The 71,688-nt window shown below is 39.8% G+C and overlaps 1 protein-coding gene across 3 annotated transcripts; it reads right to left on the bottom strand.

Annotated features, from left to right (window-relative positions):
- Positions 1–18,201: 18,201 nt before the first annotated feature.
- On the bottom strand, positions 18,202–64,043 carry SUSD1 (sushi domain containing 1). 3 transcript variants are annotated; one of them, XM_086770893.1, is made up of 16 exons: positions 63,771–64,043; positions 61,876–62,007; positions 60,519–60,674; positions 59,729–59,881; positions 58,424–58,600; positions 55,779–55,958; positions 53,595–53,804; positions 45,808–45,902; positions 44,082–44,271; positions 42,980–43,074; positions 41,679–41,865; positions 31,698–31,791; positions 29,578–29,833; positions 24,620–24,659; positions 21,676–21,769; positions 18,202–18,899 (listed from the first exon to the last, which is right to left on the bottom strand). In XM_086770893.1, exons 1-16 carry the CDS (start codon positions 63,847–63,849, stop codon positions 18,761–18,763), a joined length of 2,277 nt encoding a protein of 758 aa, XP_086627019.1. In that variant the 5' UTR covers positions 63,850–64,043; the 3' UTR covers positions 18,202–18,760. The 3 variants fall into 3 exon arrangements, with proteins under 3 accessions (XP_086627019.1, XP_086627021.1, XP_086627020.1); XM_086770895.1 differs by having other exon boundaries at positions 29,578–29,752; XM_086770894.1 differs by having other exon boundaries at positions 53,595–53,774.
- Between the last annotated feature and the right edge of the window lie 7,645 nt (positions 64,044–71,688).

Below are 71,688 nucleotides of genomic sequence, written 5' to 3'. Positions count from 1 at the left end.
CATCAAGGCTTATTAAAGCAGTTTAGAATAATAATACATCTAAAAAACACGTGCCCCCCCCTCCTTTGTGAGGAAGCAGGGAAACACTTCCTGTTTACATTCTCCTTGCTCTAAAAATTGATATTCACTCAGGAAGCTTCAAAATTTGTTGTTTCTCAGCACAGAGAAGTGGAAATGGGATTTGAGTCCTCAGCAGGGAAGGAGCCAACCATCTGGGCAGTCGCTGCAGTTCTCCTATTGCCTGCTTGCCTTCGTGTCCTGCCCACCTCGTTGCGGAGCCGCACACTGTGGCTTTTCCCTCCTGCAATTTAGTCCAAGGTATGCCCCTTGCCCCAGGGTCACTGTGCTAGGAGCTCCAGGTCCTGCGGCTCTTGCTGTATGAAAACAGCAGTGCCAGTGAATGCCTCTCTGCCAGCGTGAAAGCTGCAACCAGCAGACTCTCCCACAACCTGCCACTGCACGGAATTAAATTGATTTCCGTACTGTTCACTTTTGGTGGCTGCTTCACAGAAGAGAAAAAAAAAAAAAAGTCCTGTATTTTCTCATGCCTCTTAGTTGAAAAAGCACCTTGCTGAGTTTTCGCTGTCCAAATTTTCCTCCTCTCCATGGCCAGATACTGTGTCAATGCCTTTATCTTGGTGTATTGGAACAACTGCTAGTCCCCAGTGCCACACCTCCCCTCTAGCCAGCTCCATGCAAAGGGTGCTGGGCTCTGCCGATTTCAGGGTGGCAGGCAATGCTGCAGTGTGGTGAGCACAGGCAGGAGAGCAGGGGACGTAGGAAACAGCTGCCGTTGCAAGTCTGGGTGCTCACCCTGCAAACCAGCACAGTGCAGCAGCCCTCTGCCTACCCAGGCGAGGTCTTAACATTGGTTTAGGAAGCGGGGCAGGAGCAGCGGTGGCTGTTTGCAGGGTCCCACCACAGACCTCTTTAGCTGAGGTTGGGATGCTGTCACACCAAGTCCATGCTCGTGGAAACACCAGGCATGCCCCTAACCTAAACACCCCGAGCAAACCCAGCTTCCATTCTGCTGACAGACCCTGAACACCTCTCACTGGGCCTGCAGAACAGCAGGGATGAAAACTCAAGTGTTTCATAGGTTGCATTTTATATGTTAGACTTTTGTTCCTAGAAGTTACAAGGGAAAGGTGCCACAGGATGAACCAGAGGCAGCAGATGGCAAGCCACCGAAATGTTCAGGTAGAGATGAGCCAGGAGATATGGAACAAACTGGCTCAGATAAACACATGGCAGCAAACTTAGAGTAAAAATTCAGGTGCAGAGTGAACAGAAACATGACAGCAGACCAGCCATGTGCCTTCTTTCCAGTCCTGTCCTGGGGCTGCTGTGCCACATGCCTCTCTGCCACAGGCCTGGGGGTTCTGCCTGCTAGGCAGGGCACCCTGCATTTTACTTTTTTTTTTTTTTTTCCTGTTTTGCAGCTGAATATCAGAAACGTCAGCAAGACTTATCCCTGCCTGGCCACCTGTTAGTGTTTCTTATCACCCCGGGGCAGCTGGTGGTTGGCGCGGCCTGGCTCTGATGGCACTCCGCTTCTCCTAGGCTGGCTGCAAGCCCCCTGCTCCCCGGGTCAGCCTGCAGCCTCTGCTCTGCCTCAGGGACCACGCATGACCGTAATGCCATCTAGAAATTGCCTGTACAAGAAAAAACAAGATGTAGGCAGACTTAGTTTTAAGGGAGGAGTCTCTGGCAGCCTAAGCAATTTAGATTTAAGAATTTAAACAGCAGGCCACAGAGAGAGCTGTTTAAAATTCATGACATGTCAGCAGCAGTCCTGTGGCAGCTAAGCACTCTCAGACTCATCCTCCTTCATGTGTGAGGCACAAGCTTTCAAGGCTTGCTGTGAGACAGGCCCTTGGCCTCGGTGCAGGACTTGGTCTGATGAGGCACCCACACACTCAGCTGTGGTCCTGTCGCCAGCCCCGCACCCCATCTGGCTGCCCCCAGACATACCCACCATTCCCGGCTTTCCGGCAGCTCCCTGATCAGGGAGTTGCTGGGAATAAAATCCATGTGTGTGGCCACGGGGGCTTTTCCCCTTGAGGGAGGCTCATGTTTTCCACTTCCCTCATGGTCAGTCGTGGGTGACCTCCTTGGGACGGGCTGTGGTCCGGGACCTTGCTGCTGCGGAGACGCAGCCGTGACTGCCTGGCGTCAGCTCCCCTGGGGAAAGCCTGGGGTGGCTCAGCGGGTCACACCATTTTTAGAGAAACTGCTGAGAAAGTTCAAATGCCTTTATATCCTTATTGTGACAGGAACAATTCAGCAGTTTGTTTATCTTCTCTTTCTTGTAATTTTGTCTCATAAGCTCATATATTCTCACTGTTCAATACTGTCAATGCTTCCTTTCACAGGAAAACTCATGAGCTTGCTGCCTGCTAGCAGACACCAAGTATGTAGCTAAGTACACAAAGATTTGGATTTTAAAGGTCTCCCAGAAAATAAAACCTTGCTCCTGAGAGATGCTGACTGGCTTGGTCTCTGAGCCATTTTAGGCTGTTCCTAACCTCCTGGGACACCAGGTCCACTAGCCCATGACCTTCTGTGTTCATAAACCCCAAGTGATACGCACTGATCACAGTATGCCAAGGCAGGCAGGGTCACCCTCTGTGTGCAGAGCACCACGTACCCTGTGCAATCCCTTTCCCTGAAACAAGGCAGCCCAACAGGGTGGCTATGGCGGATGCTCCCCTGGTCACTCCTCTGCCAAGCCGCAAGGCTCCCCTGGCTCTGCCTGCCTCAGGTGGACAGCAGGTATTTCGGTACCCTGAATGCATGAACACAGATGGGAACCTGTAAGCCCAGCTTCAGTTTTGCAGGCATAAATCAAAAGTTCTCATGTTATAGGCACAGGGTTTAGCTTCCAGTTCCTTGAATTGGAAACAAGACCCAAGTGTAGCTGCTTTTACCGTAATTTAGACTGTTTTTTCCTTGGATGGTTAAAAAAAATGCTCTTTTCAGTTGTGCCACTGCCTGCAGGTGCTCCCATTTAATTTGGCCTGGTGAGTTAAGAGTTAAACAAGGCTGAAGAAGAACGCGACTAAATAGGGCACTGACACTGCCCCGGGGTTTCACTGGGACACAGAGTTTACTTCTAGCCATGGCCCCAAAGGGGCTCCATTCTGCTTTGCCTTATGAGAGCCATGTGTGAAAAGTTTGTCTTTGCACAGCTCAGGAAAACAGCACCTTTGGCAGTCACCACACTGTGATTACTGTGACAGGATTTCTGAGGAAAGTCCTTGCAGTGCTGATTCATGGTGCTAGAGGGCTGAAGGGTGCTCAGATGGAAAGCAGCTGCGTGAAACTGAGGCACCTGCAGGATGTTTTTGCTGTGGCTTGTTTTTCTGCTTCAAAAGGTTCCTCAGTCCTTACAATCTGAGCAAGGGAGGCATTGCAGCCCTAAAATGAACCTCCTGTTTGCCTCACCCATGATATTACACAGGAATCCCTAACCCTTGTAGCCTCACTGCTGTCCCTAGGGCTTTGCACAGAAAGGAGCCCACAAAGCTGTCAGAGCTCTTCCCTATCCAGCATCTTTCTTACTTCTCCTTGATGTCCAGATGTGGTCTGCAGCTTGAATCAGTACCATTGCAGACTCTTGCTCTGACATAGAAAACATGTGATGATGCACAAGCTGACTTCACATCTGTTGCATGGCTGTGATTTATGCTAACTTGTGGGCACAGGGATGGGTCACTTGACAGTATGCTGAAGACTGAGAGGTCCTAGTTAAGATCCCCTAAACCACATCTCCCTGCTTTCATCTTTTCTTCCTTTCCTAGGACCATTTTACTTCAAAGACATCCTGGCCTGGGGAGTATTTTCCCTAAGAGAAAGGACTTTTTGTAAGGCAGAGTTCAGTTTCACACAGCACAGGAGCCAAACCCACAGGAGGCAAAGCACACCACTGCAAGCAGAGCTGTGCCTGGCCGGTGGCACGGCACTCGGCACTAGTTCCCTTTCCATTTTTACTGTTGAATTCATACCTTTCCAGTGATGAACGGGATGGTGTGACATTCAGCCACAGATCAGGAGAACAAAGGCTGTAGTCAGCAGAGAGAATCACATGAGTGGGATTTCCAGAGATGACCAGTTTTGTTGCCAGATACAACTGAATGCGGGCTGAGCTCTAAAAAAAAATTAAACAAAAAGGCCCAAACAAACCAAACTCATACTGGATTTTGTTTTCAGATTACTGAAAAAGAGTTAGCAACTTCTATGTGATGCTAGGTGAACTCATGAAGATACAAAAAGTCTGCTTTTGGCCTCAATGCTGTAGAAAGACTGGCTGCAGTTTGAAGAGGACCAAGTCTCCTCCTCCTTCACTGATGGCTTTAGCTACAACCCTTTCTCACCCGTACTCAGGATTAAGTACTCTGGCTGTCTGCAGATCTGTTGGATGTACTCAGCTGGTGGTATTTCCTGAACCAAATTAAATCAGATTTATCATAACTTTTTTTTTTTTTAAAGGCAGATTAGAAATCTTAAAGATAGAGGTTTTTAAGTTTATGGAAAATTTGGTGATGCTGGGATAAAACTAGGGGCACTTTAAGGGAGAATAGGAATTCAGCTTTGTACAGCTTCAAAACAGCTTAGAACATTTGTGCACGTTTGTTGAAAAACTGTTTCTGCCAGACCAAATGATAAAAATGTGCCTAGTCCCTGACAGTTCAGGGGGAGCAGCTGGAGGGGACAGAGAGACCAGATATGAGATGTGAGAGTTGTGTGGAAGAACTAACCCTCTTCCAGGAGACCTCCCTTGCAGCAAGGCTGATGGGGGTCCTCAGGCTCTACTGGTCTTCCCAAGTATTTCCAGGCATTTTCACCCTGTGAAGAAAATGTAAGACTCTCCCGTGGGCCTGCTGGGATGCATTTTTTGGACCTCAGCTTTCACTGGGGCAGTGCCTCTCAAGGGAAAAATACAATTTCTGGCCATGGGGCTTGGGCAATGGTCTGTCTTAGAAGAAATGTTTCAGGAGTCTTAGTATCTGCAGAACATAGCTTATGGCTACTAATAGGGTTTTCCTAAAAAATGCCGTCTTTGCTGGATGCAGAAAATTAAGTGATTTCTCCGTGTTTCTAAATGGCAAAACACACGTCTATGTGACAAGCTTGCAGATCCAAAGGGTCCGCAGTGCTGCTTTTGACAGAGATTTGCACCATGTACCCTGCCTCAAGCCTGCTTCCTATTTTAGACTTTGTCCATTGCAGCCAGTGGGCTCATCAGCCTGCTTGTATTGTTGCCAGACCTGCAGCACTGAAACAATAAAGATGATGTTAATGTTCCTAAGTTAGTATTTAAATGCCTTAACCCTGCCAAGGTCTCAGCAGAAAAACAGCCATCATCATCCATATTGCACAGAGGGGGAACAGAGGCAGTGAGGGTGTAACACTTATCCTAAGGAGGTGAAAGCTGAAGACTCAGGGAACAGCTCTATATTGATGGCTCCGCTGGCACAGGACTCACAAGTACCTCTTTCTACTGTGTGCTTTAACCATACCTGTCCTCCTTAGTTTACCTTTTTTAGAGGTTACTTGTAAGACAATGGGTAAAAGTATCTCAGCAACTAAGCTCCCTGTATTCACTCTACCATCCTCTACCATCACTCTGCCATAAGAGAGCATTATTAAGTGCAGCTCCACATTATATAGAGGTGTTGCCATGAAAAATAAACTACAGGTGCTCTGCAATCAAACACACAGTGAAGGAAGCCCTATAAATACATTACATCCAGAGCTAGCGCAGGACACTGGTCTGCGACTGCATCCACCATTCATCCCTTCTCCATGTAGATGTATGTATATAAAAGGGACACTGGAAGGCTAATAACCAAGAAATGAATTTTTAACAAAATAGTCTCTAAGCAAACATTTCTGTGGTTTGGGCATCATCCCACGGGAGCTAAAGGGAATGGCTCTTTTTATGGATGTGCTTTGGCTCACACATTTCGGGCCGTTCTTTGTTTGCTTGACCCTTTCCTGCTGGAGAGTGAGTAATAAGTCATTCTTCACTTGTAACACCAGAACCTTCCAGGCCTGTAATTTTCTGGCTTGGGTGCAGCAGCGGTATCAGTTACTGCTGTTTTCAGTTCCTGTAAAACTTTCTCTCATTTCTAGGTGCCATTGCAACTTTCACAACTTCACTGAGAAAAGCAAAGACAGCAAAGTGCTCCAGGGTGATCTAAGAAAAGCTGTGCCATGGCAAGCTGGAGCAGAAAGATCTTGTGCTTCTCAGCAAGTGCCACATCAAAAAAGAGGCAGGGTTTCATTTGCAGCTGGCACCGTCAGGGATTTTCTGACAAGACACGAAGTTTTCCCTTGACAACTCTGAGGACCAGAACAAAACATGAAGTATCTCCCACCTCCCTGAAAAATCTGCACCAAAGGACATCAGGTCAGTTCATTTGGCAATGACCTGGAAGCATACTGGAACCTGGAGCTCTCCCAGTCACCATTGCACCTCGGTGGCAGCACAGGTATGCATCCAGCCCTCTTGATGGGCTTTCAGCAGCGCAGCTATGTTCTCAGGGGTGCAGTGATGTGATGTGTTGGTAAAAACACCGATGGAGCAGTTACAAAGCCCAACTGCCCCTTCTTTTGCTGGAATTTAGATGACTTTAGGAGTTGAAAGTCATTTTAAGCAGTTAAAAGCCTGTTAATGTAATGGAAAAACATTTTATCAGAGGTAAGGAAATACAGCATCAATAGGTATACAAATCTGTGCTTGTATATGCTACTCACAGAGACTGGCAAACACTCCTTCTCTCAATGCCTGTGGCTGTAAAGGATAACTCATCTGCCAGCACAAACACACATTAAACAAATGTTCCTCAAGCACTTCCCTGCATCTCACAGTTCAAGGTTGGTGAAACCTTGCCCTCTTAGTTGGCTTGATTCCACCTTTCACGAGCTCTGCCTCCTAGGAAGAGCATTACTGGAGTGTCACTCCAGTCCAGAAGTGCCTCTCCAATTACTGTCCTGTTCACCTTTACTGGAGGTGGGCTAGGGAACGTCTCCACAGCCCTGTGGGGTTCCAGCATCAGAGGCTGCAGCCGGTCTTCCTGTGCTGTGTAGCGCAGACTTGACCACGCAGTTGGTGTGCAGCTCCTGCCCAAGTTCAGGTCATGGCAGTGTTTATACTTGCAGATTGCTAGAGCAGGAGCACTGGCTGTGTGCGTGGGTATAAAAATGGTACAAACACAGTACTTGCTAAAAAAAGAAAAACAAAAGCAGCAGAAAGCCTTGTTTACTTAAAAGGATTGCACGCAGCTTAGCATGGAAAGCATTGAACATAATTTACTGGGTGGGTGGGGATGCACTTTCTACAGTTACTAAGAAAGTGTCTATATTTGAGATATACAGGGCCTTCTGCAAGGGGAGAGGTTCACGATGAAGCTCCTGCTCTTAATGGGTCAAAGAGAAGATCTGACTTTTGATGGATGTCTGAACAACCAAGCTACAAAGTTGTGCACTGGTGCCTGCTTCCCCTGAGCTTTCCAAATTTTAAGTCAGGGGCAAGCTTTCCGTATTTCTGGAAGAGAAACGAAAATCCCAATGTTTTCAGGGGAAACTGTGACCTGACCTCTAAGCCAAAGGCTACTTCAGCTGTCCCCACTCCTCCCACTGCCCCATTTTTTTCTCTGTAAGTAAACATTTTCCTGGGGAAATACAATTTCTTCTGCTCTCTGCACCAGCACACCCATAGTGACCGTGAGGTTACAACCACTGCACACATGTTGTTGACTTGCAAATGACCTCTCTGGCTACGTCCTCAAATCGACAGCTAAACATGGCTGGCTATGATGGACCGCCACAAAGATGGATATTGCAAAAAACAGCACAAAAAGCAGAAGCAGTGCATTCATCTCTTCCCAAATTGTGTCTGCTAGCTTTTCCTTTACCTCTTGTGCAAGTTGTTCCCCTCTTTATTCATGTTCTTGTGATAGAGTTTCTTTCCCTGGCCTCTCTCCAAAGTTTCCTTCAGTGATAATTGTCCTTTCCCCTAGAAAATGTCTGTATTTTCCACCAGTGACTTTGCTGTGGACCAAAAAGATTACTGTCAGCGACAGCTTAGCAGAGTTTTGCAGTTGTCAATGAGGTGTTTCTCATCAAGCAGGAGAAAGGAAAAGTTCACTGAATTTGGCTGCATTTATTGTCCTTACTCCTCCTTGGGTCCAAAGGAGTTTCAGACATTTGTCGTGCAGCAGCCACAGTATGCAGATCACAACCGTATGCTCGAAGCCTAAGGCCCTGCTAGTAGATGCTTCTGGTATTTCTAGTCTCTGCATCTGCCAGCTTGTACCACCCACTAGCAGACAAAGAGTATCAGGGAGAGCAGATAATGCCACTGAAGTCCCTCAGCAAGTACTTTCCTGTTCTGCCTCCCACTACCCTTTCGGAGATGTGGAAACCCAGGTACTCTGGGCTTAGCTGGTATCCAATTTAAAGCAACAGAAACTGCAAAGACCGCATCATGGCTGAGGGGAACCGCACAGGTCACGTTGACACCATATTGATAGAATGCAGAGAGGTTACTCTGCTCATAGTTTCTTTAAGTGAGTAAGCTAACAGATCTAGTAGAGGCCTATGACCTTGCCCAGAACCAATATCAGGCATACATCTACAGAACACACAATGATTTTTTTTTTTTCACAGATATAATATCCTTCAGTGTAACATTTATCAGATAATGACAAGTGGCGTTCCTCAGGGATCAGTATTTGTACCAGGTGAAGTGTTTAACTCCTTTGTTGCCAACATGGACAGTGGGATAGACTGCACCCTCAGCAAGTTTGCTGACAACGCCAAGCTGTGTGGTGCAGTCGATACGCTGGAAGGGAGGGATGCCATCCAGAGGGACCTTGACAGGCTGGAGAGGTGGGCCCGTGCAAACCTCATGAAGTTCAACCAGGCCAAGTGCAAGGTCCCACACACGGGTCGGGGCAATCCCAGGCACAAATACGGGCTGGGTGGAGAATGGATTGAGACCAGCTCTGAGGAGAAGGACTTGGGGATGATGGTGGATGAGAAGGTCAACATGAGCTGTCAATGCATACTTGCAGCTCAGAAAGCCAACTGCATCCTGGGCTGCATCAAAAGAAGTATGGCCAGAAGGTCAAGGGAGGTGATTCTGCCCCTCTACTCTGCTCTCATGGGACCACACCTGGAGTACTGCATCCAACTCCAGAGCCCCCAACATAAGAAGAACATGGACCAGTTGGAGCAAGTCCAGAGGAGGGCCACACAGATGATCAGAGGGCCACACATATTATCAGAGGGCTGGAGCAACTCTCCTGTGAGGACAGGCTGAGAGAGTTTGGGGCTCTTCAGAAGAAGAGAAGGATCTGTAATTCTAACTGTGGTAATGCTCCTCCACTGACATGTATGAAAGTTGCCGTCTGCAAGGCAGCCTGGAATTGGAGTAACAGAGTGGTTCCATCATTTGCTTCACATTTCATTTGCTGATCTGTTGATTAAAAATCTACCGGTGAAGATTATCCCAAAAGCAAGTATTTGATAACTCTTCCTGCCAAACGCGCTAGAAAGTTTAATGGCCATGAATACTGGTCCGAGTCACAGACAGTCTGCTCAGAGTGCCACAGAGAAATCCAAAGGCTAGATAAACAGCAGATCCTGTGATTCTGAAAAACACATTCTTAAATGTGATGGCAAGCATCCCAAGAGTCTGCAGGGAACCATGATAAAGGCAGATCCAATGACTGACAGCAGAAGCAGCAATTCCTTTGCAAAATTCCAGCAGCAAAAGAGGTAATTTCTTTTGGGATGGTGTTCCCAAGCAGTTTGCCACAGTTTGCTTCTTCACTGCACTTTTAAAATACGAATTCCCTAGGATTTTTTTCTTAGATCAGTTATTTACTGTGAAGAATCAGCAAAGTTTTGTTGGTGTCAGAGAGCAAGATAAGGAATGAAATGATAATAAGTTAACAGGCACTTTTTTTTCTCTCTCTCTCTGTTTTTCCTGCTGCTGGACAGGAAGTTCCAAATTTAAAGTGTATCCATGCACCTTTTCTGCTTTGATTTGAAATCTGAAAGGAACAGTGCAACAGAGCAAATGCCACAGCAAGCACATTTGAAATCTTCACCTCTGCCTCAGGCTGGAAGACCTTTTGCATACAATGTACTTCCTAGGCGTTTAACCGATTATTTTTTTTCCCCCAACAGAAAAGAACCATCACTCCTCTCTCTCTACAAAGAGGAAAAAAATACAATCATATGCTCCCAGAGGATGTTGACTCCTCTGGAGAGTCTTTGTTCTGAGAGAAAGACAAATGTAACTTATAATGTAGGAGAACATGAATACAAGATAAAGAGGTAACAAAGTGAAAGTCAAAGAACGGTATGTTTGCTTAAGGATGTCAAAGGCAGGAAGAGAAAGATTTACATGAAGTTTGAAAGCTGCTTGTTTACTTGGAAAAAAAAATGGACTGATTATAGTGATTTGCACTCAGGGATGGCTGGAAAGAAACCTGCTGCTTCTGCAGTTTCGAGTCTTGTATCTGCAGCCTGTGATTTCCCAGCAGGCAGTAGCCAGATTTCTACAGCTGTGAGAAAGGCTAAGACTGAAGGGGAAACTTCTCCCAGAATATTCATTTCTTGTTAAAAAGCAGCAAATTTTTGCTATAGACAGGCAACAGTGGAATTAGCATATAAACCATAAGGTGCAAAAACAATAATAAATTGCATCTAACGTACACCTGTAATTAGCAGTCTCTAATACAGAGCCTTGGAGATGTAGGTACTGGCTCAGCACAGTTCCTGGAAAGAACATAAATGTGTAAGAGGGTGAATGTGTTAGAGGCCACTTTCAAAAGCCCACTGTAAAAGTCTGAGACTCAAAGGCTTTTGTTAACTGAATTAATCTAATCATTATCTTGCTTCACATTTTAATTCTTCTACACGGCTCAATTCACTACAGCATATCTGCATAAACCTATCTGCTTCCTCTATTCATATGAACACCAAGTTTCGTCTTGTAAACCTTCTTCTATGCACTGCGTGTTCCCTGGACATTGTTTGTGCTGCATCCACCATTCTCTGAACACCAGAGCACTGGGGAAACACGTTCCTTGAGAAAGCTTGAGTCTGCCTGTAATCTTCTTCTGCTTACATGTCATCATTCTGCACCAGCAGCTATCAGATAAGACCTACTTAAGGAAAGCTTGCACTTGCATTGATATTTTTTTCTCTTCAGTTCAGAGATATGAGTTCAGAGAATGTCACTGGTCTTTTTGCTAGCAAAAAACACTTCCATGACTCTTTATGACAGCCGCCTTCAGCTCCACTGATTGTATGATGCTCATACCAGGTTTTAAGAACTAACAGATTACAAATGAATATTGAAAAAAAAAACCATTGCTTTATAATTGTTTAAATCTACTTGCAGAGAACAGCCTTGCAGGCATACTGAAAGAGTTTAGATAACAAGGGCTAAGATCTGTGAACTCTGGGTTCAACCAAGCCTGGTTTTTCTTGGATTTGTATCTTGTGATTGACCTAACGGAACTTGAGCATTGCTGTTAAACGAGCTCAGCTCTTAGCAGGCACAGGAGAGTAAAGATTTTAATTGCTGTTTGCATGCAAGAGACAGAGAGAATTGACTGTGCAATGGATTCTTCTATATTGCATGTTTCCTAAAGCACCAGCAAAGCATTTGCAACATCATTTACTTGTGCAGTGGGTTCTCTGGTGTCTAACAAGAATAGAGGCTGGATTCTAGTCCTCAACTGCTTGCTTTCACCAAACTCACGTGACAACTTTGTGATTCCTCTTGCTCTTGAATGTGCCTACAGGCAAAGACATTATCATGGGGAAATTGAGAGAATTTGTCACAGGCTCGTTTCTTTAGAAAACATACAGTAAGTAATGTAGAAAGAAAACAAATGAACTTGAGACAAACTGATCCCAAGCATACAAATAAGGGCAGTGAGGGGCAGCGGTGGGGGAGGTGCTGGTCTCCTCTCTCTGGTGACCATCACACTGAGGAAATGGAATGAAGCTGTGTCAGGGGAAGTGCAGACTGGACATCAGGAAAAGGTTCTTCACTGAGAGGGTGGTCGGTCACTGGAACAGGCTCCCCAGGGAAGTAGTCTCAGCACTAAGCCTGTTAGAGTTCAGGTGGCATCTGGATGATGCTGCTGATGCTCCTAGTCATATGGTTTAGTTTTAGGTAGTCCTGTGAGGAGCAGGGAGTTGGACTTGATACTTATGGGTCCCTTCTGACTTGAAATGTTGCATGATTCTATGATTCTAAATCTTGACTCGCATACCACTCACAGTAAATAACATCTTAACAATGGAAAGGGATAAACAAGTGAAGTTCAGGGTAAGAGACTGTACCCACACAGAAAGAGCATTCTAGGTAATGACTAAACACAGGAAGCAATTACTCAATACCCAAGGCAGACTTACAAGGGAAATACCTGGGAAGGGAAATCCCAGGTACCAGATAAAACACCTGGAGGCAAACGTATTTTGCTATCATACTGTTTTACTATCATCTGCTGGGACATGTTTATGGATAAATGCAAAACAGTGACATCTAAATGGGATTAAATTGGATCAGTTCTCATATTAAGGTAGTATTCTTACTTGCTGATACTTTACCACATATTCAGGGTTCCTCACTCCTACGATTACAAAATCATTGTAATTTAAGCCTTACTTTGTCACTTTAAATGCAATCTCTTTTCAGTGCATGAACTCTGCCTTTTGTTTGGGACGGTGAACATGGGCAAAGTCAGAACTGGTGCTTGCATTAAGTCATATTGTCAGATAAGAAATACTTGTTATACCTTGTCAAAGACAGCATGGCTTTTTATTGCAAAAGGCCCAAAGCCGATACATGAGAATCTGTTCAAACAGTCTGGTCTGTTTGAAAAATACGAATCAGTTCTGCTGTGGTAATGATCAGTATGTGGGATGAAAAAAACAAACTCCCAGGACTCCCAGCAGAAAGTACAACATATCAACAGGATCTTAAACTAACTCGAACAATTCCATTTAATCTCAAATGCTGTTGGACTAACCAACAGAAAAATCTTTTAAGAAGGAAAAAAAAAATAGGATGAAATTGTATCTTCAAACAAGAAAGGGAATCACCACAAAGGCAATGTGCAGCTGGAAATTCCCATCTATCTTGCTTCACACTGACCTCCTGTGTAGAAAAACAGCGGATAAATAACAGTACTGCTGAAGAGTCTTTGGATACTGCTGTGGCCATACTAGGAAACATTCTTACAGGCACTGCTTTCAATCTCCTTATGAAAATCCACAATGTATTTGTTTATCTGGTTCTTTCTGTCTTGAGTTAAAATGTAAAAGCAGATTCTAAACTACTGTAAATATATATCATTGCATTAAACTTAGAAAGAACAGTGTTAAGTGGCATGCAGTGAGAACCTGGATAGTTCCATAATTTCAAGGGAATTTCATGAAAATCTGGGGCAGAAAGATGAATTCCTCAGAATATCTGGGTGCACGCCCAATTTTGAGCCTGTTTTATTGTAATAAAAATAAACATCTGGCAGATTAAAGCCATGAAGAATAAAAGGAGTGAGGTAATATTTAACAGAACTGGAAGGAGCCAGAGTTCATTTAGCCACAAAACACTCAAATCACAATTCCAAAACATGCTGCATAAACACATGATAATAATTTTATTTATTTGCCAGTAAAACACCTGTACACTATAAAAATGCAGAACTGCTGTTGAAGCACTATTTCCCGGCCTTTCAGGAGATATTTACAATTGCTTCTCATTTGGCATTCCACCTTCGCCTGGCTTTGTTTTTGTGTGCCTGAATGAATATTCCAGGTTATAGGAAAGGACTGGCCAATTGTACCCCTGGAAATAAAATACCTAGAATGGGTCAGAATTTACAGGGATGCAAAACAAAATGGAACTTCCTAACATCTTCATTAGCCAAGAGCCAAACCGAGTAGGTCATTTTACACAGCTAAAAAAGACGAGAACTGGCTTGTACCACCCCTGCATTCTTGTTATGTTAGGCTCTATCCAACATATTGGCACAGATCATTTGTGCCCATTAGCTTGAAACATCTTCACCAGACTATTCCAATCCATTTTGTTCTTTTCACTTCTCCCAGGATGGCTGCAGGACAGGCTTTCATACAAACTGCCATTAAAGTCAAGCTAAAACATTCCGGGCTAAAAGTTGCTCAGGAAAATCTGGGCCTTTGGAAACTACCGCCTATTAAAAATTGACTTTATTTCTATAATCCTTTCTCTGTTGCTCCCCAGTCTATTAACATTTTTTATACTCCTAGGGGCAGAAACAGAACTTCCCCACCCTTGCTGTGAAATTCTGACTATAACTTCAGTTGTTACTTAAGTGAAATGGAAGAAACAGAATGAACTAGACATCTATACACACATACATATTATACATTCATAATGTATACATTTTTTTCCACAATGTGGTGATCCAACAAGGACAAAAGGGAACATAAAACATGAACTGCAACTGAAATATATCAATTATGCTGCCTCAAGGTGGGAAAACACCAATAAAAGGTCACTCTTCCTTATTCAGCTGTGAGACTGCGGGAACAAAAGCAGAATTTCTGGAAAAAATACAGATAAACATCTGGGGAAGTGGGTGAGGTGGAAAAAAACAGAACTTCAGAGCAAGTCCACCTTTTTTTGTGACCATAAGTGTGCCATTTTTGTTAACCTCAAAATAGAAACAGCTCCATAACAGCCATACCACAAATACTGCCATTGCCCTCTGCTACCCCAGGCATCGTCTTTGTCAGAGCCAAAAGGAACAAGTGTCTGTGCTGTCCACAGAGTCGTTTCTCCTGCTGCCAGGAATTGTGGTTGTGAAGGTGGTTTTGCAATGCTGGCACTTGTTCCTTTCCACTAGAGCTCAGTTCTGAGATCACCAACTATATAATTTCACAGAGTCTTCTCGGAACGTCATCTGAAAGCACCAGCTCTGTCCTTGAAAGCAGCGCAACAGTTAGATTTTTCAGAGGCTGTCATAACTTCCTAGCAATGCTAGGAACAGAAATACTTCCATCTGAGCTAGAGATCATGGCTCTGCCAGCTCATGCTGGACTCTGGCTAAATTCTGCTGAACATGAAATGGCACTGCAAAATAGTGCAAGAGCTGGGAAACAGGAATGGTGACAGAGAACAGTTAAATCTAAGGCCACATGTAGAAACAAGGAGCATACTGGCCCACAGATCTGGCCCTGTACATAGAATTAATTGAGACTACAAATACTGAAACAAACAAACAAGCCTGGATGCCTTCTGGCTGTCTCCATGATGACCAGAAGAAAGAAATCTCAAAGATTTAAAGGACCCATCAGTGACATGAGGTAGAAAGTGTACTTTACAACAAAAGGTTTTTCATTTGACACATCATCACAATTACATAGATAAATGCTGGATTTTTACAGTAACCTGCATGTTATCTCACTAACAGCGAATAAAAGATAAAAAATAGTTTAACTTAAGCTTATACAGAATTGACTATCCAGGGCTAACAATTTCCCATTTCCTCTACTGATGAAAACACTTTGGAGATAATGCAGACATTGGTATGTATGTAAACCAAACAGTTACTCAATATAGCACATCTCAATATCGCACCATGAATGGGTACAGATCAGCAGGAAAAGCAGAGCAGCTTCAGTTGACTTTACCTTACTGGGCCTGGGTGTGGAACACATATTGGAAGAAAAAGGAGAATTTCAGTGTTAAGTGAAGGAACAGCAGTGAAGGATCATTAGAAATGTCTTTAGAATTTCTCAAACCGTAAGGGTGTGATTGTATCAATATTGCAATTAGTTCAGCAGGATGCTATGTATAAAATACAGAGGTGCTAGATCATTCCATAAACTTGAGCATAAGGACTATAAATCTGAGTAACAAAAGTACCCCTACAGACACACATTTCTAACCCCAAAGCCCCATTCAAAGTGGCACTTGCTAGGACTCTCTTCTCCTAAGTAGTACTTTTGTAAATCAGCTATCTGATCAGAAGATTAAAAGTCTGTATTTGCAGTGAAACTGATGCCCCATCCCTGGAAACATTCAAGCCCAGGTTGGATGGGGCTCTGAGCAACATGACCTGGTTGAAGATGTCCCTGCTCCTTGCAGGAGGGTTGGACTAGATGATCTTTAAAGGCCCCTTCCAACCCTAACCATTCTATGATTCTGTAACAACACATTTCCTTCCAATGAAATGTCACAGGACTTGCCTTCATTAGCTGTACTCTTAAACCAGGTTAATTTCACTGTAAAGCTTGTTTCTGTAGCAGACAAAAGTACAGCCATTATAATTTCATGTCATTCCTTTTGTCCTGTAACAGTTGTTCTGAGTAGAACTTTTAAGAACCTTCTTCTATTCTATTTACTTAATTTCCTGTTTAAACTTTTTTACTTTCCCTAAAAAATAATTTTAAAAGTATAATTGGAAAGCTTGGAAGCAGTAGAGCAATGTTTCTCAAAGACAGAGGGTCTAACAAATGAACTGTTAACATTTGCACAATTATCTGAGGAGGCCAAGGCTAAATTATTTCTCACTGCTTCCCACATTAATCTGAAACAGATGTAGATGGAAGAAAGATAAGTACATGACAGACGAAGCCAGGCTCACTGCCAGAGGTAGGTCTGCCAAGAGTGACAAAGACGGCAGAGGGAAAGAGGGAAATTTACTGGACTGCAGCAGTTTTGGAGAACTGAAGATGGCAGGATGTCCTGTCTCATCACTTCTCCCTTATCGGTCCCTTCCTGGGTATGAATATGTTGCACCACTCTGCTGTGCAGAGATGTCCAAGCGAGTCATTAAATGCATTATTTAAGTCCAAGCAGAAGTGTGGATGTTTGGTAAGAAGACACTTTGCTCTGAAAAATTTATATTATGCAAATACAAGCTACATTAACAAGAGGCACACAGAAAATAAATTACTTGTTGGAGGTTACATGAAGACCTCCAACTTCCCAACTATACCCACTGACAAGATGGGACTTTATGTTCCTGATGCTGTGTAATGTACTGGAACACTAATGGTCTCAGTAAAAGGTGAAAGAAGTTTTCGTTCACAGAGGATCGCATATCTATCTCTTTAAATAATTTCCTGCCTCTCCAGCTCTTCCTTATTTAGGAACAGCTGCTCATGGACTTTCTCATAGGATCAGAACTAAGTGATGCAGTTTGTACCGCTACGTCAAACCTTGGCAACCTGCTCCATTGAGAAAGGGACTTATGAGCAGAATGTGTGAGAATGAATTACGCAGGAAAAACTGAAAAATTAACTAACAGTAGGCTAGTATGAACAACTAAGTTGTTCTTTCTAAATCAGCAAAGGAAAATGTTACCAACTCATTCTAATGTAGACAAAGGTGTTCTTACTCAGCTACTAACTACTGAAAACTTACTAACTCAAAAGGGCAGATTTAGCAAGCAATGGATAATGCTGGATAACATAAACGATATCTGCCCAGATTTGAAAAAAAAGCACCCTCAATTAGATGCCGCAGTTCAAAGCTCTCCCATGTAACTTTAATTGTAATTCGTCTCTGCCACCAACTATGAAGTATGCTGTTACACTTTAAAATAACCTTCTGAAACATGAAAAAAGGAATTACACAACCTAGAGAGACAGAACATAAAGCCAGCAGGAATCAGAAAAATTCCAAAAAGGGGTATCACATGTTCAACGTGGTAAAACATAAAATATAACTTGGAAAAAACGACAAAACTGAGTAAAAACCAAAACTCTTGTTTATTTATTTCACCAGTTAGCAGAATGATTTTGCTAATACATCTCAAAGCAACTTCTGAACAGGAGTGGAAGTAATCAAAGGCACTTGATTCTTTCTTACAGAAGGTAAAAATATTAACAGGGAGTATGCCATAGGAAATTGGTTAATTGTACTTTATTAAAGTGACTCTAACCAGATGTTACACACCAGCTCATTAACCAGACAACAATTCAACAGCTTTACTCAGCTGTAATTATAGAACAAAGATTAACAAAACTGCACTTAACACAGGTAGCTCCTTATTTAAATTAGTTTCACATGCCATTAAAGCTACTGAGCTTTTTGGCAAACTGGAGTTTCATGGATTGGTATATTATTTGCAATTATTGCTAATTGCTATGAGCAATGATTGTAATATCTCTGGAATACATCTGTTGCTGACACTATTTAAATGTGACAATTTCATGGCTAACAACTCTGTACTTGTTTTTGAAGTATCATTACCCATAAGTGACTGATGAAAGTCTTCCACTTTTACACTCGGAAATACAATAAGCACTTTATCTGATATAACAGTTGACCTGTATTTTCTCTCATAATGGGCCAGTTTATGTGTCCTAAGGTATCTAAAGCAGCAGTTGATCCTCAGACAGTTTCAACTGGATCAGGGGACTATTAATGTAATAAAGTACAATACAGACACTCATTATCAGGCATCCATGTGGCTGGAACAGCTGAAAGCCTGTGGCCAACAACATGGGACACACGCTTATGTCTCTGACACAAACGTGTTTATGAGGGAAGGTTCTCCTTTACATACCACACCATCTGGAAACAAGGAGAGACAATAAACTTCTCACTTCCAGTAACAAACACATTTCAGCTGCCCTGCTATAGTACCTATGTGCCATATAGATAAGTCCATACTGGCTTTGGTAGGAAGAGTGCATTTTCTCCGTGCTGACTTCCGGCAACAACACATTAGAGAAGAGAGACATTTTCAGTCTCTAGGAATGATGATGTAATCCCTGTTTGTGCCACATCCATTGTAGCAGATAAATGTATCGCCTCACAGGCTAAAGCAGTAGGCGGGGAGTGCATTGTGCTGTGGAGATAAGAGCTGGAGAAAGAGAAAAAAATTGCAATTAAAAAAAACCTACTTAAAAATCATTCAAGACTCAAGTATGGACCTGGCAGAACTTGCATCACTCATACTGATGGGATAAGTGACAGAGTTTCTGAAGTTTTTTGAAGACCTGAGAAGCTGGTATAAATTCTGAACATTATAGCCAGCATGAGATACCCACAGGGCCTGATGACTGCTTGACCTACGTTAACCTTGGCACTGACAACACTCATGCCCAATGCAGGTCTTTAGAAAGCTGAAGTTTTGGCACTGTCGTTATGCATCAGAATGGGCATCACATATAAAACATAGCAAAGGATCAGGAGGAGTGAAGCAAGGTGAATGTGTGACAAGGCACCTTAATAACAACAACTACAGGTGAATGCATTTTTTAAACGAAAAAACTTAATAATATCTAAGGACATCAGCGGTTAGGCTGTGCACTTTGTGAATCCAGTGTCAGACTTTTACTCACTGAGGAACAGTTAAAACTGCTGTCAGCAACCATGCTAGTGGGAATTCACAATCTGTGCCACTGCAGTAATATAATACCTGAGGCAGTAGACATGTCGCAAGCTGGTGAGCACTTGAATACAGTGGTTCTTTGTGACAGAAGATGCAGAACAGGAAAGCTTACAGAGACCCCAAGAAATAATCCAAGACCATTCACCTGACACCATGGCAAGATCAGCTGTAGCTGTGTCATGCCTGACAAATGTTTGTTTAACTAGCTCTTGCAGATCCCCCAGAAGCCACGGTTTCACAGCATTCACGGCAATCTGTTCCCATGTCTCCCTCTCCTACTGTTCAGAAGCACAGGGATATACTGCCCATGGATGGTACATGTACCATGGGCACTATGGACAGGAGTAAGTTTGTCTTTATGCAATCACTTTTTGTATATTTATATATCATGCTTCATGGCAGAGTCTTCTCTGCCAGGCCAAGCAACCTACTAGTAGATAACCCTGCTCACAGTTGGATAGACATATCTCATGTCTCGCTTGTCGAGTTCCTCTGCCTCTTTCTCCTGATGGGCCACATCCTTCTTGGATTACAGTGCCTAAAACAGGACCATGACTTTACAACTGGACAGGGCAGAATGCTGACTTCACATGGTTTTTCAAATTACATTCTTACTCAGAAATGCTTATTTAAATCTAAAAGAGTATTTGTTATTTACTAACATTACAGCTACTTCTTGTGAGCACTGTGAAGGGCTTTATCACAAATGACATCTGAGTTTTCTCTTCTCTGCCTTCTACTGGGATGGGGCAGTTTTAATTTCTGCCAAGATTCTGTGTGATGTTCTCAAAAACAGAAGAATGGATTCAAGAATTTCTCTGCACATGGGATAAAGGGCCTAACAGATACTTGTTGAGTTATCAAGTTCTAGCCCCCAACATTACACCACATTACAGTATGACTCTTGTCACACCTACTCAGTGTACTCAGTTCCCTAAGGATGTCACCTGCGTTTTTTTTTGCTCTCACTCCTTTAAAAGAAGACTGAAATGGAAGTTCACAACCTAGTCTTCTTTACATTCATTCACAACTGGTCCATACTCATACATTACTTTTCTGGTACTGTCTATTATCTTAAATATCTCACCTATCACTGTGATGCTAAATGATTTGACATAGTTTTAAAAAGTATTTATACCCCTCTGTCACATTTTCTTCACGGAAACTAAAATAACTGAGAAGCCTTTTACACCATGACACCCCAGGGATATCCTTCCTCCCGCAATAAGCCCTCTGCTAGGAATGCTTGTTTTGACACCAAGATAGTTATAGCCCATTCTGCCTCAAATGTCAAAGCTGAATCCGACAATGCTTTTCAAAAAACTAAAACCAATCAAGACTGCAAGCTCAAGCTTACCACTGCATCCTATTGCAAAGGGAATTTTGAGATCCCTTTCTTTAATTACTTCAAGAAAAGAAAGATACAGCATAACCTGGAATTTAGATTGTAAGTACTTTTTCTAGCCCTGTATAAGACTAGCTCCTTCTATTTCTGAACACCAAATAAGAAGCTTAACCAATCAATGCTCTTTACTTCACAGCCCCGAAGATGGATGCTTCTGACTTTTCAAGGGATGTATATCAGAAGACTATTCTTAGAGATAAACACATTAAAACAACAGCAAAGACGTATTTTTTTAGTCAAGACATAGACATTCACAGTTACTTGAAGGCACATACTTGTTTCACCTTTGAAAGGAAGACAGTTATAATAAAGTTACTCACGCTGCATGAAGGATCACAAAACAGAAATAAATTAATTTCTTAAAAGTTTCCAATATGTTTTTATTGTGGCCTTTAACTAAAGACCAAACACTACTGAAAAACAATACTTTTAGGCCTTTTGAATAAAGTTGGGAAGATTAGAAATTGGCTTCTTACATAAGAAAAGTACATCAACATTTCCAATGCTATGATTTCACTTTTAGAGAAGCACAGCATATAAGCTTCATTTATTTAGTTACTATTAAATCAAAACATCTCTGAACTGAATTCATAGTGCTACTCACTGTCTGAAACCTTTTATTAAGATCAGGCCCATACTTTTCTGATGTTTTGCCAGTGATTGCAAAGATACAGAGGTCATCAGTTCAAGCAATGGACAGTGTTAGCGGCTACTGAAGAAACTCTTGGTAATAGTTTCTAACCACCCAAGAGGCCTAAACCAAGCAGGTTGGCCTGAAAAGATAAACACATAAGCCTTGTGCAGGAGGATTACAAAACTGGAGTTAATAACGATACATACCGTGCTGCTGAGAACGACAGGAATAGTATAAGGCAGACAGCAGCAACTGACCCTAATCCAACAGCAGTCATGTATTGCCGAGTGGGTGATAAATCTGAAAGAAAATATCAAACAATTCAAACGAACAAATACCAAATAGTATAGCTTCAGTCTAGCGACTGACGAAGTGAGTCTGCTCAAAGCTACAGTACTGTAAAAAACATCCAGTGCTTTACTGCTCAGTCAACTAGTAACGAAACTGACTATCTAGTAGTTACTACCCAGTTGAGGAAGTAAGATTATATGGTTTTTTGTTGGTTTTTTTTTTAAATTCAGATGCTCAATGTTAACATTTTCCCCTCTCATTACTGGCATCTCAGTTTAAATCTCACACCGAGGTGGTCTCTGGTGCCAGAAAATCCTAGTGCTTTATTAAATGACTCAATGCATCTCTTTCAAAATTGTTACAATCTGGGCCTGATTTCTCCTGCCCATTTATCTATTTATTTATTTATTTTCTCTCATGTGACAGAATAGAAGTAAACCTGGCAATGACAGTTGTACCCAAGCCCATAGTAACAGAAGCCACCTAGGGACAAAAGAGGCAGCTTACAGTGATTTGCTGTCAAAACCAGAATTACTAAGAACTATTGGTGAAAGCTAACTTGAGAAAATAGAAACTCAATCTCTTCCAGCCACCTCTATCCTATTTTTGACATTAGTAAAAAGGTACCTCCCTCTTAGCGGTTTTCCAGAGACCTCTAGGATGCTGGATCTTATTCCTGCAAGACTGCACAACTCTACTTGCTGGTAAATCTTGAAAGCATGAGTATTTCATGTTTTAGCAAAAATTTAAATTCTGGCAGAAGTGGCACTTATTCAGTGAAATTACTGAGTATGTCCACAATAAGCATCCAAGCGTCTGAACAGCAGAAAAGCAACTTCTGTTACTTAAATTGAACTCTTTCTGGCTCATCTGAATGTACAGGCACAAGACTGGCTGGGCATTCACCTAAAACATTCTCAGCAACTGATCTGAAGCACAAAAAAGAAATCACACAGAGCCGTAAGATGAATCTGACCAGTTTATCATTTTTGCCTAACACTGCTCAGTGAAGCCAGGCTTGTATCTGTGCAGCACCTTTCACCTGTAAACTTACTGTGAGTCTGGCAAAATAAAGGATTCAGACAGGGTCCTTACACAGAAAATCTGTTCAACTGACAAGCATGTTCAGTTTGGGTAAAAGTTATACCTGTCCCTACATCCCTGTAACACTAGTTTCCATAAGCAAGTTATGCATATCTAGGCCAGGTGTAAGCCCTCCACAGAAACGTCAGAAATGTCTTCCCTATGTTTTGCAGAGCGTATTTGGTGAAAAACCCTCAAAGTTCACTCTACCTATTTGTGACAGAAGGAAGCGTGCTTTTAACAGCTTTCTAACACTTTTTATGACAATGATTTATCATATAACATGTATCTTTGTCTAGACAGCATCTGAAACAGACTCATTTGGCTTGGATTTATTTAACAGATTTGCCTTCCACACAAGTTGACTCCTCAAAGGATTCAGTGAGCCAAAAATACTCTCCGCCTCTGCAGCTGCAGAAGTACGTTACGCCAAGGACACTGTTCAGCTAGAAGTCCATTCAATATAAAGGCAACTGGATTTAGAACAGAAAGTCAGGGGCCTGTCCTGTCCTATTACCATCTCCCAATGCCCATTCTTTCCATCCCAAACCCAAAAACCACCTTTACATAAGAAAGCCTCTGACAATGCTGTATAAGCTGATAAATGATAAATTCAGAAGAGGACAGTTTTCTTACTTTCCAGAGTTATTTTACAGCTCTAGCAATAGAGCTCTCAAACCTAGGGAATCCTTGATCTTAGCCAAGTCTCTACAACCACAAACTGCCTAAATTATATTCTAAGTGTGGCAATAAATGAACTAGGTCACAAGAGTAAACAACAAAAGGCAACCTAGAAATAAACACACAGTTGTCACCAGAAGATCAATAATAGCAATAGTCAGACCTGGGTTTTGTGCACAGTGGCGGAGATGCACGTAAAGCACTCCATGCACCATATGATTTATTATCATTCCAAAGTACTGTCTGCTCTCCAGTGTGACTACATCTCCTAACTCCAATTCATGAGTCTTTCAACCTAAAAGCACAATTTAGAGTTTGTAGAGGACTCCAGTGATGCCACTCTATTTGCCAAGAGAGGTGAATGTTTGCTTTTTGCTGAAACATGATGAAATGTGTGAAAAGTGTATTTTCTACCAAGGTGGAAAGGAGGGAAACTTGACCTCTGGAGAATTCCAAACTCCTCTGAGGTAAACTCATTCACTGGAAACATTTTATAGTCAAAAAGAAAAACAAAGATAAAACCATGCTGAGAATTTCTCTAGCTTTTAAAGTTATGCCATTACACTGCTAAGAAACTGTACTTAAAAGTACAAAAATCAGCCACATTTTTCATTTTTGCAAGTCTTTTATTTTCCTATGTTCATAAAAGGACTTAATTCTCCAAGTACCACCTGAGCATAACAAAATAAAAAACGTGGCTTCTAAAAGCTAGGAAATTGTTCTTGTTTTTTTTTTTTAAACATATTTAAGCCAATATAGAACTACCTTAAAATGAGCTTCTAAAATTTCACATCTTCTGTGCTTCAAATCCTTTGTGCACAAAAATTGCTGTAAATATTTGGATGTGAAGCATAGAAAAAGTAATACTGAAAACCAAGAAGAAACCAGAGAATCCATTTTAGAGTGGAATTACTGAATCCATTAGAACGGAATACTGAAGTGCAAAGCAAATTTTCTGCCTCTAACTCTTCCAGTCCTCAAAGTCAACTGACAGTTAACGGCAAAGAAAGAAACAGCCACAGCAATTATTAATTTATGCTGCCAAGTAAAGCTATCACAACTTCTGTTTTCTCCTTGAAGAAAAAATTGACTTACTTTTAATTTCTGCCCAAACAACACAGGACTGTCTTCTCACCTGAAAATGAAAACATAAAAATCACTGTTTCTCAGAGAAATTTATTATCACTAACTCCCTCTGCAAGAGCAGCCATCCACATCATACTATATCTTATTACTATTGGGAAATGGAGTTTGTTATTCCCCTGGTAGCAGCCTCTAGCTTGTCTGAAAAGATTATAAACTATAAAAGTAAGATTAGAGAGAGAGCTCTGATGAAAGGCTGGCACTAGTCTTTTAGATCATCACTCTTCCTTTCTTTCTACAACCTAGACATGCAGGTAACATGGAAGGATCTTTGAATCTGCTTGGATAAGAATTCAGAATTTATGAAATGCTATAATAAGGCTGAGTATGCTGTATAAACTCTATCCCCATGTAGAATATAAATGTTAAAACATGGTACTTAATGGCATGTTTTTCATATACTAGATGTAGGCCTTTTTTTCAGTTATAAGAACTTGCTTGGTATTTTTTAACATTTTTTATAGAATATTATAGTAGTTAATGTTCACAGCAGTTGAATGTATGCCTATTAGGGGTCTACTTTTGCAGACTTGTTAAATGAGTTTGGTTTCTTTACAGTAAGCTTGGTCCCCGTAGAGCTGTCTTCTCTCAGCACATCACACTCATCCATACCGAGAAGTTCTACTCTAAGCTCTATTGTCTACTGCATAATTACTGGGAAGTTTATTTTTGTAGTGCTTCTATATGTACTTTCCTGCTAAATGACTTTCACATAGTTTCCACAGAATACAGACACGTATTTTTCATGTTTTGGCAAAATGTGCATTATGTTGCTCTGGATAACAGTATGTTTCTATGAACTGAAGGCAAGATTTTGAAGCCTTTGATTAAAAGGATGAAGGCACATTTGTATACTTGATACTACTTTTGTGCGTCTGCACACTGAATTGTGTAATCTCAGTGTTTCCTAAATTCATTTTTTTATAAGGAATTTTCTGGTTATTAAAAAAAAAAAAAACACTAACAAAAAAAAATCCTCTTAAAAGAGAGAGAATAAAGAACAAGGAGTGGATTTAAAAACTCAACCAAATGCCAAATTCTGGAGGCACTGGTGTGAGTGCCATAATCTTGAAATATCTGTGGCATACTCTGGTTTGCAGGGAATCAGTCACCTCCTGCCTGCCAGAGACATTACAGAGCTCCCAGGAATCTCAGCAGCAAAGTTCACTGATCTGCACTTTATACTAAATCAAATTATAAATCACTTCCTCTGAAGAATTAGCATCTTTCCAGAAAGTTAATCAGTGAAATTAGCCCTCCAAATACTTGAGTATCCATGGATCTCAAAGTCCGTATTTCAACCTGGATATTCACAGGTAGCTAAACTGGAGACAGAAATCCCTTCCACAGCTGCACACTAAAAAGAGTTCTCGAGAAAAGAGAAAACGTTTTGCCATGCATATACACTTTTGTCAGATTATTTTTTTATCAGGCCAATTTTAACAGACTTTTTTTCACAGTAGGAGTCATTTGTATTTCAATTTTCCAAGAAGTTCACAGCTTTTTTCCTGAAAAGTCTGAGTGTCACAGTCCTGCTCTTACTTCTGTTACATGCATAAACTGTGCGATCCAAAAAAGCTGATACTGGCACTGAACAAAAGCTATGCTAAAGAAATTAATTTCAAATAAGTTTAAACTCCAAACACATTTTTTAGTTCCTGCCCTTCACTATGAGCCTGGGCTCTCTGCACAGCATGGAATCCATAAACTAATCACTGGAGATTAAAATAGGTACCAGCTGGGTTTCAATTTTTTAATTAGCAGTATCCCTTATGGAGAAGGACACTTCCAAGCGTGGACAACTTGTTCCACTTAAGCAAGGTTTTCATGATAATGACAGTAAATTCTCATTTGTTCACAAATTCTCCCTTGGTCTCTACCGTCCCTATATTCCAACTGCCAAATTCATCAATACGGAAAATCGTACTACAACTTCTTACTGCTCTCCTTATACATCCCCAAAAATCTCCTCAGATCATCTGACCAGCCTCCTACCACAACTGAATGTCCTGCACAAATAATCCTCCACCTTGAAAAACAAACAGAAACTAAAAACCGCACAGCAGACACCTTTATCAGGACCTCCAAATCTGAGCACAGGATAAATGAACATAGACTCAACAAAATGGAACAGCTTACTTAACTGTGTCCACACGATTTTATATGAACTAATTTTCCCACCTTTACTACAAAGAAAATATGTCAGATATATTGAGGAATAATGGCAACAGAAAGTCATAAGCAAGCCATGATTTTGCAGCATGTATGATACAAATTGTACCATTCTCAGCATGAAGGGGTCTGGAGCCAGAAGGGACTCAGGAGGATGCCAGAACATAAAAGTATAATAATGAGAACATTAGTTAGGAGTCTATGACATATATTTCTCATGTATCTGTATTCTAATGTAAATGTGTTCACAAGTAAAACACACTGTAGAAATGCTGATTTCACATGTATTAATAACTGAGGGTCAATTGAAGAGCAGATATTTTAAAAAGCAGACTATTAAATCTTAACTCTTGAATCCAAATTCAGTTACCTCACTAATCTAATTTCTAATTTTCAGAAATTCTCAAAACCCAACAACCCTCAATTTATAATTCTGAATTTCTTTAACTTCTTCATACCAACAACTGCACAAAACGAGAAGGACTTCGGTGTACTGGTGGACAAAAAACTCAACATGAGCCGGCAAAGCACGCTTGCAGCCCAGAAAGCCAACTGCATCCTGGGCTGCACCAAAAGGAATGTGGCCAGCAGGTCGAGGGAGGTGATTCTCCCCCTCTACTCTGCTCTTGTGAGACCCCACCTGCAGTACTGTGTCCAGCTCTGGAGCCCCCAACAGAAGAAGGACACGGACCTATTGGAGAGAGTCCAGAGAAGGGCCATGAAGATGATCAGAGGGCTGGAGCACCTCTCCTACGAGGACAAGCTGAGAGAGTTGGGGCTGTTCAGCCTGAAAAAAGAAGGCTCCAGGGAGACCTTACAGCAGTCCTCCAGTACCTCAGGGGGGCTTGTAGTAATGATGGGTAGAAACTCTTTAGCAAGGCCTGTTGTGAAAGGACAAGGCGTAATGATTTTAAAATAGAGGGAAGCAGATTCAGACTAGAGATCAGGAAAAATTTTTTACAACAAGGGTAGTGGAACACTGGCACAGGTTGCCCAGAGAGGTGGTTGATGCCCCATCCCTGGAAACACTTAAGGCCAGGTTGGATGGGGCTCTGAGCAACATGATCTAGTGGAAGATGTCCCTGCTCCTTGCAGCAAGGTTGGACTAGATGACCTTTAAAGGTCCCTTCCAAACCATTCTATGATTCTATGGTTCTATGATTCTAAACACAAAAGCATGAGAACTGAAGATATACCAGTACTTTTTGAGCCACAGGTCTAAGTTCCATTTCAAAGAAGTAGAACTGGGAATCAAAGCTGCTTAGTATTTGCAACCCTAATAATGATTTATAAACATTGTATGTAACTTTGTGTACTTCATCAAGTCATACAGGAAAGTGTGTATTAAGAAGCTGATGCATTCCAAATGGAAGGAAGCAAAGAGTGACTTCTACACATAACAGTAATAATATTCCATTAAATCAGTGGTCTAGAAAATACACCTGGCAATGCTGGAGTTGAAACATCAAGAAATAAGATTCTATGATTCTATGAAATAATCTCTATGAAAGAGAAAGAATAATGTAACTTAGAAGCAGTTCAAACAACACATGTCAGAGATGCATAAACAATCTGCACTGTTCTGCACAAGAAAAGCCTCAACACAAGAAACAGGAGATGCTCCTCAATATCAGAAAATATTGAAGGAAAGAGCTAGGGAAACCAATGCAGATATCAGTAACAGCTATTACATGTACTTGTTTTATTTCACCCACTTTGGACTGAGGCGGAGTTACATTTCTTAATAGAAGCTGGTTACACTTTTGAGATTTGGGTGTAGGCTTCCACAATTGTAGAGAATTATTTACAACTGACTCATCAGATCAGTCTTTGCATGCCTCCTTGTTTCATGCTGTATATGCAAAGCCCTAAAACTTTTTTTTTTTTTGGTGGCAGGGTTTTGGAGGCACTGTTTAGGTGTTTTTTTCTTTAGTAGGGGTTGCTGTGTTCTGTTTTTATATTTGACATTTGGAAACTGTATGCACATGAAAAGTTTATCACGTGGCCCATATGAGAAAAACTTCCTACTGCTGAGACTTAAATTATGAAAAAATTACAAGCTGTTGACCTCGGAGACAGATAACAACTGGAGAACTAATTGCATAATGACATCATAGGAGGCAAGACAATGGCGCATAAAAAACTGAAATGTACATTTTAGAAACTTTTTTTTCTAATCAAAATACATACTTACTCTAAAATGAAAAAAAAAAAAAATTAATGCTAGTAATATACTTTTTTCCACAAGGCTTTCCCAAGGGAGCTGGAGTTGACATTCATTGCTACATGGAAGGTAATACACATGATAAAATATATTTTTCCATGTAATTTGGAGAACTGGAATATTTTGTTATAAAACATTCAATTAAAAATTAAAATTGGTGAGTTTTTCATTGCTAAGGAGAATTTTCAGATTCTCATACTTATCTCTTTCACTAAATTCTGGCCCAATAAAGACACCTTCAACTACTGAGGGCAGTCATGGCCCTTCATTTTTAATTTCTTCCATTGTTTGCCTTTTAGCACCCAGAATTGCTCCACCATTACAACAACTTAAATATCTATAAGGAATTACAAGAGTTATTTACAGACCTTCAGATTTAATCTAATTCTGTCAACTAACGGATCCTTGCAACATCATAAAATAAAATTAATGCAAAGCTAACATTTTTCCTCTTTTTTCCCCAGCAACATTTCATTCAGTAAGTGTAAAGAAAATGTTTTAAAACATCCATTACCTTATTCCACTCACTTATTATTCTCAAAAAAACACAATACTCTTCTCCCAGCTTTAAAGGAGCATTATAAAACTTCCCGTAGTAATGTCTGTCTCCAAGAGCAATTGACATGTTATCAGCAACATCCTTTGCTCGAAATTCAGCAGCCACGTATCCTTTAAAGTCTGTGGTGTTACTAAAGAAAGTTGCAGCAGCAAACGAGTCACAAACAAAAGTGCTTTGCAAACCCAGAGGAAGCACAATCACTTGATAAAGACTAGAGTGAAACAAAAAAAAGTAAACATTAGCCTTCACTTCAATGTACTAAGCACAAGACATTCATTAATTCACACTGTCTTTCCTACTTGTAGCCTCTTAACTGCTTATTACCAACGTCCAATATAAACACTTCTTATCCTAACATATTTATCTCTGTGTGTTTTCCACTGCATTTCGAACAAGAAAAACCAGCTTAGAGCTGATTCTCCTTATCACATGCACATTAATTTCACGTTTATTCTTACTCAGAAGACCATCAAACTGAGCTATTGCAGGCTCTCTCTTTTTCTTCTCATCTAACACATAAGGTCACCTACGAAACTTCAGGCCAAGTTCAAGGTCCTGCACCTGGGTCATGGCAATCCCAGGCACAAATACAGCCTGGGCAGAGAATGGATCGAGAGCAGCCCTGAGGAGAAGGACTTGGGAGTGCTGGTGGATGAGAAGCTTAACATGAGCAGGCAATGCGCCCTTGCGGCCCAGAAAGCCAACTGCATCCTGGGCTGCATCAAGAGAAGCGTGGCCAGCAGGTCGAGGGAAGTGATTCTCCCCCTCTACTCTGCCCTGGCGAGACCCCACCTGGAGTACTGTGTCCAGTTCTGGAGCCCCCAACACAAGAAGGACATGGACCAGTTGGAGAAGGTCCAGAGGAGGGCCACAAAGATGATAAAAGAGCTGGAGCACCTCTCTTATGAGGACAGGCTGAGAGAGTTGGGGCTGTTCAGCCTGCAGAAGAGGAGGCTCCGGGGAGACCTTATAGCGGTCTTCCAGTACCTCAAGGGGGCCTACAAGAAAGATGGGGAGAGGCTGTTTAGTAGGGCCTGTTGCGATAGGACAAGGAGTAATGGTTTTAAAATACAGGGGGGTAGATTTAGATTGGAAATTAGGAAAAAATTTTTTACAATGAGAGTTATAGAACACTGGAACAGGTTGCCCAGAGAAGTAGTGGAAGCCCCATCCCTGGAAACGTTCAAGGCCAGGTTGGATCAGGCTCTGAGCAACCTGATCTAGTTGGGGATGTCCCTGCTCCTTGCAGGGGAGTTGGACTAGATGACCTTTGAAGATCCCTTCCAACCCTAACCATTCTATGATTCTATGAAACAATACATTGTTGGCCTCTGAAAATTATTAATAATTTTCCAGAAACAATACTTTTTCTGTTTAAAGAAGGAGAGGATAGATACTATTTGTAAAACATTAATCAAATTTGTTTTCACAACTCTCAAAATACTGTTTAGTCTATGGTATCTAACCATAGGAAGACTAATTATTAGGGCTGTTACACTAGTCAATTCCTGAAACATTATTAGCTTTCAAATATTTCCTGCTTCCGTGTAATGTTGAATTACAACTACCTTTTCCTTCTATCATAAACAGCACTTAGTAAGGTGTAAAACCTTTTTCTCAATAAATTCATTTTGGTAGTAATACACTAATATGAAAACACTACTTCAGAGTATGCATAAATACAGACATTGTTCATTTTCTCTGGCTTCTAGAAAAAAAAATGTACTGGCTGCATGAGTTTGTTGGAAAACAACAACAAAAAATGCCACATGGGTAGAACTGTGCTTCAATCCATCAATAAAAATCTACTGTGACTTCACTGTGGATAAAGGAAAAAAAAACAAAACCAACAGTGAAAACTCAGAATTATCAAAAGCAGAATTTTGTTCCAGAAAGCAGGGAAGAGTCTGAAGCCAAATATTACTCTGCTGTGGGAGGAGAAACTGGGATTTACAGCTTAAGTTTTCTCCCATTGCCAACAAAAATAATCTAACCCCAAGAAAAAGCTCCCATATGTTAGTAACATAAATCTGTAGAATGTTTTTTGGAAGAGTGAAGAGTGTACAGAGACAAACCTGATTGGTCCATTCCGATCTTCTGCTTTCCGGAATCTAAGCAAGGGTGAAGAATCTTTTACTGCAACAAATTCTACATCTGCGAAAGGGGGATCTAAAAAATAAACAAATACCAGTTCAGAGAGGTTTTAGAAATATTTCAAGTATGAGGGTTCCTAGCTATTTTCTTCCCGTAGACTTTCTCTGTTAACTGAGCCTCAAACTCCTGACAACTAAATCTGCAGGCAAAAGGAATAGTCTGGTCAAGGAAAACAAAGAGCAGATTCAAGCATAATGGCATGACAGCCCCAAAGCAAGCCCCTGTACTGCAGTATCTCTGCTAGCTGGGGAAAAAAAATGCCCCAAAATGATGGCAGACTACAGAGAAATGAGAAAGGAAAGTTTTGTTGGAAGAAGCAGTATGGTCAAAGAGAAGAATAAGATTAAACTCTGGGCACCCAGCCCACTACAAGAAATAAAATGGCATAAGTAAAGGAGAATCTATTGGCACCAAAAGCACTTTCAAGAAGGCAACTTCCTTAGTTACCGCTCACAGTCAGCTAGCAATATCCAGCCCCTTAAATTGGATTTCAGTATGGGTACAGAGCTCTAATTTGTTTCAGTAGGAATCTGCATCAAGGCCAAAATTGAACAAACGCTTCTGCCTCTAATTTCAATGGCAAGGATGACAGCTGCACACTGACAGAGGCTGATGCTATGATAATGGAAATTACCGCTATCAGCCTGGAAGCAAAAAGTAAAAGAGCTTCAGCGTGCACAACAGAGAGGGCAGAATGCAAAGTACAGATGCTATCTACCCCAGAAGTCAGAAGGAACTAGCACAGATATTTACAGGTATGGCTAGGCTGTTTGAAAACTGGTCTATCAAGCTGCTGATGTGATATCTAACCAAAGAGTAACAAATGTAGTGCTTATACAGAGAAAACAAGGGCTTCAGAGCACTGTTAGAAAGAGCAATCAATGTTACGGAGGCAACAGAAAACCAATGTAGATTTGACAAAGTTAAGTCACATCAGGCAAAATCTTGCTGAGATGCATGGATTTTTCAAACAGTAGGAATACAGATAGCTGCACATACATATTGAAACACAGAAAAGCATTAGTTCAGCAGGAGAAAATGAGGCTTGGTAGAAAAATAGTAAAGTGGGTAAAAAACTGGTAAAGAGGGAGCTAGCAAAATAAAGCATGTTGAAAGCAGAAGTACTGGGGTGCAGGAAGGTTATTAGAGGGTTTCCTCTAAGACTAAACAAAGTACTAAGTCTGGCACTTTGTTAGCAATCATGGTGTAAAATCAAGATGCATACAGATTAATTTCACTGCTCAAATAGTGGCAGACAGTGTAAAACAAAAGCAGTATGGAGACATTATGCAAGAAGAACTGAATCACCTTTACAATTGTTGTTTTGCAGAAATAGAATGAAATTCACTAGTATAAAGTACAAGGTGATACAATTGGGGCTGCCAACAAGAACTTCTTGCTATATATTCTAAATTACTTTGAGTAGTAGAAAGAGCATATTAATACATCTCAGAATGAGTGTTAGTCTCCAAAATTATAAGGGAAAAAAAAAAAGAAAAAAAAAACAGAGGAAAAGGCTGCTCTAAAAAGCATAAGAAAAAGATTTCTTTAACACTAGAATAGTACCACCAGAAGTACAGAAGGCTCAGGTGTGATCCCTTCATAGTGTCTGAAGTCCCAAGAGAGCTAAGTGAAACGAGTGCAGAGGATGACTACAAGAAAAAATCCAAATAAAAGAGGAATTGTCTTATGTGAGAGAACCAAAAACTTGTCCCTGTAGCCTACGAAGAAGAAATCTGAAAGCCTACATGATCTCTCTTTTTAAACAGATGAAACATAGAAAAGGAACAACTTGTACACAGTATGCCCAAAATAAAGACAACAGGCCATACAAGCATCCCCAGCAAAGAAAAAGCCTAACCTGCCCTTGGCAAAATCATCCTCAAGAGAATCTCCTGAAAACTAACCTAGCCAAATTAATTGCTCTGGTACTTACCTTTACCAGGTCCTCTTCAAAACCAGGCTATCAGCAAACTACTGGTGAAGAAACTAGCTATGAATGTTTAGGATTGAAATGAGAACATGATTTATATCTAGCAAAGCCTTAATATTCTACAGTGGCTTCCCTCTAGCAGAGACAGGGAAAAAAATCCTTTCAGACAGTTTTCTGAGTTAATGAAGTGTATTACATGGCTGCCTACAAGAACAGGAAATGGTCTTTACTTCCGAGGGTCTTTTCAATAGTTTTGCAACTGCGCATATTGTAAAATGTATAGACAGTATTTCTATCTGAACAAAATAAATGAACAAATAATATTTGACACCCAACCTGTACGTCCTTTTCACCTTGCAAACCTAAGCAAACAGAACTTAAGAACTGTAAACCCTCCATTAACTTCAATGGTTCTTCAGGGCAGACATTGCCAGTGGATAGAGTGAGAGGAAAATACATGTGTCGGGAGATTCATCTGGTACATTTCTCCTGTCTTCCTTTCCTTTGGCAGCCAATACCACCAGGAGACATTATTATTAATTTATCTTGAAAATTTTCCAATTTCCAAGGAAAACTTGGGAATTTCTTCTTTAATGTCAACCAGGATGTGCACTGCATGCAACAGTTTTGCATCTTTTTTTCCAGATAAGCAGTGCAAGGGGGAACAGGGGCAAAAAGACTGCTGACTAAGTTAATAACAATTAATAACTATTTCATAGGAAAAATGCAAAATATAAAAATAAATAGCCATCTAGCACTGACAGCACTAGTAAGTGAGTAAGAAAGAGCAAGATCTGAAATAAATACACAGTGGTTTTAAAGCTTGGAATCTTTTGCCATTTTTAGTGGTAAGAAATATTAATTACTACAAACATCAAGCACACCAAAGACAATCTGTCTGTTCTAATAAGAAAAGCGAACAACTTGCAACAATGTGAAGTAGTAGTAGTAATAATAATAAATGATAATAATGAAAGGAATGGATGCCATTTTTGCTTCAGTGACCAGAAAGGAAACTCTGAAGGAGTTATTCCATATGTAGTATTCAGCCACTATGAACTTTTATTAAAAGGAGCACCTTTCCAGAAATTTAACTTTAAAAAAAAAGTCTGCTGTGAGGTCATCATAATTTCCAGATTTAAAAATTCACATGGAAGAAATACTGACTTAACACCACCTAGAATAGATGGAGGGAAAGGAGGAATGCTACACAGAGATGAGGACTTGCACTAAGTGGGCTGTGAGAAGAAAGAAAGATCCTCCAGTCTCTTCAGGTGCTGTTAGCACCTTGTGTTTCCTAAAGGTTTTGGTGTTTTTTTTAACTCTTCAGAAGCAGAACAGACTAATATATGTGTAGAGGCACCAGGAAAACACAAACAAACACAGCAAGAAATGCAAGTACACCGAGAGATAGTCCCACTCTAGGCATTTCATTGCCATAACTGTGCTATGTTACTAACACTTGAACATTTCATATACACACTCATTTTCTACAATAAGAATCCACCTGATGAGCCGCTCCCTAAATACTAAGGCGGGCTACGGGAAAAAAAGGTCCACCAGGAAGTGCTTAGCATTGCTACAGCACAGGGAGACAACAGATGCCTCACTGCTGGAGCAAAAGCCTGCTTGGTGTTATACTGTAATCACATTCTTCAGAAAAAAAACCAGCACGTTGGACGCAGTTCACTATTAGTTATCATGAAAGCATTTAACAATGGAACAGCTACACCTCTTTCTTTAGCCCTGGAAATGAGCTCTTTACTTCTTGCTTTAAGGGCCTGGTTTTTGCCAGTACTGTTTACCGCTGCAGACACACTGCCACAATACAAGGAACATGGTACTTTTATGACATTCTCCAGTAGCGATAACAGGAATATTTAACACCTTCCCTGTCATCTGGCCTTTTCTACAGTTCTGACGCTGCAACTCTGGGACAACACCATGCTACTTACCTTTGGATACATAATGTAGGCAAGAAATGCTGTAAGTTTCCTATATACAGACACATCAAAAATGAATGCACAAATCAATTTCTATCCCACCCTATAGATGGCTATGCACAAAGTCTGTCAAACTGAATAATTTGTAATTTATTTTAAAAATCTTTGTTTGGTGCTAGCATAACCCTCTTTACAGCTTCCCTTCATCATCTTGTGCTAATGATAAAGCTTTAAAAATAGTAACGGAATTGAACCACAAAGTCCAAAACCAGACAACAATTCTGCTCAAGTTCAGGGAAGTGAAATAAAAGATTTCACTAAAGGCCAAGTTTAACTGAAACAACCCTTTGCTGAAATAACACCATTTGCATTATCTACATTTCCTGCAAACAAGGGATTTTTTCATTGGTTATTTAAGGTCTTTATGTCCAAAAAGTTTTTTTAGTGAATTTTAAAACAAGGAAATAAAAAACACTACTATAATTTTTTTTGAAAAAGGTAGAGATATTGATACAATGGAAAAAAGTTTTTATAATTTTTATTACTGTCTGAAGAGTAATTAAATTTACTGTACATATTACAGTATAATTGCTTTAACAAAGAGAAGATATTTTTAACTTTGAGAAAGACATTACTTAAAGAAGGGAGAGAAGGAAGGAGGTTGAATAAATCAAGACCACATCTACAGAAAATAATAATTTAAATCTTCTTTAAAGGCTGTATCTTAAAAATGGAAATACACGCAGAGTTTATGTGTGATGTTTTAATGTATAAATTCATAGCTGAAAAGAGCTTACAATCTCTTACTACCCACTGCAGCCTGCTTATTCTTGGTATTTTTTGCCATTTTGCACTTCATTCATTTTACTTAATGCTAATTACACTAATTAGTTGAGGATAACATCAAAGCTGATGAAGATACATCCTTATAAATTTGTAAAGGACTACCTGAAACAGTACTAAAGAACCCCCAGTTCACAGAGATGGAAAAGACTGAAAAAGCAAAGAATTTTGTTCAGTATGTAAAGCACTGGCTATAAAGCACAGACTGTTCCGCCCATATCAAGTGCTTTGTAAATAGAACGATAGATCAGAACGATCATGACTTCACAAATATTTATGAAAAAATTTGTACTATGAAGGAGGTCAGAAATGGAGAAGTGAAGTTCATATGAACTTAAATACCATGCATTTTAATAGTCTGCATAAAAACACAAAGTGCATGCATGAACATATGTATGAAAATGTTTATAGGATCAGTAGCTAATTTCCTCCCTACATTTAAAAGAAAATAAAAAATCATGCTTAGGTTTTAACCACTCCCCTTTCCCCATTATATAAATCAGAAACTCTCTTCTTTGCAATACCTGTGCTCTGAAGCTGCACACTGTAACAGATTATCTCTCTGGAGGTACCTGATGTGCTGTCAGAGTAAGAGCTTTCAGGCAGATCACCACATCTCCAGTCTTCCACTTCCTCACTGAAAAGTAGATTTGGTTTTCCCCCTCTCTTTCCAGACCTTAAATAAATCCCTTTATGAAAAAATGAATGTAAATCTTTTCCATCACAAAAGAGAACAGAACAGTAATGTATCTTTCATGTGTGTGTACATCCATGGGCAGGCAAACAAATTAGACATCACAACCTGATTTGTAATACAGGACATTTTTCACGTACCAAGATGAAAGTGCAAGGCTCTAGATTATACTTAGTATGTGATGGAAATCATTCTTCCAATTCAAGCCACTTTCTAGACTCCCTGCTTGTTGGTCTACTTTAGAATCATAGAATGCTTTGGGTTGGAAGGGATGTTTACAGGTGTTCTAGTCCAACCCCCCTGCACAGAGCAGGGACATCTTCAACCAGATCATGTTGCTCAGAGCCTCATCCAACCTGGCCTTAAATGTTTCCAGGCATGGGGCATCAACCACCTCTCTGGACAACCTGTGCCCGTGTTCCACCACCCTCATTGTAAAAAAATTTTCCTGTCTGAATCTGCTTCCCTCTATTTTAAAATCATTACCCCTAGTACTGTCACAACAGGCCCTACTGAAGGGCTTCTCCTCATCATTCCTACAAGCCCCCTTGAGGTACCGGAAGGCTGCTGTAAGATCTCCTCAAAGCCTTCCCTTCTCTTCTTCAAAAAAAGCCCCAACTCTCTTAGCCTGTCCTCATAGGAGAGGTGCTCCAGCCCTCTGATCATCTGTGTGGCCCTCGGCTGGACCCTCTCCAACAGGTTCACGTCCTTCTTATGTTGGGGGCTCCAGAGCTGGATGCAGTGCTCCAGGTGGGGTCTCACGAGGGCAGTGCAGAGAGGCACAATCCCCTCCCTCGACCTGCTGGCCATGCTCTTTTTGATGCAGCCCAGGATGTAGTTGGCTTTCTGGGCTGCAAGTGCACATTGTCAGCTTGTGTTGAGTTACACAACTCAACTTTCTGACTTACGTGTTCATACAAAGAGAGAGGATACACACACAAGAGTATGTGGCCTGCAGGTATATCCTGGACTAAAACAAAAAGAAGAGCAGCTGAGAAACACAGGAACTACTACAACTGTGTGAGGTACACGAGCTCGAGGTCAAACCTACACAAACCCACTGGAAAGTGCATGTACAAATACGTAAGAAATGGCAGCATGTGTGAACAGTAAGCACAGAATAAACTCAGAATACAACTTGATTCTAAGCAAAAAATTGAGAGGAGGAAGAGTAATGAGAAATCATAATTGAATCCAATATGAATTATTCTATAAGAAGGAAACGCAATTCAGTAACTCAGGCACAAAAGACCTATTTCTAGGGTACAGAAAACGTTCTGTCTTATAAGTAAGATGTCTTAGGTCACAGTGGTCTACCCTAAACTAAAAAAAAAAGCTAGCCAGACATTCATGAATTTCCCAAAGGCCACAATTTAGTCACATCCATCATAAAGAATCTGTCCCAAAGCAAAGCATGCAAACAGACTCAAGTATAAATAGTATTTTAATGCAGCTCAACTGAAGAAGTTCATGTTATTTAAAACACGAGAAGGAAAAGCATTAGTTCTGTTACTCTGTTCTTCAAACACTTGAAAATCATTACAAAATTCAGTCTTCTTAAAATCATATGTGAAAACAGATAATGAAATTAAGAACAGTGCCTTAATGAATGATCTTCAAAAATGAAAGCGAACAGAGACACATGTAAGTAGAGTAATTCCAGCAGAAATAATGAATGAGAAAATACACGCACAAGACTCTCCTTTCCTTCCCTGGAAATAGACATGAACTCCCTCCTTGCTTAAAAGACAATCTTGCTACCATCTTTTTACAACTACAATATAATCATTGCCTAATCATTTTTCATAATTGACTCAGTTTCCTATCTCAAGTAGACAGGTGCTGAGAGCTTGTCTAAAAAAGCTAAGAAGACATAAAAGACTGCAAGATGCCTGTTACTGGGAGTATGAAAGGAGCAAGATTTCAATGATCCATGAAGGACTTCCTAGATGATCTTTACCATCCACAAGATGATGGGCAAAACCAACTTTGTGCTCAGCACAGAACTATTTTTAAAAGATGCTACCTGCCAGGAAGAAATGTAAGCTTTTAAGTCCCAAGTTCTTGATTTTTTTCTTTAAAAATATTATGGATATAATATACCCTCATTCAGGAGATACATAAATATAGATATAGATATTCAGGATATAGAAACAGCTGGCTCAAAATGCGTTTACAAATTATTAATGTCGAAAAAAAAACCCCTAAATTTATTGCCAGCATTTACATGCTTATTGTAAATGCTTATTACATGACTTATGCTTATTACACAGACTACTATCCTTGTCAGGAAATTTAAGTCTGTTAGGCAGTGTTCATCCAATTGTCTGGGGCATATCTCTTCACAGTAGTTGAAACTCCACAGCTAAGATTTCTCAAACTCTCAAAATGTGAGAGATGTGTGGATTTCAAGGAGACAAAACATCTGGATTTGCTCTCAGCTGGGGAAACAGACTAACTGACTGTGCCTTTGTTAAAGGATGCCATATGAAATCTGAGACAACAAATGAGGCCACCTCCAGTACTTTAACAGTAAAAGACTTCTGTAAGTCAGCTTCCTTAGAGCGTCTGTGCTTAAGGCATATCTTGCACTTATACAGTACCACTTAGTCAGAAAACCACCAGAGCCAAAAAACGCTTCTCAGACTTAAGCTGGCACATAAATTGAGATCATTGCACCCACCATGGAAATACAACTGTCTGTTTTAACAACGTACATGATTACAAAATAACCAGACAAATTAAGAAGCAAATTATACACCTGTAAAATTATACATAGTTTTTATGTAAATTAAGTTGCTTGTACAGATAATGCAATTCCTGAAAGATAAGTCACAGAAGTTATAGGGACACTGCCAGAGGGATTATTTTAACTGTTCCCCTTCCATCTTAGATGAGTTGAAATACAAAAAAATTTAACATATTATTTAAATGTTCGTTATTTGGTGAGCTTTGCCGCACGATCACTGTTGGCTTTTCAAGTTTCACTTAATTTCAACCACAAAAATACTTCCTTTTCTTTTTTTTTGGCTTCCATAAAAGCACAATATGGAGTGTTTGCAAGGACGAAGACTCCTAATGATAGAGCAACGCCTACATTTTACTGCTTATTGAAAAAAAAGTAACTACCAGATATAAAATGGCTTGTGTGGCAGGATCTTTCTTTTAAATGGAAATGACCTAACCTTTTACACTTAAACCTTTTTCTGGGGTTATGCATGTGCATTTGTTAAGCACTAACTCAGCAGAGAGGAAAACATGCCAGCTGCCAAGGCACAAATACCACTTCACATAGCACCTGCTGCAAAGCATTCTCCAGAGCTCTGTTGAGTAAGTGACCTGATGCAATCCTGCAGAGTTTAGGGAATATCGCAGGATGATGGATTAAAGAGCTATGCGTTTACTCTGAGTACGTATCCAAAAATTACCTCCCTTCTGAGGCAGCTTATTAGTTTTTACAAAGCTACATGTAATCATGAACTCATGGACACTACTTTTGAGTGACAGCTAGGAAACTTCTGAAAATGAATGTTCAAATCATTACTGTCATTTCATTAAAAAAAAGTCATTGCATATCCTAAACAGTAGGCTTTAGAAAACAAGAGATGTTTTGCCTTTCATGAAGCTTAAAAATCTTAGATTTACTATTAAAAATACTGTAATACTATCAATCCCAAAACCACCACAAATCCCCAGGCCGTCATAAGCAGTCGGAAGAGAACTGGTTCCACCTAGAGGCTGAACAGTTACCGACACGCAGAAAGCGTGCACATTTCTCACCTGTTACAATTTGTGGCTCCAACGGGAAGAATTATACCAGCACAGCACTTCGCAGAGTACCAGTAATAACCTAATATACAGTCTAACAGTATAGGGATTGTGCAGAACTGTTCTAAACAAACAGTGAGCTAAAAAATGACAGATTTTTTTTTTTTTATCACAGCATTTTAGTGCTACACAAATACATTGCTAAACAGTGAAGCCAAGACTCTCCCTAAGAATCTTATTTGCTCAAATGCTTTTTATGTTTTGTATTCTACCAATTCGAGACGAAGGTATCTGTCTGCGGTACTTGCAGGAGTCTCTGTACTTTGGATCCTTGCAGATTTTAATGATATCTGTTGTCACAAACACCAATACAAAGTATAGTTGTGGTATTATCTCCACAGTGGAGAGAACTCATACTGAAAAAGTGACCTAGCCTCCAATAAGGCTGGGAATTTAACCCAGCTCCCCTAAACACCAATCTTATGTCTAACCCTCCAAATTACCTTTTTCCCTGCTGTGCCAAAATGACACTTCAAAATACTGCATCCCTTCTTTTGCTGGGCTGTCAAACCTTATGAAATTTGCGAAAACAACGAACAATTTTGAAAAAGCACTTTGACAATCCACCATAGAACACTGAGATCAACAATGTTGTTTCACTTGAGCATCTTGCACCCAATAGGTGCTTTTGTAAATAAATAAGATAAATGGCAGGACCTACCTGTGATTGGTGTTGTCATGGAAACGAGCAGTGAAAAATTCAAAGCTACCATGGAAATATTAACAGAGTAATTGGTGCCTGGCTGCAAATCAAAACAAACTTCTGGAGACGGCTTGTGTGTGGCAAGGTTGAAGGTCATTTCATGAAAGAATTCCTTCTGATACCAGCGCTGGCCTTGCACATGAAACTGCAACCAAACAATCATGGCATGGAAATTGCAATGTTTTAACATATCACTTGCATTCATCAATTCATCTAATCTCTAAATTAGAAGAAATAGTAGAAAAACACATCACTGCATAACGAATGCCAAAAATGTTGGCACTGACAGTTATTCAAAATCAAATGCTTCCGAAATTTGACAGGAATTGTAGTCCCTCTTGATCAGCTCTGACATTGTCCTAGTTCTTTCATTTCTCCTCCTTCTAGTCTATTCTCTTTTTACCGTACTCTAATTTCCCCCAAGTCTTGGTTTCCTGCTAACATACAGGCTTCCAGGAACAGTGCACTTTCATTAGAGTATACCCTTATGGTGCAAAGTCATGAGTTACAAAAGTAAGCTCACATGAACACCTCTCTGGGTTTGACTCTGAAGATCAAGACAAAATCAAGTCATTTTGACAGTCCAGGGCCTGTCTACAGACAGCTATGTTTCCAGGCAAATTTACAAACTCATGGGGTTTTTTTTTGTTTCAGCTGGATTTTGTGTGTTTGTTTTGTTGTTGATGTCCCAAATGATCATGAAGTTATTAACTTAAGGCCTCTCCTGATCATTCCTCTGTTAATGAAAACTGCAATGCTCACTGTATTTTAATCATGTGCTAATTTTCTTTTAAATAGGTCCTATGTCTGTAGATAATCTCTGAGCACCTCTTAGCACATGGAGATTTGAGACAACAGCAAGTGGTCAAAACTCAACAGAGATAGTTCATGTAGAAATGCCCTGCAGGGTCGAGGGAATACTGAAGGCATATCACAAGGCAGAATGGACTGACTCTTGTAGAATTGGAACAGAGTTGTCTGAGGCCTGAACATGACAAAGTTGAAAAGTACAGATGGCAAAGGCAAGATAGAGTAGAACAGGGGAAAAATAAGCAAGAAAACAGCAGACTACGAAAGAGCATGGTGGCTTCTTTCTTTTTTGAAGGCTGCTATGCAAGCTTACTCCCTAGGCTTTTATGAGAGACATTATTAGAACGAGGAATACTGCCAGAAGCGATTGTTTGAAAAATTACAGGCTTTTTCACATAGGTGATTGATATAAATTGTTTTCTAGATTCAAAATATAGATTGTCACTTACTGAGTATCTGTCTTCCACATCAGTTCCCCTGACATTTCTCCGCCATTTCAAGCAGGTACCATTAAAAATTAATACATTATTGAAAGCTTCCTTTACTGTAGAGACAATAAAAAATGGAACAACTTATTACAAAAACTTAATCTTCTTCAACTTAATTTAATATGAGTAGCTGAAAATAAAAAAAAATGTTTTATATTTTAATTCTCTTCTGAGAAGGCGGTAGAATCTCATTTGTTTTTAAAGAACAAACACAGTAAATAAAGCATGAACATTTTCCAGAGGAAATGGCTTTTAGAAAACCCAAGCATGCTTTTCAGGAAATCAAGATAGGATTTATCTGTCCAGACCTAGGGAGGTTACAGTAACAGAAAAGATACAGGGGTTCAGACATTCTGATGGAAAATAAAGTTATCATAGAATCATTTGTCACACTTGATGTCCTTTAGGGAGAAGCACATGAGAAAATGCATTTTTATGGATTCCAAAGGCAATTATTTCTCAAGGTCTGTGCCATCAGAATTAGTATGTCAGAAGACAAGCTTAAAGTTTCCATGACCAAAATACTACAGAAACCTGCTGTTAGAACATGCCTTCTCTACAATTACTGAAAAACTGCCAGAACACTGCTCATCACTGCTCAACACAGGAACATTATCTGTGATGCTCACATCACTTGGATTAGTATTACACAGCTCAGCAACAGGGAATTCTCCCACAGGCAGAGAATCTGTTTTCAAGGCAAGGAGTGGAAACCAGTAGGCACTGTAGCAGGGACTGAAATTCCAGCATGTAGCCAGGAATGCCACTGCACCAACCCTGCTTCAGCCAGAAGAGAAATCCTGAAGAACCAAGTTTACCAGATCTTTCTGAAAGGCACTTATTGCCACTGTTCTGTTTACTCATAGATTCAATGGCCATACTGAGCAGAAAGAAAAACATCTTGCAGAACAACAGGATGCTGATGGTGGCTACACATGTGTAGTTAGCATAAAGAACAACATAGTCTAGGAGACATGCTGTTACACTGTACGCTAGAGTCAAACCAGTGAACTCTGCAGCACAGTAAGTTCTATAAGCACAGAGAATACAAAACACAACATACCCTTTGTCTGAACTGCTACTGTAACTGAGACAGCAATGTTTGTGGAAGAGACGGTAGTAATATTCACCACGTAGTTACCGCCAGAGTTGAGATCTAAACACACCTTTGGATTATCTTCACTTGTAGTGATGTTAAAAATGGCATCTTCTGAGAACATCTTCTCGTCCCATCTTTGACCCAGTATATGAAACTATTGAAAGATGAACAATAACAACAGTGCAATTGGTTGTAGCTCTCTGAAACTCAGAATACTAATTCAATTAAACCTTGAGAAGCTAGGATTACATCTGGTTTAGAGTGTCAGCTCAATCAAAAAAAATACACTTGTGGATAACTGTTTTGGTGTAGAAAAATGGCTTAATAAATTAGATATTTAATTTGTTGTGGCTGTTAAAGTTATGAGTATTTTTTCATATATTTCTACAACAAATAGAAGGAACCTATAACGTGGACCCTACAAACACCACCAACAGAAACAGTAAGGTGTAAGTAAATATTATTTCTTTTTTACAGCACACAGCTGGCAACAGCTACTTGCTACTTTCTTCTTTCTAGTTTTTCCCCTCTTGCCCTACAGAAGGAGTAGTAAGACTGAATGTCAACCAGCAGTAAAAGACAAGCTTCCCTAAGATCGTCCCAGTGCAGTGAAAAAGAAACCTGTTGTTTGCATGAGATGAAGGGACAGACAAAACTTACCTAGTTTTGCTCACGACTGTGTTCTGAACTTTACTGCATGCACCTTATGCCTACATCACCCTGAGTTTTGCCTATTCTGAAGTGTCTGGCAGATAGCTGAATTCAGGCAAAAGCACATGCACACAGCACATTACACCAGAGATCCACAGCTTGCCAGTTACCACTGGGTACATGAAAAGCACTGGTTTTGGACTGTTAGGGTAACTGTGAACTTGCCTTTTCCATCTCAGCAGTGCTCAATAAAAGCACTTAAACTAAAAATACATTGGTTTATACACAGGAGAAAGACAGGATGTTTTCCGAAATGTATCACCCAACTTGAAACACTTTTTACACATGAATCTGCCCACCTTTCTTGGGATGTTGTCATTCTCAAGACACGGGAATTCTTATCATGTTGTTTTGGCTTTCAATAACACTGACTAAATGAGTTGTTTCTGATAATTTATATCTTAACTTTTATTCTTATGTTTATAGATAACAAAAAAAAAAGTAGTTACCAAGGTTGCTTTTAATTTCCATGAAAAACAGTTCTAAAATGTTCATATATAAAGTGGTTGAATCTCTTCAGCAAAGGTATAGTATTTCAATATACCTTGCATTTCTAAAGCAAGTTATATCCAGTATCTGCAAGTGATACACTATTTACTTGAAATGTTTGCATCACAGATAGGGACAGAGCCAAAGTTTTGCAATGTTTTCTATGTTAATGTGACCCTGAGTTCTATAACAGAATTTCACTAAAACATAAACTTGTGCTGAAACATTTCTTCATTCAACATCTCTTTTCAAGGAGATGTTTAGGTGATTTACTGGAACGAGACCCCAACAGCTTTTGAGTTTGTCACCTAACTTTAGGACAGGAATTTGTTTCTTTCCTAACACAGCCACCTTCAGGTTCCTACGCAGTTCACGGGGAAGAGTGAGACAAATTGCCACAAAAACAAAACCACAAAACAGATCTCCTCTGCTGATTCACCAAATTAACCAGGACAAAGCTATTCCCAATGTCAAATACTGCCCCACTTACTGTGTACGTTTCCCGCACTCCCAGTCTTCCAGTTTTCCTTTGCCACTTCACACACGTTTCATTGAATATGGACAAATTACTGAATAATTCCTCCTCTGTGAGCAAAATCATGAATGCAAAATGAAAACAGTTATTATTTCTCATGCAAATCTTAGTATGTTTGGAGCAATTGTTTATTTCTTCTTTTTTCTCTGGTGTTTATTTTTTTTTTCAAACAGGAAAAATAAGACAAAGTAGGCAGAAGTTAGGTAATAAGTTTTCCCTTAACTTTGTTGGCTCCTAAAATTAAAATACAAGGCTAACTGAAGAAGTATGCTCTGAGCTAATGACTGTGAAGTCCTTAAATACACAGTCAGCATTACGTAAACTACCACGACTAACGAAAACAAAATACTTGCTAGGCTTGCATTTTAATTCTAATGGCTTTACAGATCTTGAAAAGGACATTAAAACTACATTACAGTTTCCTGACAGCAAAGGAACAAGCTCACTAACTCCATCAGACTGCTGATATGTTCCTACATATAAAAGCATACACTTACAACAGCATTGTTTTTTACACAAGGATCTTCAGTATATACTGTACTAAAGACTAGAATCTTTCATACCGAGTGACCAATCCAGGCAAAAGAGCCAATGAGAAAAGACATTTTGTCCTGCTTCGGACATTCCTCCTAGTCATACATTAAACTTGTACCATATATAAGTATTCCTGTATTCCTGGCCAAATTTTTCATTGATGTGTGCTTACAACACTATTACACCACCAAAAATGAAGAGCAATAAACAATCCCCCAATTCCACTACTTGTGCCGCCCATTCTATATTCTCCTTGAACTTGGGTGCCAGCATCTGGATCTCATGACATGCAATGGTCTGTCTTCTAAAGAATAAGCCACTCACAAATAAACTTGAAGACTCTGTAGACCATTGGATCTCATGGATTAGAAGTCTCATTAAACTGCAAATAAAAAAACTCAAGCAGATTTAAAAGAGCTGTCTGTAAGAGGCTACCAATAAGCCAACAAACTTAGAAAAAAATGCACTTCTGAATACAATAACCTGCATTAAAGCATTTTAAGAAAGCTTCTGTGTTAGATTGGAAAAGAGGTTTTTTGCGGCTGAATTAATATTTTGGTTCATTGTTTTTTGGGATTGCTTTTTAAAAGGTATCGACATTTTTCCTTGGTTTCTAATAAAGAAAATTAAATAACATAGCCACAGTAAAACACTTTTCGGAACAAATACTAGATTAAAAGAATGAAGCCCATGGAACTAAGCATACACTTATAGCAACCAGAGATAAATCCCTCAACATACCTCTGTTAATTTACAGGCTTTTAAGAGCTGGCTTATGCCCCAGAGAAAAAGCACTCAGGAAGATCCACTGCTGTCATCAGACACAGAACAGCTGCCTTCACATGGAAAGACAGCCAAGTATCCTCACACCAATAAGAACAAAGCTCCTTCTGATGACAACTCAAACTGACAGTGAAAGTATTTGCTCCTTTTCTTTCCTTCACCAACCTTCAGTCATTCCTTTGTTCTACTACCATATTTTCTTATTACATTCACTACATGACCAAGGTCACACAAATCCAAGCTCATATAGATTCTAAGCTGAAAAGCCCTTACTAGCAGCTGAAAACATGAAGGGGATTTATACAACAGCTTTGGTAGATACTTCAAAAATATTCACACAACAGTTGGTGTAATGCTCTGCTGTAAAAGCAAGCATAGGCCAGGGCACACTTCTTCTGTATGTAAACTTCACAACCATTTCACAGGGGTCCCCCTGTAGCACAAGGACATAAAGCTGTCACTGAAATAAATGTCTCTAAAACATAGATACAGATGTCTAAAATTTAAATTTTGTCTCTAAATTTCCTAGTCTCTGAAATTCCTATATGCAGGCAGCTATTTAGAACTAAACTGTAACTGTGTATGTATTTTTCAGCACTTTATTTTCCTGTACTTTCCTTTTTTTATTACTAAAACTGTCTTTACACTATTTTCTAACAGTACCTCCCTCTCCACATATTAAAAAAATAGATGTCTCACTCACTAGATCAGTATATCCCAGCTAATTTTAATTCTCCCATTCCAAACTACCATTAAATATGGAACTGGTGGACAAGAAGCTCAGCATCAGCCAGCAATGCACCCCTGTGGCCCAGAAGGCCAACCGCATCCTGGGCTGCATCAAGAGGAGCGTGGCCAGCAGGTCGAGGGAGGTGATTCTCCCCCTCTACTCTGCCCTGGCGAGACCCCACCTGGAGTACTGTGTCCAGTTCTGGAGCCCCCAACATAAGAAGGACATGGACCTGTTGGAGAGGAGGAGGGCCAGAGGAGGGCCACGAAGATGATAAAAGGGCTGGAGCACCTCTCCTATGAGGACAGGCTGAGAGAGTTGGGGCTGTTCAGCCTGGAGAAGAGGAGGCTCTGGGGAGACCTTCTAGCAGTCTTCTAGTACCTCAAGGGGGCCTACAAGAAAGATGGGGAGAGGCTGTTCAGTAGGGCCTGTTGTGATAGGATGAGAGGTAATGGTTTTAAAATAGAGGGAGACAGATTTAGATTGGATATTAGGAAAAAAATTTTTACAATGTGAGTTGTAGAACAATGGAACAGGTTGCCCCATCCCTGGAATCGTTCAAGGCCAGGTTGGATCAGGCTCTGAGCAACCTGATCTAGTTGGGGATGTCCCTGCTCCTTGCAGGGGGGTTGGACTAGATGACCTTTGAAGATCCCTTCCAACTCTAACCATTCTATGATTCTATGATGAAAGCTTCCTCTTCTGCAGAAGAGAAGAAAAAGAGCTTAATCTGCATGTCCTCTAAAACAAATTTCCTCACAAATGGCTGTGTGTTTCATTGTATTTAAATGTTCCTTATTATTATCATTATCTGTTTCACAACAATGTCTAGGAACTCTGCTGTATTAAGACTTCTGTACCAACAAAGCCCATATGACTATGTGTAGTTGTCATATTTTTTAAATTAGATACATTTTTTATTAAAAAAAAACAGATGGCAAAAATAGCTCATTAGAGGGAATACATATCCATGAGGTCTGAACGAAAATGCATAACAAGAAAGAAAAATGAAAAAAGTAATCTCTGAGACTGCTCAGCAAGAATATCTGGCACTTGATTCATGAGTTTATAAAATGTTTAGTGAAAAAATAAAGCAAAATAAAGCGGCGAACAGTAAAAAAGTTATTATGCTAGGCAAGGGAAAAATATCTCTTACAGTGGCCTCTTTGGAGGGAAGAGGGCAGAACTAGCAGCATTTTTTTTCTGTAACTACATCAATTTTTCCATCATGCTTTCTGAACTTTCAGAAGGACAAGGCCACTATGCTACTACACATACATCCACAGAATAGCTGGTAGACTTTTTCTCAAAACTTTCCACTCAAAACAGGTAGGAGTGAAAGAGGATGAAAAGCTGTAACATGCATAGAACAAACACCACAACAAAGTCTGGGGCTTTCTGAGGAGATTGCTTTTCCTCCCTTACTCTTACTGATCACACGCTCTTTGGAAAACCAAATGTACAGAAAGTGCTCGGTTAAACATGAATCCTAGTAGCCTAAATACAGTATCCAATAACAGCACAAAGGTATCTCTGAAAGAACTATTGTCACACCCGATTTGTCAGGTTCCCTAACAAGTCAGTTCTCCTGTGAAATTTAATGGTGACAGTGACTTCCGGAGCTTGGGAACTCCCAATGTGAAACGGACTATGCATGCCTAGCCTCAGAGTGACATCTTAGCAGACAGTAGCATCCAGGTCTTCTACCTGATTTTGATCAACAGCTTTCAACACCAAGCCTAAGATCTGCTGACAGTCTTTACCATCTAACACTACTTTGGAAGGCTCTCACAACTGACCAGTAAGACTGCTGTGCTGTCACATTCAGCATTAAAGGGACGAGGTCAATTTTCCCTTTTGACTACAACAGCTGTTTCTCACTGTCTGAATTTTGGAATGCTTTACCAATAATGTGCACTACCTTTCCGAGCAGGTCAGATTCACTCCCTCCTCCAGCCTTTATACATATCCATGGACATTTCCCAGCCATGTACAGCAGTTACTTCTTTTGCAAGGACAATATTTCACTTAATACATAAAAAACCACCTTAATAAAGGCTGCATTAAAAGGAGCGTGGCCAGCAGGTCGAAGAAGGTGTTTCTCCCCCTCTACTCTGTCTCTTCCAACCCTAACCATTCTACGATTCTATGATTCTATGTATAATAATATAGTGAATAGTGGTACTGGAGACTTATTTAAATACCGAGAAGTTATTCTTTAATGTAGACTTGTTTTTTCTTTCCCTGGGATAAAAGTAAGGAAATTGGACAAACTGTCTTTCTTAAGACATCATATTGTTGCTACCCACACCAAGAGATGTTAAACATACTCAATACTAACAATCCCCAAAGCAAACAGACATAGAGAAGGAGTCTTCTAATGAAGGAGTTTTCTAGGATCAGAATAATGAGCAGCAGCCAACCCAGCCTACGGGCCCACAGCTGGGAGCAGAGCCAATTGTTACAGAAAGGATAGATCACATACTGTGAAAAAGCTCTCCATAACAAGAATACCTTTAGGACTTGGGACTGGGAAATTGGAAAAAGCTTAATGAATAGTAGAAGGGAGGACTCTACAATCAGGATGAAGAGAGCTGCAGTAGATAAAGGTACTATTTCCCTTCAAAATAGCCCTAACAATAGTACAAGTAACAGAAAACTGCCCCTTTTGTGCATGAACTGATTCCTTCATAACTGTGAAGACTGGAAAAGTATCCAAAAAAGTTTCAGAGTTGCACATGGCATTAAGAGCAAAGCAACTCGATACGCACCTATTCACCATAATTCATCTTAACTTTCCCTGGCAGCCCAAGAAATAAGCTCTCAAAAGTTAAGCACTGTGTGTGCGTATGTGTGTACATATATGCACATACACAATCTACACTTATTACAAGGGGAAAAGATTTTACGTCAGCATCTGTGTTAGCCCTTCCTGACCTTTTACTATCAAGCATTTGTATCAAAGCTCAAAGAAAGACAAAACAAACTCATTTACACGTTTTAATTTCAGACACCCTCCAGTTGCTCTCCCTGCCCTTCTCAAAATGACACTCTTCGTGGACTTGGTAACATTATGAAATACATTCCGTGCTGTGCCATTTGCAAGTGCAAGGCATCTCACGAGCAAGCATCTCAGACAGATAGCCAAGGCACAAATCACCTTTTTTTCTGAGCTTCTTACAGCCATGATAAATTTTTAAAAAGTCCTCATCTGTGGAATCCACTCAAAAATTAAAACATGAGCGGGAAGGCTTCATTTTGTAATTTCCACTTTAATAAAAAATGCAACTGTAAGTCTTATGTTACCCTATGTCTCATTCTGAGCCCGCATCCAAAACAACCTCTCTCGGTAAGATAAACACTACTACGAAAAATGCTCAGCTTGACAATTTCTCCTCTGAAACTCACTTGGGAAAATCAAGCTTCTTGTTCCTGACAATCTTGTATTCCACCACTGTATGCTATAGTGCTTTACAGCCAAAGCCCTTACCCGAAACAAACTGAAACATTATTCCCATAATGGGATCCTGTTTTCACTCTGAGAAAAACTTCCCGATTTACCATGAAATCCCACTACAGCTCAACACAAGGTGTGCCTGGAATAACAGCACACCATTTTTGCAATGAAAATAAATGAAATCATGCATTCTGACCCCACAGTGGGAAAAGAAGTTCTTCCAGGACAAGCTGTACAGAATGTCCAGACTCACACACTCAGCATACTGGACAGCAGGCATTTAATTGCTAGTACGTCCTTTAAGCCCTTGAGTTTATGTATACAAATCAAGGGTTGGGAAAGAGTGTAATCTAGTTGACTACTGCCAGACTTCACTGCTGGTGGCTTAATCCAATTAGCATCTGTCAGTAAAATTAATTTTGTTAAGCATTTTTTTAATATTTAAACCCTTTAAATGATTAAATATACTTATGCACACACACATTTGCTATACACCCTAACAGACAGTGCAACGGACAACGCAAATAAAGGGCATTCCACAGCAATCACTGCCTAAGAAATGAAGAAGGGATTATTTGCCAAAGCAAACATGCTCAGGGGAAATTCTTGACTTCCTTACTTCTAATGAGGTTTTTCAGGCAGCTGGAAAAGACAAATGGTTTTCTGACTTCTATAATAAATTATTTTGGAATGGTACATGATTTTATCTAATTTTAATGGGAATTACTGATTAATTACACACACCCTTAAGATCTGAAAGGCATCATTACTGAAACAGAAATTTCATTTCATTTGAAAGTAATTTGTTACATCTAATAAGTGTGAAAAATGTAGAAGTTAAGAAGCTGAAGACCTTTGTACTAATTTCCTATTCATGATTTTTTTTTTCCGAAAGGAGCCTGGACTAGTTAGGCTACTTTTTAGAAAGTTTTTTCCATTCTACTTGACCAGAACTCTGACCTTTTTGGCCCACTAATCCAGCAGTTATAGCTGGAGTCTACATTTTTGCCTCTGGTAAAGCTCTAGCTGAAATCCATGGTAATCCTATGAGTGCAGTCTGCATGCTTAGGCCCTTCAAAGCTTCAGAGTTCTCAAGACAGAACTCCCAGCATTGCAAAGGCTAACACACCTGCTTAAATTAGCCATTCTACACAAATGATGGCTTCAAACCCAGTACAGCTATCTAAATGGCCTAAATGAAACAATGAACTACGACTTCTAACAACAGCAGTTCCATTTTTGCTAGGGCACTATAAAAAGTGAGAGAACTGCTTTTCTGCATGCTCATTTTATTTGACGTCATGTGTTTTATATTTGCAATGAATGCTCAAGACATCAAGTGAGGCAAGAGAGGCATCAAGTGGCAGCTCTGTGTAAAGGCTTGGTCTGTGAAGTGGTAGCAGTCAAAGACACACTTCTGCTCCTTTTGAAAAACACATGGATGTTACAAAGCTATAGAAACATTACCATCTGTGAAAGATAGCACTGCTACTTAAGAACAAGAGATGGACAGTTGCAGAGCTATCTTGTGACACCTCTTTCTAAGGACACAGAAGAACACTAAGGAGCACAACAACAGTAATCCAAAACATCTGCTACTTTTTTTTTGTTATTAAAGTGTCAGTATATCCTGCCTCCAAGCCCACAGTATGACAATACCTTCATTACGAATCTTCCTTCTTTGGACTCATTCTTTTATAAAAAAATCCTTCTGGGCTGAAATTCAGACACCTAGATCTAGGCTGGAAAGGCAACCATGAACAAATTTTACTGAGCATTACGAGAGAATAAAAAAAATAAAAAAATAAAAAAATAAAAAAAAAAAAGAAAAAGGAGTTTTGAATTCCATTGCCCCTACTTTCATTGTAGTGCACTTTTCAGTATTAGGCCCACAACAAAATGCTGTTAAATGTCTTCTGCTCATATGGTAATGTGCCCCTGTCTTTTAACACTGAAGGTTCTCCGTGCAGCAATTAAATTCCAGTTGTGTCAGTCCCTTCCTGTTCGAAATAAAAAGCAGACAGCTACAGAAAGATCTGTAGCATCCACTAGAAACTGTTGCACAGTTAACATTCTCTTCTGTGACCTTTCCATCCAAAAGTACCACCATGTTCCCTACATTGTAAATTAAAAAGCAGTTTCTTGCTTTCATCCTTCTTCCTGTTCCTACCTTCAGAACAGGAATGAGAAACTACTTAAATAGCACACCCCACAGCAACTTCCTACAGTAATACTTACCTTTGCATATGTATGTAATATTCTCCCATGACTGATCTATTGTGCATTCTGAAAAATTTCTGTCTCCATTAAAATAATATCCTTCTTTACACTGATAGTACACTCTGCTCCGTAGAGTCGTAGAGTTGTCCCATACCATTTCTGTGTGTGGAATCTCCAAAGGTTTGCCACAGTCTATTTCTGAAACAGAAAAAAACAGGATAACAAAATCTGAAAATGAAAACAGCCAAGGCGTATGAAAGTGTTTAAGGAAGAGAGATAAATTGTCCCAGCAAGTAACACTTGACTTTTTTTCACTTCCTAGTGATTTCTAGAAATCAGGCCAGCCATTTAGAACCCCGAATTTTGTGACCAGAGACTTTCTAGCAGGGCTGGGTATTTATCCTTCAAGATGAACCATAAAATAAACCAGTGTCCTGTTTAGTAATTGAGAACAAGGATCTCCAAGCAAATTTTTACAAGTGGATCTATCTTCCCCCAGTACTCTCTTATCCTCCACATGCTATTTATTCCTTTATTTTACCTATCATCAGAAACAATAGATCTGAAAAAAGACACATGGTCAAAGGAGTGACATGGAAGAACAGCATGAAGAAGGTTATGTTTCTTTGCCAGTGGATTTAATTCCAGCTTTGAAAAAAGGAGAAGCTGCTACAGACAAGCAAAAAGGGCACTTCTAGGGGAAAATCTGATGGATTCTTCAGACAACTTTAGAAATAACTAGAAAGCTGGAGCAATACACTTATAAATTCATTCATATGCTCAGTTGTTTTCAGAGGCTTCATAACAAAATTAGAAAATAAAAAAAAAAAGAGTGAAGATCAAATCAATGGAAGAATATTATTTAGGGCTAAAATTCTCTTTAAAATCCACAATGAACGTTACACTCCAGTAGGGGATTCTGCATGACATAAATAGTAAACAACGTAAGAATTAAAATCTTAGCTTCGCTAAAGCTTATATGCAGAAAACAACTGTTTTTAAAACTGTTTAATAAATAATGTTAAGCGATGCTGAAATTCTACTCAAAAAAAAAGAATAAAAAAGAGGTGAAAACCAAAGTGTATAGAATCATGACCTGTACAACCTTTAAAGGAAAAGTTAAACATATGTATTGCAACGGAGAACACATCCACCATCATGACTACCTCCCTTTTCTTATCCCAATGCATATGAATGTATGTATCTATTATAAAACATCAGAACAAGCTTTAGAATAACTAAATACACATGCAAAGAATATGCTTAACTTACAGAAGGACAGCATGTGATGATATACAACAATTACTGCCGCTTAACTCCAATTATCTGCCCATAGCCATCCTGTAATCAGACTGAAAAGCAGAAATGCAGAAGTACATTTCTCTGTAACATAGTGAACTTTCTTTTCAGATTGGTGACCCAGAATAAGAATACTAAAGAAGATTTTAAAAGCAGAGAGTGGTTGTAACATAAACATGGCACATTCAAAAGCATTACTACATTTTATTGCAAGGACAGAAGACTCAACCGTGCTGGACCAAGCTAAGAAGATAGTATAATACAGTGACTGGAAAAGGGAAGCTGCATCAATGTAAAAACTGACTAAAGACTGTAACTATCCTGAGGTCCTGAGGTTGCTCAGAGCAACAATACACTAGAAATTTTGTTGGGCAAAATACTTTTTTAAAAATGTATCTTTGTGTTTCTTGTTATCAAGGAACTTGCCAGGCTACATTTTTCCAAATCATTGTAACAAAAGGGATTCATGACTCATGTCAAGTAATAATAGCATGCTTGAGCAATCATAGTTTGCAACTAGAAATTGTCCGAATATGGGAATTTTAAGGGTATGCTAACTGCAAGCAGTGGTTCAATTTCTGAGTAGTGGCTTCAACTACAGAGCAGATATTGAGCTAGAAAAACGGCAGCAATTTATGCTAAATTTTCAGCTCATGGAAATCCCAATCCATTGGGATTTTGTCCTTAGAAAGCTAACTTTTAACAATTTATTGCAATTTCATTAGCAACACAGATTAAAAAACCCTGTTTAATATATGGCTTTTGTTTTGGGACTGAACTACCTACGCCAGAAGACTGTGTAAACTTGAATGCCCAAAGACACGTCTAACCAATTAATTCTATTTATTTTGGTGGCTGAATCAGCATCTATGCTAAACAAATCTGATGACAGATTTTATTTACCTTTGCACACCAAATCAGTATTATCCCACTGTCCTTTGGCATTGCAGACTGCAGTCGGATTACCACTTGCAATAAAGTAACCATGAAGACAATTGTAAGTAACTTCACTTCCATATGTGGTCCCACTTACAGATGCTGGATGTGCATTTAAAACAGGAGGTGGAACCCCGCAATCTACACCTTGGGAGACAAAAAAGGAGGAAAATAAACCTGTTAGACAAGCAGCAGAAGTAACGACTACTGAACTCCCATAAGTATTTATTTCATTGTTAGCAAGTAACCCTCTTCTCTTGTAGTAAAACAACGCTCCCTCATGTCCTCTGCAACATCCTCACCAGTACTGTGAGTGCTTGTAGCTACCCCAGAGCAGCTTCCAAATAAAATGACTTCTCTTTGCCTTTCTCTCAGTATGGCATGATAAATCTGTGACTTCTTCCTCAGCCTAGCTGCTAGTATACAGAAAATATCCTGTTTTTTCTTTTCATCTTTAAGATTCTCCAGCTTTTACAGAGGTGGGAAGCTGGTTCTATCCTGTTTGCAGTGACCAACGGTCAGAGGAAGGCAGATGAGCAGAAATTGCCTTTAGGAAGCGAATTTTTTAAAAGTGCACAAGGATCAGAGAAATGCAAAACCATACAAAAGGTTACAACATACAATAGAAAAGCTTGCTATTCAAGCAAGACTCTAGATGGTCTTCAAAATGCATTGCAATATTTGCTCTGTTCACAAACACACAGAGTTGTCATCTACAAATGCATAAAAAAAAGCAGTCAAGTAGCATAAAAAATCTATTTGATATGATGTCCAAGATAAGTTACCATCTAAAAGGCTTTCATGCTACCATGACACAACAATCATAATAAACAGTTTAACTTCACCTCTTCACACACATCACATCTTCCCGTTAAACTATCTGACTTCATCTCAAGTCTTTTCTTAAAATTCAAGGGAAGCTATACTCTTCAAAGATACACTATATCCATATACTGAGATTTCAATTTAAAAAAAAAAAAAAAAAAAAAGATCTGCTCCGTTTAAAGTACCCTGATGTTAGGTCACACATCTTTCAAAGCTTGACCTACCTTCAATAACCAGTTTCATCATGACTATATAAAATATCTCCTAAATTACCACAGGAAGGAAGACAAATGATAAAATTTCTGATTTTCCTGAAAAAGAAGACATTACATCTGGCCAGGAGAAATTCTTAAATTAGGGATAAAGACTTATCAGGAAAACTCTCAAAGTTTAAAGAATTATTTAAAAGTGCCTTTCTAATATTAAAAAAAAAAAAAAAAACAACCAAAACAAACAACAGACTTGCTAGTTTTACAAGAAGAGAAGTCCTAACTGAAATCCAGGAAAAGAACTTGCAATACAATGGGGAAATAAGTTTGTAATTTCAGACTCATGGGCTGTTTCTTGGTTTTTTATGTATTTAATTTCAATTAACCATGAGAGATGTGCTCAGAAACTCCAACCTGACCTACTGTTTGATTGTAGAAATTAAAAAAAATCACACGAATAAACAATCACTGAAAAATATTAATAAAAAGCAAATGTACCAACAACTCAAAAGGACTGCAATCCACAAGCTTTCTCAAGGGACCTCTTGAGACTTTGGGAACTTCCCTTTTGTTACGAAATTCACTGTCCTTTATTGATTTTGAGGGGAAGATGTTATTTCAATTGCTTTATTTTTGATGCAAATTATTTAATATTAAATTGTTTTATCTTTTCTTTCTTACAGACTTTATGGTGATATTTTTCACTTTTCCCAACCACACTGATTTAACATCCTTATTCTAATGTATTCACTTCCCACAGACATATACAGATGTTACATTTCTATCCACTTTCAAAGGGAAAAAAAACCAACCAAACAAACCCAAAACCAGGAAAGAACCAAGAGGGCTTTTGTATTCTCAGAGAAAAAACTTCCTTACTAAGTGGTAATTTTCAAGATTAAAATTCTCCCCTGTAGAATTGCTGTACACAGTGTAGCTTCTGTCAGCTAGCACTTCAAGTGTCATTTAACTAACATACAGACTTTCTAACTACTTACAGGAACACAAAATCCTGCACTTCTAAGCAGTAATATTTCAACAGAATGGGCAATTAGAACACTCAAGCAAGTGGAAGTTTTAAAGATACTAAGGAAACTTTACACTTCAGAGATGTGAAAGCGTTTGCTCATGCACAAATGCTCTTAAAATGATGAAGGCTAACCAGAGATGAGGGGTCATATGATGCCTCTCTTTGGCATCTACAGTTAACTTTAGGAAGAAACTTCAAGAGCTGCCAGAAAAAAACAGGTTTTTTTTCATGAGAGGTCAATGATACCTTCCAACTCCCCACAAAATGCTACAGAAATCTAGTTTTCTAGGCCGGGGTTCACAGGCACAAGGACACATGGTAGTGCCTGTAAAAACGCAAGGACAAGTATGGAAAATGTCGTAACACTAAGAAGAGGTGGAAATCTTATAACTTGTCCTTTTTTTTTTTTTTTTTTTTTTTTGCAAATAGCCAGATCTTGAAAAATTATTCTTCAGATCAAGGAAACAGTCTACTGTCTTTCACAAACACACTTCCTCATGCATAAACCCTCTTAATGAAGAATTTAAAAAAGATGTAAGACTCTTCACCTTTGCAGCTTAAAGCGGCAGGTTCCCAAGTTTCATTTGCAGTGCAATACGAGAACTTTCCCTCATTGCTGTAAAACCCTTCTTCACATTCATAATGAACCGCACTTCCTGGTGTCGAGCTGTAGTTCCCCACAATGTAGCCATGCTTCATTTCAGGAGGGGAACCACATCCAATTTCTGCAAAAAGATTGGGTTAAAAGATCTCACAGCACAAAAATCACAATACACGACCACTTTAAAACAAGCTGAACTGGGTGGTCATATCACAAAATACACCCAATCTGATGAATCCAAGGGGTCGCCAAGGGTGTAGAAGATTAGAGTTGAAGAGTTGTACTGGTCACGGTTGGAGTAACACAGTAATCCAAGTATTGAGCTACATCTTTACTAACTTAGACCTGGAGCTGTTCAAAACACCAAAGAGAAGATATTGCAATGTGATGGTGCTTCGCACATGCCAGTCTCCTCTGTCCAACTCCACAAGCGACATGGTCAGTACAGATACATTACTTTACCACACTATGTGGAAGGGGAAGTTGGTGAGACGAGCAATTCTAACAACATTAAGTGGGGCACACCAGTTGGAAAAACTGCATGAACTACAGGAAGAGAGCTTTACTGATGGTTCTTGCAATAATTCAGAAATGAGAGCTGGATATAATCAAGGCAGTTCCTTCCACTTGGGATACCTGGGTTCATTACATACTGTGACAGCTACAGCTTACACTGCTAGCGCTTTGCGTCTGTGAAAACTTGCACTAGACAGGAAATGAGGAACGGTGGCAAACCGAATTATTTTTTTCAATGGCAAGATAAACAGTTTATTTACGCAGATGGCATGGTATGTAATAAATAGCTAAACTATTATTTTATTCTTAGGCTTGTTTCATTCACCCCTAGGCTTGTTTCATTCACCTGACCTCCCTTACCAGTTATTCATCCTTTCCTCCCTTTCGCTTCATGTAGTGCAATTACATAAGCAACTGAATTACATATATGTTTTTTTTTTTCCCCCTCCTATTCAGAAAGAAACTACATCACCTTCATGGCATTACTAAGCTTCTCTGACCCTGCACACTTGAACTACTGCTGAAAGCCCGTAGAAATCATATCCAGTGTCAACTCTGCCATCAAAACATCACTGGAAGCAGCTGAATCCAAGAAGAAAAAAATCATACAGCAGGTAAAGTCCACAGAGAGGGCTTCTGCCCTGCAGACTTAAAAGCACAGGTCAGAGCAGGTACTACTATATCATGTAAGATCTGATTTTACCTGCTAGCAAAAACAGTATCCAAAGACTCTCACCTTTGCATGAAACCATGTTCTCATCCAGATGGAAAGAACGCTCTCCATTTTCTAATTTATAACCATCATTGCAGTAACACTTGTAGCTTCCTTCAGTATTCACGCATCTTGCATTGTGACCACACAGCCCAGACTCCTCACATTCATCTATATCTAAAAATTCAGAGAAAAAACACATTAATTTTGTAGTAGGTTTTAAAAATTAATTAATGTAGGACCCAAGCTTAAAACAAATACAGCATTCCACGAAGGGTTGTACATAGCTTCTTATGGCTCTTCTGGGAAACAAAGGGGCTTATCATTGCTTGGTGTTCGAGGATCTGGAAGAAGACTCCTCTCAATTTTGTAGTTACTTATCTTTTAAACTGTTTCTATTTTATCTAACAAATAGTATCTGCAAATATCTTAACCAATTACAACATTACAATTCATTACTGTAAAAAGGAACTGGCACTACACTAAACAGTGTAGAATACACTAAATATGTAGAATACACTACGACATTCTGGGAGAAAGATAAATATCACCTTATTTTCTTTAATCTAGCTGCTTCTTCTGGAAAGATTGAATGTGACTGCGAAACAATGATTTGTAACACAGCAAAGAATGCAAAATGGAACGAACTCATAGCTGTTAGAACCTAAATGTCAAATAAGTGTTTGCATCCACAGCAGAATGTGCTCTGATGTAGTTTTAGAAAGCAAGTTCTAAAATGACCAGAAAAAAAGATTTGTGCGTTAGAAAATTAAGTTCTGGATTCCTGGTACTCAAGATCCTTTGTGACATCTACCTGTACAGTTTGTGCCATCATTGGGAATAAACGTCTTGTTGTTGTTGGAGGCTCGGTATCCATCAAGGCAAACACAGTAAAAACTTCCATGTGTATTATGACACAGCGTATGATTTCCACAGATCTTGCTGGCTCCAATCTGGCATTCATCTTTATCTGTCAGCACATTTAAAATACATCAGAGAGAAATTAAGAAAAGTACGATATCCTTCCTACCTCAGTCGTTCTTACCAGATTTTCCCTTACTGTTTTTCTTTCTAAGTTATTTGGGATGTAAACACTGCTAGTAACCAGTAGTATTTAGATCAACAGAGGTTGCTGTCCCTAGACGAAACTGTAAAAGTTTCATGACACAGCTTGAGATGATCTAAGAACTGTTGAAATCAGAGGGCCCTGCTCTCTGCTTCTGCTCTCCCCTATGGCACGCACTGGCCACAGCACTTGATGAAGCTTGAGCTGATCCTACTCAACTCAGTCAACTGGCAGAGACTTAACATGGCAAAATACGCTGCTCTTCTTCTCCCACAATAATGAGATATCTGAACTCTGCACAGGCCCAGCAGGTGCCGGTGCTTATGAAGCAAGGGGAAGAGATGGAGGTGGAGGGTCTTCCCCTTTAAGCAGTGGTGAGCTGTGACATACACTCAGACACAGCATTTGACATCACCCTTTGATTGACATACTGATTTGTCATGTATGAGACCCTATGAAAAGGACACTATCAACTACAGTAATAAAACAATGCCGAACAACACTTTTCATGTAACAGACATCTGCACTTAAGGAATCCGTGTATATATGCCCAATATTATTACGAACAGACCTTCAACTTAAGAAATTTTTAGTTACTCAGTAATCTCAGATAACTAGAAAAATCAGAAAAAAAGGACTAATTTTAACTGTCGGTTTTACTGTCTAATTTTCAGTTCAATTGCACATAGGTTGAAAAGAATAACAAAGAGACGCCCACCATATTTAATTTCTTTTTCCTGAAGCTAGGATAAAAAATATTAAAGAAACCATTCCAATACATTATATTTTAAGAGGAAATGTTTGATAAAACTCTAAATTTTTAAAGACAAAATTAATTTAAATTCTTCGTTATATAGCAGAAACTGAATAAAACAGTTAAGCAACTAAGTACAAAACAACACTGACATCAAGTGCAAGTAAAGTATAGCTCATGCCTAGCCATTAAAAAAAAAAAAAAAAGAAAACCAGTCCCTATATATTCTAGGTTTTGGAAATTCTGCCATGAAATGACAAAGCTTTTGCCGTGTTTTGAAGAATTTATTAATATTACTTGAGAAAGAACATTTTAGGAATGTTCTCGCCATTTTACAAACAGGCAGCCTACCTTGACAGTGGGTTCTTCCATTGCCTACAAATCCATAGTTACAGATGCAGACACTTTTTCCTTCACTTTGATGACATGTAGCATGAATGTGGCAAGTTGCACAGACATCTGAAACTGATCTGTTCACAATCGCTTTAAAAATAAAAAGACACAATGACTTTTTTTTTTCCTAAAAAGGACCATAGAGGTGATCTGATATGGGTAACTGGCACAGAATTTGAAGTGGAGATAAAATCCAGATTAAAACAAACAGAATAAAATCCTATGTCCTCCCATCTCATTTTCAGACTTGCAGGAAAACTACAGCCATAGTATTCAGAGACCAAAGATCAAAAAAAAAACCAGAAAGTATTAAAAAAAATAACTACTCTGAACAGTTTTCTCCGTCCATCTATTCTTTGACAACAAACAAAATAGCGTTTCAGCAGTTAGCAAGGCTTATGAGACATATAAGTAGCTCTATCCAATATTATTAATCTTTTCTCTATATTCCTTTTCTTTCCCTTTTGTCTTGATTTCTGTTTCCTCATTTATTTTATTAACTTTTATTATATTATTTATGCATAGACATTTGGGCTATTTGTATCTCCTACCATCAACACTCAGACAACATAAGTGTTCTTCATAAAAACAATGTTGAGAATGCTGCCAGCCAGAAAATGAATGACAGTAAAGTCGATTTAGAAATGAATTTATATTAGTAGTTTAGCAGCATATGACACACAACCTAATTTACTGTAATTTGACAGGGCTATAAATATACACGAAATTGGAATAAAATACAAACTTATTCCTTTATTTGTATTCATAATTTCAGTGCATTATGTGCCTTTCTCTGGTTTTTGTAAGCTCTTTTTGTTATCTTCACACAGGCACTGGCTTTCCAAATGATAAACCTCAGAATGGACCGCTCGAATGTAGACAAAGCATGTGTACGTTTACACTCTTTTCATATTTTTAAAGAAGTAACTAATACTGCACAAGGTGATGTTGTCTCACGATGCAGGACGCAGCAGTATGGAATTTTTTACTCTTCTAAGACAGCTAAGATTGATAAGGATGGCATGGTTCTTACAGAATACAAATTCTCACCGCATACATAGCAGCCTTGACAAAATACTGCCTGCCTTTACATGGTGTCTAAATGCATAACCGTAACTGGAAGGAGAAGGCCGCTGAATGTTCCAGCCAGCTTTCTCCAAGCACCAGATGTATCGGTGTGATAAAGCTGCCCTTCCAGACGCACCGTGGCTCAGTTCTACTCACAGTGCGTTTCCGTGTGCTTTACGACTGGTGGGATAGATTCCTAAACTCCTAATTCTCAATGCTTTTAAACGCTTTTGCGTGCGTGTTCCTAACAAGAACAGAAAACAAAACCTGTCAGCATGCAACGGTAGCCAATGCAGAGCTGAAAAAAATAAACTCAAAAGCAGCCACGGTAAGAGCTTTCTCGTGATACCTCTATCTTCTGACAAGACATGGCAGTGTCCTCCTCAGATTGCTTCTCCGGGAGATAACAAACGGTTTTCTTCCCCTCCCTTACTACTACGGATGAAACCTTACCACTCATTTCTCCTCAGTGACGGGCGGTTTTTCGCCCCCGCATCCCAGCCCCCGCACGCTTTCCGTCCCGCCCAGGCCAGGCCCTCTCGCCCGGCAGGCGCACGAGGCCGCCGCCGCCACAGCCCTCGCCGCCCCGCGCCCACCGCCGCCCGCCTCCGCCACCCCGCCGCCGGGCCGCAATCCTCCCGCCGCCGCTCCCCTCGTCCCGCGGCCTCCGTCCCCTTCCCGCCTTCCCCGCCTCGACCGGAGGGCGCCGCCCTCACGGCCCCGCCGCGGCCCAGAGCCACCGGAGCAGCGCCGGGCCGGGGGTCCCGGGGAAGGGCCGCACTCACCCCGCCGCCGCCCCGCGCACTGCAGCAGCGCCAGCACCAGCAGGAGCGGCCCCAGGGCCCGGCCGCCCCTCGGGCTCATGTTCCCGCCGCCGCCTCCGCGCCCCTGGGTGCTGCGCGGCCCGGGTACCTCCGCATCCTCCCCGCGGAGTGGAGGGTGGGTGGGAGGGGAGCCCGAGGGGAGGGCGAAAGGCCGCGGCCCCCGGGACGAGGGCGTCGCGCTGCCCCCAGCGCCTGCCCTCCTGGCGGGGCGGGGGCCCCTTATCGCCGCCGCGCCCTCGGCCCCCCGCCCCCCCGCGGCCTTCCCCTCCGCGAGGCCCCTTTCCTCCCTCGGCCGAAGAGCCCTTGCCCGCAAAACCCTCTCTTGTCTTCCTCTTATTTTTTTCTCTCTTCCCTGGCACAACCCCTTTCCTTCCCCAGGACGCCGCCTCTGCCCCGGCCGGGCGAGTGGCACGGCTGATAAGCGCTGTTGCAGTCCGTAGCGGCTGGCCCTCCCTGATGCCTGGGAAGGGGGGAAAGGCGACTGGAAAGTTACACCTCTTTGTACATGGCAGCTGTTGGCCCTGAGCAGCACCGCCTGGCTGATGCAGGCAGCCGAGGCCCGCTTGAACAGGGCTCTGAGCAACCTGACCTAGCTGAAGACGTCCCTGCTCCTTGCAGGGGCGTTGGAGTAGATCACCTGTAAAGGTCCCTTCCATCCCAAACCATTCTATGATTCTATGGTTGATAGTGTTGAGAAAAGGTGGTCACTGAAGGGTCCTTGGGCCTACTGGGGCGATGCCGCAGCCCCACGACTGGAAGGGGCCCGTATTTTGCTACATGTAAGAGAGCTGTGCAGCAGCTTCACTGGATCCGTCTGCAAGCTGGGCTGAGGTGGCAACTCCGTTCTACACATGCATGAAAACTTTTTTAACTGCACCAGCCCTCAGCACTTGAAATGAAGTACTGCTTTCTTGTTGTAGGCCATCATCGCAGTACAGGGGAATCCCAAGAATTTGTTTTTACTCCATACCAGCAGCACTGCCTGAAGAGTTTTCTCTCGTAGAAGGATGGTAATCCTCTTAAAGCTCACGGTCCTCATTCAGGTCTGCGAGCTTGAGTTTTCAAAAGCGGCATAAACTTGTATTTATCTACAAATGCAGTTGCTTAGTTATCACAACTACAATAGAGGAGTCCCAAGAAGATGAACGGGGTAAGCCTAACACAAAGGTAGATTTAGGGATCTTTGATGTGCTCCAATGAGCTTCCTGAAGAAGTTTTGCTCATGTGTGATGTTCACTTTACATTGATGCCCTTTAATGCTAATACAGTCAAGTCATGCATTTAAGTGACATAACCTGATATTTTACTGCTGTGTCTGCTGTGTTGTAACAACAAAAACCAAACATTCTATGTCTGATTGCAATGGAAACAAAACCCAGTCTCTTGAAACTATTAATCAGCTTTATTGATTTATTTATGTAAGTTGGTTTGTTCCGGTGTTTTTTTAATTACTGTTCTGCTTACTTAAGCGCGTACACATTATTAGTCAGCTTCTGCTACCCTTGTTTATCTTGACTGGGACATGAAGTCACCTCTTTCTCCAGTGGTCAGTTACATCACAAGTGATTCTGCTTTTCAAATAACACACTATACATGTCAGTACTGCATATTTCTATCTTAAATGACCAAAATTGGAGACATGCATTCTCAGTGGTGGTAAGTAGTTTACCACTATAAAAAAATTATTCAGAGAGGAATTGTCCTGCACAACATTATTAAAAATTATTTGAAAATTACATTTTTTTCTCTCCCTTAGCAGTCCACCACTACATGCAAACCCACTAATCACTCCAATTTCTATTGTTCCTTTCATAAAAAGTAGTGGGAGCAACTGCTAATAAAAACCTCACACAGCAAATAGGAAAATATTTTTTTTTCAGCAAGCCTGAAGAAATATGACTATATCATTATATTTATAAAGAGAATATAAAAAATATAATATAAACATTCTTTAAAGAAAGTAAGAAGGAAGTGTATCAATCAGTTGAAGAAACCTAAGGTCCTAGACTGGAAGAAACCTCCTTGTTTTGTTCCAGTCTAGGATGTCTTAAGCAGCTAATTCATTGCTGTTTAAGACAGACTTCAGTACTGACTAACTGAACTACACAGAAAAGCTACCTTAAATTGCATATATATTGTTTGCATATCTAAACTGAAAGCATAGTCATAGGAAATAAGTGTCAAAAAGACGTTGAGAGATCATATATTCCGTTGTTCTCCTCTACAAGATCGACTCTCCATAAATTATTCCTGAAATACTTGTCTGACCTGCTCTGTATAGTGACAGTGATGTAGAATTCACAGCACTATGAAGTGATCTCTTCCAGTACTTCGCTCTCTTTGTAATCTGAAAATGGTAATCTAAGGTTCAAACTTTTAGTTAAATTGTTAAGTCTTTGTTCAGTTCACAAGAGACTCCCCATAGCCTTCATGATATTGACCCAGGTTTGAATCAGCCACGAAAATGAGTCACAGCTCACTTCTGCTCTGATGTCACCTGCCTAAGTCTTGAACTAATTTATTTAGAGAGTTAATTAAAGATTCAGAAAGGTAAGACTGATCAGTGTCCCAACCTGCTGAGGCATTTCTGTCTGTATTCTCAAGTGCCCTGATGCCACTGTCTCAACTCCTGACAAAGTCAAGATGACAAAAAGAAACAGGATTTCTGCAGAAGAATTAGAGTGGGAGATACCTGAATTTGAACCTTAAATATTGAATGCTTCTACAGCTTAGGCAAATTTACCTTATTTCATACAAAAATCTGTCTAATGAAAATACAGGATAATATCCACGTAGATTTTATGTTCTGGATAGGATAAGGTTTTTAATCTTTTCACTGTCAAACTTAAAGGACCTAGTTTGTAATTACAATGTTACCTTTGTCCCTAATAGCATTAAATATCACTACCCAGAAGGCATCTGTACCAGTATTTGCTTCCATTTCTCCTCTTTGTGATAAGAAAACAGTGTGATAGTCAAAGCAATTTAATTTCTCCAAAGACACTGGAAGTTTCCTGTGCAGTCTTCCCTTGCAGCTGTCTAAATGGAGATAATTGAAAATCAGAAAGGCAAGCAGGATTAAACATCTCCTCAGACATCTGTATTTGTTCTCTCTCCTTTGCAGACAATGAATGTCACTATGTCATCTAAATCACATTCTTTTTGTAAGGATGTTTGGCATAGATTACACTACTTCTTCGGACACATAAAGACAAAATATTTGATACTAATGGCTCTTTCAACAAACAGATTTTTAAAAACACAGCAAACATCTTCAGCCAGACTGAATAAATGTAATTCATCCTTGTGAACAGATTACTTGGCTACTCATAATGCAGTTGCATTCTCAGGAGCTTGCTATCAGGCACTTCTTCCCAGCTGGCAATGAAAAGAATAACTATAACTTGATGGAAGGTTCCATCCATCTGAATTCTGCCTCTCTTGCCTATTTAAAATGAATCAGATTAATAACTGGTTTCTGCTTATCCACTTAATTTCCAGAATAAGCAACAATTGTTGAAGCAGAAATAACTGAAAAATTGTCTGACCCTCTTCAGCTTCTAATGAAAATACTTCAGTAAATAATGCACAGAAGAAAAGCACTCTCTTGTAATGAATTTTGCTACAAAGGAAATATTAGCACTCAAGTTGTTTGCAGCATTTCTGTCTGTATTCTCAAGTGCCCTTATGCCACTGTCTCAACTCCTGACAAAGTCAAGATGACAAAAAGAAACAGGATTTCTGCAGAAGAATTAAAGTAGGAGATACCTGAATTTGAACCTTAAATATTGAATGCTTCTATACAATTTCCCTGGAGGACAGGCCTTGGATGAAACAATCGTGAGAGCATGCCATATACATCCCATAGTAAGAGCATGGTAGGTGATAAGGCCTGCTGACAGTTGCTGCTAATCAGAAAAGCAGCTCTACAGAGCAAAAGGGCTGCTATCTGTGGGTTTTAAAGTAGGAGTAGGAGCCCAAACTGAGCTTTGCCACAAACTCACTGTGACCTCTGATAAGATAACCCCTTTTTGCCCCTCCTGGCTTCCCCCTCCCACTTAGTTGTGAAACTCGGACAATGTTCCTATATAGGCATGTTGAGGCTTAATACCATAAAAGCAGGTCTGAGATGATGCAATGTAAACTTCTCTGATAGAAGCTTTGATGTCACTACAACCTGCCCTGTTTTTTTTTAAACAAGAAGTACTTAGCAACAATCAGTTTATGGGGCAGTGTCCTAATGTTGCTGGATCTTGGAATATCATGTGAGAAGGCTGCTGACTAGTCATTGCTTCTGATTCTTCTCTTCGATACAAGCTGTGTCATTATTTTGAGTGCTACACTGACTGAAGGCAATACTTGAGAGGGGCAGAGAGTCACAAAGAAAAGGTACAGAAAAAAAAAAAGAGTAACAGCATCCCCTTCATACATTATTAAAAAAAAAAAACCCAGTGTTGTGATTTTCTTAACTCCAGATAGAAGAACAGATCTATTTTCCTTCCTGATCCTCCAATACCTGCTAAAATCAGAAAAGAAAGAATTAGGCAACAAGCTTAATGCTTCCTTCTCTGCCAGGCACCCCTAGCTCATCCACAGGGGTGCTGGCCTTACCATGGCAGCTGCATAAAATTTAGTAATAACTTATAGCTAAGGCAACAATTAATGATAATTTATTTGATAGGTAGAGGAAGAAAACTAAATCCCACTAATTGTACTATCCTCCTCTAACCATTAGCTCTGCTATATTTTAAGGCAAGATCAGCCTAGAAGTGCTATAATCATTAGAGGGGAAATATGGCAACTTGACAAACCATATGATCTATGAAAATAAGGAATTCCATACACGTCTTATAAGAAGAGAAAACCAAATATTGACTAGAGACTAAAAACCAAACAGTCCTCCTCAAGCTGTTCAGGCAGCTGGAATTCTTTTCCTATGGCTTCTTTCCCTACAGACCAACTGTATTCTGTCACCTGGCAATTTCATATTTGCATCAACACTTTGTAACGAGAAAGAATACAATAACCAGATCTTTCATAGTAAATACCTTGACATTCACTCTTCAAGTTGTTTTGTAAGCAATTCAGTGTTCACACGCTTTTTATCCAGTTTAAAGAAACTGTTATCTCAATAAGAAAGCACCTCAAATTACTGTATTTTTAGATTCTGGGAACACAAAGCCAGCAGGATGAGTTAGATTTCAGATTCATAACATTATGCATTCATATTTAGTGGACAAAGAGGGAGTAGTTTGGTTACAAAAACAGCACAAGCTCTGCTCTTTGGTCTTTCAAAATTCAATTAGGTATAACTCTATTATTTCTACATTTACTGCCAATCAGAAGAGAAAGAGACTCTGGGTGATGACATTCGTATGTTGTCGTAAATCATAGTAAAAACATAAGATTGACATTTCTAGGGAAATAAAAGGTCACCTTGTCTTTTCTTGATATTAATTGCAAAGCTGACAGCCCTGTTCATCTTCAAATAGCTTACAGTATTCCCACAAAACTCTTCAAGACTATCAGTAATGCCACTATCCAGAAATTGATTGGCAATAAGAGACCATTTGCCTCAGTTGAATTCTGTCTAATGCTGAACATTTGTTATTGTGCCACAAAAATATGGTAGCTAAATAACAAAATCATTGACCTTTACTGGTATTTTATCTACTACTTGCTCTTTCCCACCAGGAACCGAGTATGTGTTAGTCAATAGGACTTAAATAAAAATTAGGGATCAGAGATATGCTTAAAGATAACGTAAATTTCTCTATAAAAGTAAAATAAAGTATTTTGAGGATAGGTCTTCACATTCTGAAGAGTCCTGAAAATTGGGAAGAAAAGACTCACATAACTAACCTAGTCAATTTTTCTATTTTATATAGACCCAAAATTAGGAAGATTACTGTACGTCTCTGATAAAGAGTCTGTGTGTGAAAATGTATTTATTTATTTTTGTATGTACTGGCTTTAGGATGCTTCTTGTCAAACCACAAAACCACAAGTATTTGATACAATATTTGTTGGCTTTTAGAGATAATTTTTTTTAAAGCACTGTCTAGGATTAAAGTATTTCCAAATATTAAAACAGTTCCAAATTGAGATATTTCCAAAATGAAACTGTTCTTTAAATTTAATCAGTCCTTTTTTAATCCGAAAATTTAGGCAGAGAAGTGTCACTGTAGATGGCGCAATAGCTAGGAAGCAGGGAACATGTATCTGAACGTAAGCTATTGATTAATTGGAATCAGTGTATTGTTAAATGTTTGAAAACAAAGCATTGCTGGCAGAAGAACACTTAGAGACATCTGTGTATTAGAAGTGTAGAAACATCTATCGGCATTATTAACTTACCTTCTACCTCAGGAAAAATAGCTACATCTTGGAAATAATGAAATTTAGAAATACCTGCTCTGCCTTTATAGGGTTTTTTTTCCTCTTTGTATAGAAAAAGCACCCCTTAACAACAACCTGAGTGTTTCACTGTCAGCAATAATTAAATTAAAATATAGTGCATACTAACTGTGCTTCTCTAATGGTCTCTGAAATACAGATTAATACAGATTTGTCCAGCACAGCCTTTCTCAAGCAGCAACTTTTTTAGACCTTGAGAATGTAGATTTCTGAGCACATATTTTACTCAAAACAACAACAATTTTTTCTGTTCTTTTTTTTTTTTAACTCAAAATAGTTCAGCTTTCACTTCTACTTAGTGATCCTAATACATTTATGCATAAAGTGAACATGCGGACCTATAGTATTTCAGATCCAGACTCAAAATTTTGGGCATGTTTTAAACTTGTTGTAACTTATCTTCCTGAGGAATGCATGGCCAACTTGCATTCTAGAATATTCCCCCAAAATTAACCTGGACACGGCAGGCAATGAGCATACAATGCACCAGTAACTACTTTTCCTAGACTGCTTTTCTGACCTTGCAACTAAAATAGCCTTCAGAGTTGCAGAAGAGATATTGCAATTGTTTTTGGTCATGTGCAATATTCCTCTAAAAACTTCTGTGCTAGTGTTACAAAGAGGGAAACTGAGACAAATGAAAGTTGTCTAAATCCACCAAATACCCATAAATTAATCTGAGCAAGAGATCCAAGTTTGTCTTACAACACACTGTCAGTTGTAACCTTTAAATCTGTAGGCAAAAACAGTCCATACAAAAATATAATCTTTACCTAGAAAAATATATATAAAACCAACAAACAGACAAAACCCTCCTCTCTCTCTCCCCACAACAAACTTGATGCGGGTAACATAAGGCTACTATGCATCTCTAATGAATAGTTAATCAACTACTCCCACACTTAATCCTCTTTTTGCCTTCTTTGAGAACTTTCTATGCATCAGAAGAACTTGAAATTCAACTAATATAAGTCTGGGAATGAAATGATGACTGCCTATTTAGACCTACACTAGGCTGAGTGCTTTTTTTATTGCTATGTACTATACCAACTCACTGTCTAATTACAATTACATAATTTTTTATTTCATACACATTTAAGTCCAGCTATTTCATTTGTGACATTATGCAGCTACATAAATCAAATATCTTAATACTACAACACCATGCATTAACATAGCATTAAGATCCAGATAAGTGATTTTACACTTCCTTCCACTCTTTAGAAAAACAGGGGGTGTTTTAAAGTTAGGCTGAAGGTACAGACCCATCATTGGGAGAGTAAGTGAGAAGATACATATATTTAATTTTAGCAGTGTAGTTGTTCAGAATGGATCCTAGACTTTGAAAGGGAAAAAAATCAAGATTAGTCAGCAGGATTCCTCAACTTGCATTCAGCATCTTAATCACATTCATTGTTTCTATGCAACTGATCTGCAAAGTTATCAGCAGTTTTCCTGTTAG

The sequence above is a fragment of the Chlamydotis macqueenii genome, chromosome Z, assembly GCF_036417535.1.
Source record: "Chlamydotis macqueenii isolate bChlMac1 chromosome Z, bChlMac1.mat, whole genome shotgun sequence".
In the NCBI taxonomy this organism is placed as follows: domain Eukaryota; kingdom Metazoa; phylum Chordata; class Aves; order Otidiformes; family Otididae; genus Chlamydotis; species Chlamydotis macqueenii.
This window is presented reverse-complemented; position numbering and strand designations above follow the sequence as displayed.

Bases quoted from the DNA above. Each gene is read 5' to 3' on its own strand.
- SUSD1 (XM_086770893.1), bottom strand. From the start codon at position 63,849: ATGAGCCCGAGGGGCGGCCGGGCCCTGGGGCCGCTCCTGCTGGTGCTG. The intron at 62,008-63,770 runs GTGAGTGCGGCC...TTATTTTTAAAG, and splicing joins GTGCGCGGGGCGGCGGCGGG to CGATTGTGAACAGATCAGTT. The intron at 53,805-55,778 runs GTAAATAAAATC...TTTCATTTTCAG, and splicing joins TACTGATTTGGTGTGCAAAG to ATTTTGTTATCCTGTTTTTT.